Genomic DNA, 72,089 nt, shown 5'->3' on the forward strand with positions numbered 1-72,089 from the left:
CCATTTCATATAACGTCCGCCTAAATGATGCACGAGTCGTTCGCCGGCATCAAGACCAGCTACGCAGCCGAGAGTTGTTAGGATCAGTTCATGATTCTGGCTATTGTGAATCAAACCCAGCAGATTCACCGGCATTGCCACCTACACCGCGCCGGTCCCGACGTAATAGACAGCCCCCGCAGTACTACGACGCATCTGGCTGTTATAGGGTGTTATGTATGTCAATCGGAGGGCAACACTGTTTGGGTCTTCCACTCCTTTTAGTCAGTCAGTTCGCATCGGTCAGCGCATGCACATCGCACGTCACGGCGATCGCTGTACAAAACAGAACGGAACAACATAATACACACACACACACACGCATTGTTACACACAACTATCTCTCCACCAACATTGTATACTTATATTAATAAATAGTATTAAATCAGCTAGCGCATATTTAAAAGGTTACATATGTCTATTTGTATCTCTTACATCCGCGCTTCATCTGGAATTCCTCACAGATCTACGCCACTTCATATCGCTGGAAGGAAAATTTGTCCAAATCTATAGCGACAACGGAAGGAACTTTGCTGGCGCAAAAAACACACTGGATGCAATTGTATTGCAAAATCTTATTTTCTTCTTTTAAACTCCCTATGTTACACAAATTATCTTGAGCGTTGCATGCTTCAACTTAAACATTACCCTAATTACTGGCATCTGAAGAGCACAAAAATAAGGTCTCGTGCAGATTGGCAGACGAAGGGATCATATGGAATTTCATTCCGCCACATGGACCACACTGGGGTGGTAAATGGGAACCTGCAGTACGCTCAGTAAAACGCCTCCACGTCCACGTCAATGCAGTGGTCAATTTACGCCCACTGTGTTACAGCTGAATCATGTCCCAGAAAATCACTTAAATTACTGGCAAAGCATACAAGCCATGTACCAGGGGTTTTGAAAACGCTGACATCGAGAATACTTGTCTACGCTACAAATGCGTCCAAAGTGAACCACAAAATTAATGAACATATAGGCGGCGTATCTCGTGCTTGTTAAGGACTCTTACACAGCAACATCCTCGAACTGAAGAAGTGAGAATAATTATAAATGCCAATTTAAAGGCATTAGTAGCATTATTGTTATTAATAATAATTATAATATTAAAATTATATATATATATATATATAATATTACGTTCAATAGCGTTAAACAGGTATACCTTTCTTTGATTTCTGTAGCCGAGTATAACTCATACCTAATGCTCTTTTAAACATCATATCGAATTAAAATCATTATTATTTATTACAATTGCCATGTCAATTACATTATTTGGAAATTTTACACAGACCTACCAATTGTGTTTTTGTGATTCACAAAATGTTTTACTGTTAGCTGTGTAGAACTGCCCATACCAAATCCGAAATCTTTTTAAAGATGTGTCCTCTTTTACAAGTAATGGGTTGCTTCGAAAAGTTTTATGGTTCCATATATTAATATCTCTTTCAAACTGAAAAATAATTTTTTAAACATATTTTAAGTATTACAAAATAACTTTTACCATTATACTTTCTCCAAAAATAAAAATTTTCATTATTGGAGCTAGCCATCTTGGTCCATAGAATCTATGCACAACCTTCTGCAGTAATGGCTCGACAGGCGTAATCGTTTGTAAAATTTGAAAGGAGCCCAATGTTGGAGAACACATATTAAGTTGAACGTAAGATGGACCAATCTGAAAAGGATTTTTTGAAGATATACATGTATTAAACAAGTAGAGAAGCTAAAGCTGGGTGCCCCGACTTTGAAATACTCTGGACATATGTGTAGAATATTTGAAGAATTTAAAAAAAAAAATTGAAGAAATGTAGCAAAATTGATATGTATATTACAAAATTTTTAAAAATATATTATGTATACCTCTTTTGTTATTCGAACTCACGTAAAGGGTGTATAACTGCACATTTAAATAAAAATTGCATCTATGTGTGTCTGAATGTGTCTCGTGTGCCTGTGCAAAGCAACAACAACACCTGCGGGTAGAGCTCGGGCAGTGATTACGTATATGGCTATAACTCCCTTTTAAATTAACCCATCAGGATGATGTTGTTCTTGTTGTGAATGGTTGCTCACAGCTCTGCACTTAACACATTTATTTAAGTATTTTATTTTATGTCGGCAAGGAGGAACGATTTTTATTGAGAGCAGATGGAAATTATTATAAAATAAGCATAAAGCCTTGAAAGGATTATGCAATGCAATATTAATGGATCAGTATGAGAAGACGAGTAAATATAGCCATGTCCGTCTGTCTGCCTGTCCGTCTGTCTGTCAGTCTGTATGAACGCAAGGATCTCAGAAAGTACAAGAGCTAGAATAACCAAACTTGGTACTCAGGTTCTCCTGAACCCTAAGCAGATCAAGTTTGTTTATTTTTTCTGATATAAAAAAATCGCTGCCCATGCTCTGCAGCTTGGGTCAAATAGAAAATTACATTTTTCGAACATAACATTTTGCTGAGGTAAGTCTTATTTTGGGAGTCAAACGAAAGTTAATAATAAAATATATACTTCACGCAATTTTTGTTTAAAATAAGTACCAAATAACTATGCATTAATTAAACTGCTTGTTAGCGAAAATGTGAATGGTAACAAACTGTCATTTAAAAACACAAAACTTTTTTGCGAACATCGTAAGCGTTGGACGTATTTTTATACCGCTCCGCCGTGTGTTTAAAGATATAGTGCAATTAACGCCAAATTCTTCAAATTAATTCGCGAAAAGACACTCAGGGTATGCATGGGCACCTCGTGCGATCCATGTAAATTTATCATATATTGTGATTCAAATTAAGAAAAACTAATTAAATCTTGTGAAAAAATAAAGTACAAGTAATGCCAACGAGTAAGAGCACAAGCTGTGCAAGCAATAAAGAAAAAACAAGTAGGGAAACTAAACTCGGATGTCCCGACTTTGAAATACTCTGTATGTACATATGCTTAGAATAATTATAAAAATTAAAAAAATTAAGAAAATTAGAAAAAAATATACTACCCTTTGTATTCGAAGTCACGTCAACGGTGTATAATTAGACATTTACATAGGAATTGCGTCTATGCATGCACTCATGCATGCAAGCATATGCGTGTCTATTCGTGTCTGTGTGACCAAGAATGCAGCATAATAAAATAAATAAATAAATAATAATAATAAAATAAATACAAAAATTAAACAAACTTGCACAATGTACACACATAAGGCGTCTTTGTGCAAAATTATGTATCTGTATGTTACATTTTACACTTTACACTTCCCGCAAACCTAATATGTACCTATTAGGTACAACAGAGGATAATATGAATACAGAATGGTGAGTATTGTGATTGAAAAAAATCAAATTACAGATATGAGGCCCTAATTGCTTGAAATATAAAACTGAAAAATCTATCATTGTCAAATTCGAGTATGTGCGAGTATTTTTCATAGCTATGATTGATGGTATAGTTTTAGACGTTCTTCTGTCAAACTCAATTTGTTTCTTTTATACATATTTTTTCGTTCAGAAGATATGGTTTTTGCAATGAAAAAAGTCAGAAGACCCCACAGCTGAAAGCACTGGGCCAACTGAGGCAATCAAAAACAATAGATTCGCGATTCCCAGTTTACTTACATGAAGAAGATAACGCTGAAACATCTAAGGCCAAGCAACTAAAGTCACCACCTATTTATGTGCGCCAGGCAAATTGTACATAATTAGTTAAAAAGTCACTACTAAAATTGGGGAAAACAAATTCTATGTTACGTCTAAAAAAGTCAATGCAGAAATAATGTATCGCCAGGTATCGCAACAGGGGCCAGAAATTACTGCCCAACATACCACTGCAAATCCATCCCAATTGCCTAGTGGAATCGAATCGGTTCTGGCTACTCTAACAAATATAAAGGTAGCAATACAACAAACGATGCAGGAAACTATGCGCAATCAAAGTCTCCTCCTGCAATTACTAATCAAACAAAAATCTACTTAAATGGTTTCTCTAAAAATATGTTTCTGGAATGCGAATGGCTTTTCACAGCACAAATGCGAGCTCTTGCAGTTCTATGACATTGACGCCATGCTCATATCAGAGGCTCACCTAACAAAATAAAATTATGTTTATCTCAATGGGAACAACTTCAATGCAACAAATCATCCCGATGGTAAGGCTTATGGAGGTAATGGCATTTTGATAAAGCGTGCATCAGGTACTATCCGATGCCATCATTTTCTACAACCTATCTATAGGCCACAACAATTCATATCGAAACAGAAAGCGGCTACTTAAGCCTAGCCGCAGTATACTGCCCACCGCGCTTTTCCGTTTCCGAAACAGAATTTGTAAATTTCTTCGACCTACTAGGTGACCGCTTTATAGCAGTTGGTGACTACAAACACACATTGGGGATCCCGACTCATCAACCCGAAAGGAAAACAACTGACACCGCGAAACAAGTTTGACTTTATTTCTCCGGGCCGGCCTACATATTGGCCCGCAGATCCAAAGAAGCAACCAGCTTTGATTGATTTTGCTGTTGCAAGAATAGTGCCACAGGCTCAGTTTTGTGTGGAGCACATAACAGATCTATCGTCGGATTATTCACCAATCTTTCTTTACCTTTCTAACTACACACAGTACTCGGTGCGCCCACACTTTTTAACTTCTAGAAAAACAGACAGAAATACAGGAAGTACGTAAGTTCCTATATTGAAGGCTGCCTAAACATTAACTGTAAAGATGACATAGATACCTCAGTTGAAGCTTTAGTGTCTGTAATGTCACTGGTAACAAAACATTCCACTCCAGAAATCACAGCTTATAAACCTTACAAAAGCAGTCGTGTTCCCAGGTATATTGAAGAGCTGCTACGAAATAAGAGAAGGCTTCGGCGGGAGTGCAAGTGCACAGATCACCTGACTCGAAGGAGCGATTAAAACTTGCCAACCACTTACTAGATGAGAAACACCGAGCTCAAATCTAGGAACTCTCCCCAAACAGCAATGGGAATATTGTGGAAAACTAAATCAGGCGTATGTTTACCAATCGAGAGTGAATCACCGTTACGTACACAAACATCGAAGATAATGTATTTGCCGCCCATTTAGAAAAAGTCTTCAAACCACATCCAACAACAACTAGTTTTGTGCTCCCTCTAACCAATCAACTTCAAGCAGTCTCAACGCAAAAAAAGCTCCAAGCCACGATTTTATTTCCCCTAAAATGATCATTGAATTGCCCAACTGTGCAGTATATTTTCTCACCATAATATTCAACAGCATGATGAAATGGGGCTATTATCCTAAACAGTGGAGAAAATCTGTTATTACAATGATTCGTAAAGCCGGAAAGGACAAGTCTCATCCATCATCATATGACCTATCAGTCTCCTGCCGTGCATATCAAAGATATTCGAAAAACTGCTCCTGAACCGCATCAAGCAGCACCTACACACCAACAGTACAATCCCAATACACCAATTTCGTATTCGCGAAAAACATGGAACCATTGAACAATTCACAAAATCAAAATATTACTTCCACAAAACATCCATAAAATACTGGAAGCATACCTACAACAAAGAAGTTTCGCAGTTAGATGCAAAGATTTCCTATCTGAATACCATCCAATTGAAGCTAGTGTACCCCAAATGAGCGTGCTTGGACCGACACAGTATATATATATATGTATATATATATATATATATATATATTGTTGTATGACTGTTTGTCGGTATATCTGCTGTATATATATATATATATATATATATATATATATATATATATATATATATATATATATATATATATATCGAAATTGTTGTATGACTGTTTGTCGGTATATCTGCTGTATATATATATATATATATATATATATATATATATATATATATATATATATATATATATATATATATATATATATATATATATACAGCAGATATACCGACAAACAGTCATACAACAATTTCGATATTTGCTGATGATACTGCCACCCTAAGTCGCTCGAAATGCCCAATAAGAGCAAGAACTTTTATCATCTCACCTCGTGGCATTGGAAAAATGGTTAGCAGACTGACTCATACATGTAAAAAAGCAGAACAGTGTTTCCAACTTTTTAAAAGGAAAAAAAGCTGTTTTTGACGGGAAGGAGAGTGAAATAAAGCTAAACATTTTTTTTATTAAGAAGCTACATTTATTTTTACAAGAAAAAAACCTTAATAAAAAAACCTTGGAAAATACATTTTTCTATAATATTGGTGAACATTTTAAATGATATTTACGCATTTCGTCATGTGTTCTTCTGTGTTCTGTCACAGGCGAGTGTCATTTTATACATACATAATTAGTACATAAGTCACTTTTTGTATAAAAAAAGCTAAAAAAAAAAACCATAATCATTAACCACATATATGCAAATATAGCTGCCTCGTTTGCACTTTTTTTTTACATATTTGTTGGTTAAATTACAAAAAGCTGAAAGAAAGGTAAAAAAGCAATTTGGAATATTTTCCCGCAATCTCATTTCAAAAACAACCAGATTTGACGGGAAAACAGCCAAATTAACAACACTGGAGCAGAAGTACAAAACAGACAAACCCTCCATTGTCTCTGAACAACATCAACATTCCACAAAAAAACGAGGTAACATACCTTGGTGTCCATTTAGATAGAAGGCTTACTTGGCGTAAGCACATCGAAGCGAAGAGAAATCAACTAAAATTAAAAGCTTTTAATCTACATTGGCTTATAAACGTCCGTTCACCACAAAACGGGACTACAAAGTATTCTTGTACAATGCAGTTCTCAAACCAATTTGACATATGGCTCTGACCTAAGGAGAAATGATTCCATTAGTAATTTAGAGGAGACCTACCCTTGCTTGCCATAAATTTGCAAAGGCTGCTGCGCATCCGCCACATATGTTAAGTTATTGTCGCTAACTCTGCAAAGTCAGTTCGACCCTTTTGTTATCGTATCTGGTATGGAGAAGCCTAGCTTCCCGTGTACCAGCATAAGTTTCGTAAGTCGTGCAAAGGCACACATTTCCGAGATTTTGGGCATCAAAAAGGCTGAAACTACAAGCAAGCTGCGAGAGTTGTCCGACAAAGTAAACTCAAATATGCGTGCACTTTTGAGCTTGGGCAATATGCAAGATGTAGCTGGCCGCATCATCGTTTACACAATTTTGGGCAAGGTGGATGCTGCGACATAGGCAAAGTGGGAGGAAGTTGCGCCATTAAACGTCATACGGTCATGGGAGCAATTTAAGACGTTCCTGGATAACTGGTGCCAAAAATTGGAAAACATAGAGCATGCAATGGCATCATTTTCGTCAAACTATCAGGTGGGAAATAACAACGGGTTGTCTGTTCTGTTACAATACTGCACATGAGATATACAGTAGCCCAATTTTTTTGGTCATTTTTGCCTGTAAGCAAGCAAAACATCTCTCTCTGTGCATAAACTGCATCAGATGTTGTGCTCCTGGCCACCGCTGTCATTAGCATTCAAAATCGCACTGGGACTTGGATACCCTGCCGTGCACTGCTCGATTCCGGTCACATATTATAACTTCACGATTCGCTCACCAGCTCCAACTTCAAAAGACCAAGTCGTCGGCCTCCGTGTCTGGTCTTGGTGACGTCAGTTTCAAGTCAAATGGTTGCAATGTTCCCTTAATCTTGTAATCAATGGTTACTGGCTATTCTACAAATATCACTGCCTTGGTCACTCCTTCCATTACTGAGAACCAACCAACACACAGATCCAGGGTCCTCTCAACGTTCAGGTTGGAAGTTATAAGTTCTCCAGGTAGCACCGAATCTTCAGTTGCCGACTCCCGAAAGAGCGATGGCCTCTTATCCTAATGTTTATATGCACTATTCAGGAATCCCAATGGATGAGTTCGTTCCTTGATTAGGCACTCGGTTCGAATCATAGCGCAACAATCATGACAGAAGCATGATACAAAATTTCAAAGCTGACGAGCTATATATAATAAAAAACACGGGACGAATTCAATTAAACTTAACTTTATTGTAGCGTGTCTAGAATTGGAGTGAGAACAACACTGGCTGCAGTCAATGTGCTACTGCAGCGTTAGAAAAAGCTCTTCTGGATATAAAAGCTCTGTCTGCAAGGGAGAGCAAGAGCGGATTGATCTTTAACAGAGACAGCTAAGCAAGATAAAGATAACATAATTGTTAACAAGAACGAAGAAAACATAAGTCAACAGGCATTTACATTGAATTTACATTAAATCAATATTTCTGCTCCGAACATACTCCCCCCGTTGGAAGTGGAAGTATTTCAACTATCGCAGAACTCTCAAGGGACAGAACAGCAATCTTGGCAGTAGCCAGCAGGAGTCCGAACCAGCGCGACTCTGATGATACCATCCTGACCCGAAATGACTTCTTCTATACGACCGAGACTCCACTTAAGAGGCTGCAAATTGTCATCCTTTAGCAGCACCATATTACCGACTTGAAGATTCAGGAGCGTAGCTTGCCATTTGCCCGTCTCGTGAAGGAGAGACAAGACCTTTCGTAAGCCCAAATGTTCGGTCAAAATTCGATAAATCGATGTTTTGGAGATGTTCAATTCCATTTCCATCACTTTCAATGATGATTTCGGCTGATTTTTGATGAATTCACGAACAGTTTCGATGGAATTTTCGGTGATCACGAATTTTGACTGTCCCAAATGTTGATCGTCATTTATGTCCTCACGACCACTTTGAAAACGTTGAAACCACTCGTGCACTATGCTACGGGATAGGCAATCATCGCTCCGTTCGCACTATGCATCAGCTGGCTGAAGATGATCATGAGCTATTGCCTATTGGCTCAGTTATCTTGCATAGTGATTTCTATGTGGACGATTTAATCACTGGTGGTGCTTCTAAAAACGAAGTCATAGAAATTATGAGACAAACCACAGGGCTGCTTGTCAAGGCTAATTTCAAGCCAAGGAAATGGTGCTCCAGTAATCCTGATGATCTCAAACAAGTTCCGGAAGAGAACAAGGAAACTCTAGTTAAGTTTGATGATGGCAGTGACATCACAAAAACTCCAGGTTTGTAGTGGGATCCTGGAACAGATTTCTTCATTTTCACCTTTTTGCCAGCATTGACATCTGGTCGACTCTGTGTTGTCGACTATTGCCAGATTTTATGATCCGCTTGGCCTTATTGGACCAGTAATAACAAAGGCTAAAATATTCCTGCGGGCACTTTGGAGAGAAAAAATCGATTGGGATTGACTACAACTTGGAATATTCTTATTGCAGAATTTGATCGCACAAAGCAGCTGAAATTACCGAGGCACTCTCTTCAGGTGGCTCCATTGAAGTTCATAGTTTTAGTGATGATTCTCGAATATTTTGAATCATAAAAATGCGTCTGATTATACAGTAAATCATTAACTATATTAGATTAAGATTTGACTTAAGTCTCCGAGAATTCAATTTTGAATGCTAGTTTTTGCAAGGGAAAACATAGATTGCCACAACAGGTCGCCATTTTCTTCCAATTTATGGAAGCACACCCCGACATTGCGCAAAATACCAAATGATGGTCTAATAGGTGTTACAACTAAATCTAATAAGTGGCATTCTTTATTTCGCCAAAGTGGGACCAGATGCGCCTATCATTACGTTGTATTTTTTCAACATTTCAACATTCTCACGGACTCATATCAATGCAAATGGCATATTTGTTTGTTAAGTTACAAAATTTAAACACAATTAGGTTACAAACATAGTAAGCACTGAGAAGCAGCTGAAGACGAATTGCTTGCGTTGCGAGCAAGTGGCCAGTTGTTCATAGTGAAAGACGAATTCGATGAGTATTTATAGAGAGATAGAATAACCAAACGTGGTATCCAGATTATCATAAGTCCGAAAAATAACGAGTTTGTATTTTGTTTCCTGATGCATCCTCCCCCCATTCCCTCGCTCGACTCAAGAATTTTTTTGTTCTAAATTTCCTAATTTTTAATAGTTCTCTAATTATTTTGCACATATGCACAGAGTACTATTTCAAAATCTAGACACCCGTAAGCGGTCATGAAATTTTTAATTTTTGCTACCAGTTTCCGCCAAAGGCCCCACAGTGCGTCGACAAGAGGCTTGTGTATTGATGTGTATTATACTTATATACATATACGAACAAAAGTAGTATGACTTCACTTTTTTGGAATTTACAACATTCTTCAACATTCAGTATTGGTGAATATTGTTGGGACAAAGGATGTACATATCTCACCATTGTCGAGTTAAACAAACTTTTTGTATCGATACGTGATGCGTGAAATCATCCGTGAAGCAATGGCTCGCACTGACCGCATGATGGAGTTCATGATGGGTATTATGACAAACATGTCTAACATCTTATCAAACTCGAAATAGGCATGTCCATTTGCATATGGAATGCAAATGGAATTGTAAGAAAAGCGAAGGAGCTTGAATTATTTTTGAAGCAACTTCACTTCATGTTCCTAAGCGAAACCCACTTTTCGCAAAGATACAGCTTTTCTATTCCAGGTTACTCACTGTATTGCGCTAATTATACTGGCAACAGCTGCCACATTGGAGGCGCTGCGGTCCTCATCAGGTCTTCCATCGACCACCACTCATTACAACCAACATCGCTAAGGCACGCTCAAATGGCTCATGTCGTAGTCAACACTGACCATGGGGAAATTGCCCTAGCTGCCCTCTATTGCCCTCCAGCTGGATGTGCTCTGATGAAGCATTCTTTGCATTCTTCAATAATCTTCCCCAAAGGTTTATAATAGGTGGAGTTTGGAATGCCTAAAATCGCCTGTGGGGGTGCTACAGATCCTGCCGAAGAACTGAGAGTCGGTTCTAGGTCTGACGCCGCAAGGGCTATACTTCTTTTCAGGTCCTCCAACTTAGGGTTCTTTCGCAAAATGATGGAGGACTCTGTCCACCTAAACATGGAGCTCCGAAAACTAGAAGATCTGGACTATGCAGTCGAGAAGTTCATCCAACTCGTCCATAACGCCTCAGCTGCATGCTCACCAAACGTGGATCATAGTAGGGCCCCCCATCTCACCAATTCATCCTGACCCCTTTTAAAATTCGAGACTCTGAATTTGGTGAGACGGAGGAGGTCCCTGCGCAAAATCTACATGAGGACTCGTCATCCTCTTGACTAAAAAGCAAGACAGCTTAAACGAATCCTGAAGGACATTCAAGGCTCATACCTGCGCTCCTCCCTCTCTACAATGGATGACACTGTGGTCACAGGCTATAGTCTCTGGAAAACCACGAAGGCAACCTCACTCAGCAACCCAAATGCCACTTTCCGCACAGGATACTGCCAACGCATTTGCTGATGCTCTCGAGAGCAGATTCGCGTCCTTCTCCTTGGCAGAACCAGGACATCAGGACATCACTGTCACCTGACTGACACTCCACCCTGCTTGCGCCACCGCATAAGTCTGCCCACATTCGCCACGTCCCTTCCAGGAATTCTGCTCCAAAATCAGACGACTTCCTCGCAATAAGGCGCCTGGTTATGATGCCATCGATGCCAAGGTCATTCAAGCGCTGCCCAGAAAAGCTGTCATATACATTTTGAAGCTGTTTAATACCATGTTACGCCTGCGCCATTTTCCATCACAATGGAGATGCGCTGCAGTCGTCATGGTATTGAAGAAAAACAAATCTCCCTTCAACACCGACTCGTACCGCCCCATCAGCCTCCTCCCAGTTCTCTCCAAAGTATTCGAAAAAATACTTTTGGTTAGAGTCCTGGAGGTGGTTGAAAGGAACGGTGAGCTACCAGACCATCAGTTTGGCTTTCGACAAGTGCATAGAGTCGTCCACCATATTACGCGAGCGAAGAAGAGTATACCTCTGCCGTATTTATTGACTTCCAGTAAGCATTCGACAAAGTATGGACTTATGGCTGCTTAACAAGCTGCTCAATCTTCTGCCGCCGTAACTTTTCGAGATCCTGAGAAGCTACTTGAGTGACAGGACCTTTTTCGTCACAGATAGAGACACTGAATTTCCTTTCAAAGCGATATCTGCTGAAGTCCTAGGACCAGTCCTGTACTCAATTTATACAGCAGACATGCCTACTCCAGTACCCAATATCATATGCAGAACCATGTTAGCGACAGGGTCAACCAAGCTTCTATTCATATCCAGCAATACCTAAATCAATTCCACTCCTGGACAGTAAGGTGGAATTTGAGGATAAACACTCCCAAATCCACCCACGTAACCTTCGGCAACAGGCGAGGTGGCTGCCCTGCTGTTGTTCTCGGAGGAGAAACTGTGCCCCATAAAACAGACACTTAGTATCTGGGTATGATACTGGACAGGCGTCTGACTTGGTCCTCCCACACCTCTCACATAAAAGCTGTCTCACTCAGAAGGCTGAAGGCACTACACTGGCTTATGAAAGCCAACAGCTGTCTCTCACTATATAACAAGAGACTGGTCTACCTGCAAGTCATCGCACCCATATAACGTTATGGCATTGCACTTGCCAGAGAGCTAAAAAACTGGCCAATATCACGACAACGGCACCACACGCGCCCTCGACGACAAGCCAGCCCAGCCTTGTCGGATGAGCCAACTCACGTGCATGTGGAAAGGCGAAACAGGGCCCTATTTTTCCGACGCCCACCTCCAGTCATCGATCCCAATATTCTAATTGTTTGGTCATCCGGCCAAAAACTCTGCAAGTGAAGTTTCGTTTTCGTTATCGCATCTGGTACGGAGAAGCTTAGCTTTCCGTCTACCAGCATAAACTTTGTAAATCGCGCAAAACAGACAAAATCTTAGTCGGTGATCGCTACCTATGCAAAATAAAAATTTTTGTGAACCTCTTTTAAATTGAACACTTTCGTTTTCGCTTATTTTGCAACTATTTTGCCAACATAATTTCGCATATTTGGAATCATAAAAAAGCTTATGATTATACATTTGGTGACGCCGACGTGATTAATAATTTCACAAAACATTGCTTACTCGCGTTAAAAAACAAAAGTGGACTTAATTGAGTTCATGTACACAAAAAAAATTCAAGTACATACATCAGTGCAAAAGTATAAGTTCAAAGTGCCTACTGTACCGCCAATAAGCAGCCGTGTGAAGCGACGTTTTTGAGGGCAACGACCATCAGAAGACAAAACAGTTATCGCGCGCGTCATTTATCTCTGCTATTTTCGGTTCTCGTTCTCTCTCGCGTTCATAATGTCTGAGAGCGACGGTCAAATGCGCGCCCACCAAGCTGTCGCATCAGCTGCTGCTGACGTAGCTGATGCAGCGACGCCTGCGCCAACAGCTTCGACGTCAACAGCTGTGGGCAATGCAGTGCAGGCTACAAACAATAATGTTGAGTTTTATAAGCGCAAGGCGCAATCATTATATGCGTGGGCGCTTTCTATTCAAAATATAATAAATGATTATGAAATTGACAATATTTCAGAAAGTGAGCTGCGAAAACGTGTGGAAATGCTGCAAAGTATTCAGGCCTCTTTTAATTTGGTGCATGATAAATTAGATGAGCTGGACTTTGACGAGATTGGCAGCAGTTTGCGCTGCAACTTTGCTGAGCTGGTGGTCTGCTTGGAGGGCCGCCTGCTAAATGCAATACAAAGGATGCAATCTGGCGCGCCGCCGTGTTCGACGCTTTGGCAAGTTGATCATTCTACTATTGTGATAAATCGGTCTCGTTTGCCTGAGCTTAAGTTGCCTACATTCAGTGGTGGATATACTGAATATGCAGATTTCGCTTCGATGTTCACATCAGTGATCGCGAAGGATCCAGATCTCTCCGATGTGGAAAAGTTGCAGCATTTGACGTCAAACTTAAGAGGATCTGCGTTGGACACGATTCGTGCGCTTGAGATAAGTGGTGCAAATTATTCAGTGGCGTTAGAGCTACTCGACAAGCTGTTTAACAATTAGCGTCTTATTTTCCAGGCACACATCTCCGAGACTTTGGGCATTAAAAAGGCTGAAACTACAAGAAAGCTGCGAGAGTTGTCTGACAAAGTCAACGCAAATATGTGTGCACTTTTGAGCTTGGGCAATATGCAAGATGTAGCTGGCCGCATCGTCGTTCAGACAATTTTGGGCAAGGTGGATGCTGCGACACAGGCAAAGTGGGAGGAAGCCGCCCCATTAAACGTCATACCGTCATGAGAGCAATTTGCGACGTTCTTGGATAGCAGGTGCCAAAAATTGGAAAACATCGAGCATGCAATGGCATCATATTTGTCGAATTATCAGGTGGGAAAGAATAAAAACACTAAAGCCAAACGCTCGTTTGTCGCCACTAACCCATCCGCAAATGGTTGTCTGTTTTGTGACAATAATGCACACGAATTATACAGTTGCCCACTTTTTGGTAATTTGTCGCCTGTACTTCGTTTAAAGGAAGCGAAACGCCTCTCTCTGTGTATAAATTGTCTTAGAAAAGGACACAGAATGAGAACTTGCAATTCTGGATCGTGCAGAACCTGTGGTGCCAAACATCACAGTTTATTGCATTTTAATAATTCAGCTTCCGTAAATTTGAAGCCTGAGCAATCGTCCGCTTCTGACTTACAGTCGCGGCCGTCTTCATCGTTACTGCCACGTAGCGCTCTCGCAGCTGTTTCGCCATCATCGCTTGCTTCATTGCCTGCCCAAAATCTCAGCTCAGATGTTGTGCTCTTGGCCACCGCTGTCATCAGCATTCAAAATCGCGCTGGGACTTGGGTACCCTGCCGTGCACTGCTCGATTCCGGATCACAGTTGCACATTATAACTTCGCGATTCGCTCACCGGCTCCAACTTCGAAAGACCAAGTCGTCGGCCTCTGTGTCTGGTCTTGGTGACGTCAGTTTCAAGTCTGATGGTTGCACTGTGCACTTATGCTTGCAATCATTGGTCACTGACTATTCCGCAAATATTACTGCTTTGGTCGCTCCTTCCATTACTGAAAACCAACCCAATTTCATGGTTGACATATCTCATTGGAATATACAAAGCAATGTCCGCTTAGCTGATCCTTCAAGCCACAGCAAATCGATATGCTTATCGGTGCCAATTTTTTCTACGAGTTGTTGTGCGTAGGTCAGATTAAACTGGCTGATGGCCTGCCACTTCTGCAAAAGACTCGTTTTGGCTGGATAGTTACTGGAGGTGGCTCGCAGCGTCAGAAATCTGCTTTGGTTGCATCCAAGTCTCCGTCTACACAGGATTGCAATACACGAATCGAGCAGATGGTTCGTTCTTTTTGGGAACTCGAAAGTGGTGTCGATCCGGCTGTAAAACTTACAAAAGAAGAGTTCGACTGCGAGGAGCATTTCAAGGCTAATTACAGGCGCCTGCGTACTGGCGAGTATTCCGTCCGACTGCTTGTAAAGCTCAGCACAGATCTGCTTGGCGATTCCTATACGCAAGCCTATCGTCGGTTAATAAACTTGGAGCGAAAGTTAGAACGCAATCCACTTCTCAAAACACAGTACTCTGCATTTATATGTCGCTTGTATCGCCAGTTTCGCTAAACTTGTGCAAGTATTTCCTTCCGCACCACTGCGTTCTGAAGGAGGACAGCACAACGACAAAGTTGAGAGTCGTGTTTAACGGTTCCGCATCCACATCCTCTGGTCATTCTTTAAATGACATCCTAATGGCTGGTCCTTCCATTCAGTCAAAGCTCGCAAACACGCTTGTTCGATTTCGCACGTTTCCTATCGCTTTAACAGGAGAAATCTGCAAGATGTACCGCTGCGTGCGAGTATCAAATCCGGATAGCTATTTCCAACGCATCCTATGACGTGATTCGCCTCAAAAGGATATTCAAGTCTTCCGTCTTGATACCGTCACTTACGGTACAAAGCCTGCGTCGTTTCTCTCCGTTCGCACTATGCATCAGCTGGCTGAAGATGATCATGAGCTATTGCCTATTGGCTCAGTTATCTTGCATCGCGATTTTTATGTTGATGATTTAATCACTGGTGGTACTTCTACAAACGAAGTCATAGAAATTATGAGACAAGCCACAGGGCTACTTGCCAAGGCTAATTTCAAGCTAAGGAAGTGGTGCTCCAGCAATCCTGATGTGCTCAAACAAGTTCCGGAAGAGGACAAAGAACACTAGTTAAGTTTGATGATGGCAGCGACATCACAAAAACTCTAGGACTGTCGTGGGATCCTGCAACTGATTTCTTCATTTTCACGTTTCTGCCAATATTGACATCTGGTCGAATTTGCAAGCGCACTGTTTTGTCGACTATTGCCAGATTTTATGATCCGCTTGGCCTTATTGGACCAGTAATAACAAAGGCTAAAATATTCCTGCAGGCGCTTTGGAGAGAAAAGCTTGATTGGGATGAAAGCCTTTCAGCATCATTGACAACATCTTGGCATAATCTTATTGCAGATTTTGAGCGCATAAAGCAGCTGAAATTTCCAAGGCTTGCACTTTCTGCTGGTGTTTCCATTGAAGTGCATGGTTTTAGTGATGTCAGCAAAGATGCCTATGGAGCTTGCGTCTACATCATTTCGACCACGCAAGGCCAATCACGAGCGGAGCTGCTGTGTGCCAGATCTCGTGTGGCGCCACTCAAATCGTTGACCGTGCCCCGACTAAAGTTGTGCGGAGCCGTTTTGCTGGCACAACTCATAAACGAAATATCTCGCATGGAGTTATTCGACTGCAAGTTTTATTGGTGGTCTGATTCTGCAGTAGCGCTATCTTGGATTCGCAGCGAGCCATCCAGGTTTCAAATTTTCGTTTCCAATCGCATCGCAACTATTCAAGAGTTGACCTCTGGCATGGAATGGCAATATATTCCAACCGATTTGAATCCTGCGGACATACTTTCACGTGGAGCATTGCCCAGCGAATTAGTCCAGTCCAACTTGTGGCTACATGGTCCCGCATTTCTGACGAAAGGTAAATCTTCTTGGCCAGAATCTTGCAATTCCGTCTCGTCGCTTCCTGAGCAGCGCTCTAAAGTGCTTGTAAGCACCACACTGTGCGAAGACATTGCACAGCAATGCAAATATGTTAACACATTTGGAAAGCTGCAGCGCGTGTTTGCATACGTATACAAGTTCCTGCACCGTGTACGAATTCCTGGGCTATCGGTGGACTGCATCCGTCATGGAACACTGCTGTTGATGCGCTCAATTCAAATGTCTACGCTTCGGGACGAATACAAGGCCTTGCAGGCCGGACACACTTTGAAATCGTCTAGCTCATGTCTTTCCTTATCTCCGTTTCTCGACAGCTCTGGAATGACGTGCGTTGGTGGCCGTCTAAGTAACTCTGCGCTCGACTTTGGAGCCCAGCATCCAATTATACTTCCAAGGCGTCATCCAGTCACGCGTTCAGTCATTATGCACTACCATGTCCGTAACCTGCATTCTGGACCTCGTGCATTGCTGGCATCAATTCGGTTGCAGTATTGGCCAATTGGCGGTCGGAAAACAGTGTGCAGCGTAGTCAGCAAATGCACTATTTGTTTTCGAGCCAAGCCCCGTCTGGTGGAGCATATTATGGCTGACCTGCCAAAGGATCGAGTTGATGCTTCACATGCCTTTATGGTCACTGGTGTGGATTTTTGTGGGCCGTTTTTCTACAAAAGCGAGGTCCGCAATAAGGCACCAATAAAATGCTATATTTGCATTTTCATTTGCTTCGCCACCAAAGCTGTGCGTTTGGAGTTGGTGAAGGATTTAACCACCGGAGCATTCTTAAATGCACTTAAACGTTTTATTTTGACGCGCTGTCGACCTACGAGGATCTGGTCTGACAACGCTACAAATTTCGTTGGCGCACGGAACGAGATGGCTGAGCTAAAGCGTCTTTTCGAATTCAGCGAGCACCTGCAGGCTGTGCAAGAATTTTGCCTTGCTGACTGCATTGATTGGCGTTTCATTCCGCCGCGCTCGCCTCACTTTGGTGGTCTATGGGAAGCGGCGGTGAAGACTGCCAAGCATCATTTCTACAGATCCGTTGGACTATCGCTGCTCGAATTTGATGAGCTGCGCACACTTATATGCCATATCGGGGTAATTATTAATTCTCGCCCATTGTTATCGCTTTCAGAACATCCAGCAGATCTCGATGTCTTGACTTCAGCTCACTTTCTTGGTGCTGCTCCGCTGTCAACGTACGTTGAGCCTGATCTGACGAAGCTCAACTTCAATCGGCTGGATCGATGGGAGCGCGTGACGTACTACCAGCAGATATTTTGGGCTCGCTGGCGTGAAGAATAGTTGGCGCTTCTTCAACAGCGCTCAAAATGGCGAGTGTCGCAGCCTGGACTCTCCGTTGATGATGTCGTTCTGGTCAAGGACGAGAATTTGCCGCCCCTCAAATGGCCATTAGCAAGGGTGGTCAGCCTCATCAGCGGCGCAGATGGCGTGTCGAGAGTTACAGAATTGAGGACTGCCACTGGAACCATTCGACGAGCCGTTCGCAAATTATGCCCGCTGCCGAAACAAGATGTTTTTGAAGACCCTTGTTCTTCAACAGGGGGAGTATATTTGGTCACCAGGCCAAAAACAGCCAAAACCGGCAGCACATCATAGTTAATAAGTAACGTAAATAACTCAATACAAAGTGCTCGTTTTCTTGTCACTTGCTTTGTATAGCAAGCTGAGCACTTAACGTTTCCTTATGTTGCTTGCTATAAATTTGCATAGACTGCTGTGCAGCCGCCACATATGTACTAGTTATTGTCGCTAACTCTGCAAGTGAAGTTTCGTTTTCGTTATCGCATTTGGTACGGAGAAGCTTAGCTTTCCGTGTACCAGCATAAACTTTGTAAATCGCGCACAACACACAAAATCTTAGTCGGTGATCGCTACCTATGCAAAATAAACATTTGTGAACCTCTTTTAAATTGAACACTTTCGTTTTCGCTTATTTTGCAACTATTTCGCCAACATAATTTCGCATTTTTGGAATCATATAGCTTTCCGTGTACCAGCATAAGCTTTGTAAATCGCGCAAAACACACAAAATCTTAGTCGGTGATCGCTACCTATGCAAAATAAACATTTGTGAACCTCTTTTAAATTGAACACTTTCGTTTTCGCTTATTTTGCAACTATTTCGCCAACATAATTTCGCATTTTTGGAATCATACAAAAGCTTATGATTATACACTAATATTATGACTAAAACTTGCTGTTAAAATGAGTACTAATATATGTCACAATAATTATAATCTTGTCAAGTTTTATGTACCAACTTAGTATAAGTTTTCTCTGTTATTAATGTTACCAAATTGTTACAAACATATGTTCACGTCTACTCATGTTATGTATAAGCGGCATATATGTGGAATATAGCACACAAGTTCTGCTGGCCACTTTAAATAAAGAACTGAATTGCAAAACAAAAAGCTATCCAACAATTTAGTTGCGATTGCGATTTATTACTATTCCTCATATTCACTCGTTTAAGTAAGCAAGTCAAACGGTTTTTGAAATTACCTCATAATTTACTTACTTGTTTGGCTACTACTTTCATATGAAAAAGGTGCCATTTTTTTGTGATTTCCAATGAATGATTTAATGTTATAACGGCAAAGTGTCTATATGCGCCTTTGCATGGACTCCAGCTAAAAGAAATAAAAATTTACATGGATATAGCATCAGAAGAATAGAAATCCTCGCATGGGCTCTAGCTTCATATATTTTTATATGATACTCCATGTTAGAAGGAGGAAATGTACATACATATGGATACAAACCTGGCACTCCAATGATGATACCCAACAGTAGAGAAAATACTTTTTTTGGGGTTTGAGCTGCCAGCAAATATACTTTCATTATGAATTGCTGAAAAATGAGCTAAATCCGCTCCATTTTCGGGAATTTCCTGGATATGACAGCTAATGTAAAACTCATTGCGCCCGTGATACACGTATTGATCACTTTGAATTTCCATTGAAATTGGGAGATCCCAAGTATTTTCAGTAGGTTCAGCATGGTACCAAACAAATATATATTCATTCACTTCTTTAGATATCCATTTCTTCACTTTAGAAGTTTGAGGAACTATAATATCAGTATCTGAATTAAGTATGATCTATTTTAATAAGATTTTGATTTTTACCACACGAGCTGTACGGTACATTTATGCACGCTCCATCTGTACCTCGGAAGCTCCATTGGTGGAACGGGCATACTATGTTATCACCTACTACACGACCTCCTATGCCCAGATTAGCTCCCAAATGTGGACAGTAGGCATCTAAAATAAATACTTGCTGTTCTTCTGATCGATAAACAACAAAACATTCCCCCAAACATGATACAAATTTTGCCTCGCCAGCGTGAAGCTTTGAAGATTCGAGAATTCCATACCAACCATTAGGAAAAGGTGGAGGTAACTCCTTGGATTTAATTTTTCTTGCTCTTCTTAAACGACATATTGCGTGGCGTTTATTTTCTTTATTAGAATAATTATTTTTTTTAGTATCTTGCCCAAAGTTGACCTCATCCAAATGCTGAAATACCAATAAAGTTAATTTAATAAAGATTTGTTAATCATCATATATATTTGTTAAAAAATCAGGGTATATTAGATTTTAGGTTTAAAGAAAAATTGTGATATTTGAAATTGTCCAATACATAGACTATCTTGGAGATTAAGGCTAATTTGTAGTTGCATAAAGCCCAACCATTATCGGTTGTGTTTACTTGTTTTTTTTTTTTTAACGCGTTGATAAAGACATGTAGGCATGTCTTATCATAAATATAAAATACTTCTATATGTTTCGCATAAATGAAATGAAAATGAAAATGAATATCTCAGCAAGTACAAGAGCTAGAATAACCAAACTTAGTATTCAGATTCTCCTGAGCACTACACAGATCAAGATTGTATATTCGCAATTCGTGTATTTTCCAAAATTTAGAAATTTAAAAATTTCCCGTAATTTTTTACTCAGATTTGGCAACTACCCCCAGTTAGTGATTATGAGTCCGTACGCCAACTTTCATAACGAAACGTTAATTATGAAGAAAGTTATACCCATAAATATACTCTCTGCTGAAGCTCCGCAACTAACTGTTGTTGTTGCTGCTTTGGTTCAACTTTGTGCTGCATACATACTTGTACATCTATTTACTATACATGTACATATATGTATATACATATATATATGTATAAACAAGTAAAAAAGCTAAAGTTGGGTGTCCCGACTTTGAAATACTCTGTACATATGCTTAGAATAATTATAGAAAATAAAAAAATTAAGAGAATTAATTTTAAGGGAACAAATATTGATCGATTTTACGTCTCTCGGTATTCGAACTCACGTAATTGCACATTTACATAGCATACATAGCAAATTAAAAAAAAAAAAAAACTTGCACAGCATACACATATAACACACCTTTGTGCAAAGCTTGGTGTCTCTGAGATCCAGGTATTCATACGGACAGGTGGACAGACAGACAGACTGAACTAGATCGACTCGTCTCATCATGCCTATCAAGAATATATACACTTTGTGGGGTCTGCCACGCCTTCTTCTGTCTATTACATTTTCAGCTCCCGCAAACCTAATATACCCTTGTACATTTTATGTACAGAGTATAAACACATATGGATAAGTGTAGAACTGTTCAATTGAATACATACAATTATATGTATGTATATTTATGTACATGCATATGAGGATAGACAGCGACTGAAACAAAAAATAAGATGTACATATGTACGCATCAGCGTTGCCAGATGTCCCGATTTTGGCGGGATGTCCCAATTTTTAAATCAAAATTAAATGTCCCGCGCGGGGCAAGCTCAGTTCTGCTTTTCGGGAATAACTCGACCACATCGCAGCATGCTCAGGAATTTCGGACGGGTTGCAATTATAACTGAGGACTGTATGTACATATGTATGTCGTTTTTTAATTTTACAGTGCTTAATTCTAGAAACTACTAGCCCTCAACGTTAAAATCTATATAATTACGCATATGTATGTATTTTATGTATATAGATACTTATGTATGTAAGTATGTACATACATATATGTAAATAAAATATTTTGTATGCTTTTTTAACCCATTATTTGCATTTGGGCTTTATTGGTGCAAGAAAAAAAAGGTTATGTTTTTATGTACATATGTATGTGGGTATGTAATTATGTGCAATCAACACACAGTCCAAATGGTAAGCCTTTAAGAAGCTGTCAAAGTGTGGGTTAGCACCAAGAAGTGGTTTTAGAAAATTAGAAATCTGATTAACTTTAAACTTGTTTTATGTATTTACTCTGAGAAAGAGTACAAGATAAACTGCGTTGTATTTTTGTAACTTTTCATTAAAGAGTAAAAGAAATAATTATGATACATATATGTATATACATACATATTATATGTATGTGTGTATGCTCATTTAATTGTTGTGCAGTTGCCTAAGTTGGCCAAATAACTTTGCCAAATTGTACAGTTCTTGAATTAGTTGCCTTGATTTATCCCTATCATCTCTATAAATCAGCAAGTTTCATTTCATTGGCTTCAAACTGGGTTTGTGTTATCTATTAACAAATTCAAAAAAACACTGCATACTTGTTTTTTCACAATTTTTCCTGGGGCATGAAAAAGGGGGGCTTTCCCGTGGAAAAATTTATGCAAAGAGCTAGGAAGCTGCAATTTGAGCTCAAGTATCCAATTATTTTTGGTAAATTCGAGCTCCAATTGGGGAAAACGACCCCCAAAGTTTGTTTGAAAAATCCGCATTTTTCCACAAATCAAATGTGGTTATTATAATCTATAAAACAATGCAAAAAAAAACTGAATACTCGGTTTTTCGAAACTTGTGTTGGAGCTTGAATTGGGGTTTGACTTTTTCAAATGCTCTCCCTATGACTCAACGGAAACGGCCAGACTCCTGCCAAACCTTTCAAAGACTCTGAGCCGATTCTCCAGGTCACGGAAGAGGAGACCGTCGAGCTAATAGCTGCAATGTATACCAACAAGGCACCAGGCTATGATGGCATCAATGCAATCGCATTAAAAATTCTACTACCTACAAGCAAGTAGCTCATAACGTTGATATCCAACAAATGCTTGCAAATGGGGCACTTTCCATCATTATTATGATACCTAAGCCTGGTAAACCTGTAGCTAATCTTGCCTCCTATCGTCCGATCAGCTTACTGCCAGTACTCTCCAAAATACTAGAAAGAGTATTTTTGAATAGAGTATTGCCGGTAATGGACGAGGCTGGTCTGATCCCCGATCACCAGTTTGGATTGAGGCGCTGCCACGGGACCCCAGAGCAATACCATCGAGTGGTTCAATATATCTTGGACGCCTTTGAAAACAAGAAATATTGCCATGCTGGACATCAAGCAAGCCTTCGATCGGGTCTGGCACCCTGGACACCTCCTTAAGCTTAAAACCAACCTGCCCCAGCCAATTTCAAGTTCCTGAAGTCATTCCTGTAGGGCCGATTGTTCGCCGGACTTAAAGATGTTCGCGCTGGTGTCCCCCAAGGAAGCGCCCTCGGTCCGTTAATGTACAATGCTTACACTGCCGACCTCCCGGTGCTACTGAGCCCCCACATTATGGCAGAAACGGTTTTCATTATCGTAGACATTATCGCAGACTCCCAGGTAATGCAAGAGCAACTCCACCTGCTTAACTCGCAGCACAAGAAGTGGAATATCTCTGACAACGGCAAAAGGTCCACCGCCCCCACCTTCTCCATCCACCGCGTCAACTGCACTCCAGTTAGCCTTAACGACATTACAATCCCAGTAGAAGCCACTTCCAAATACCTGGGCATCACCTTCGACAGGAGACTAACGTGGAAACCGCACCGTCATTGGTTCCTGATAGAAAACACCCCCTGTATTTGATCGGAAGGCTCGACTACCCTGTTTTGACCGTACACCCAAAACGCGACTAAAACGAAATAGAGATTGCTTGTAACAAAAGAAAGGGAACGATTATTCAGTCTGATGTGGAGTACGTGTAAGACCAGCTGCAACAGTAAACTAAAAGCATAGAAAAATAGCTGAATAAAATAGTCTTTGACTAAATTTAAACTAAATAGAGCGTTTTATTTAAAACAATATACGTCCAAAAGTCAACTATCGATAACTATTACCAATGGGTATTGGTAACTGGCGCACTCGTTTTTTTTTTCCCCCGAACAAAACCTCCCGAAGATGAAGAAATTAAGGAATTATTAAGGAATTTCAGGACAATTTAAGTGTAGCAACTATAATCAACGGCCCAGTAACTGGTCAACTAGCTCATATAACGAGGAAACCAATGATCCCATTTGATCATTTATATCGCTTCAATTTCCGGTAGTCCCAAGGCCAAGCCTTTGAATTAGTAGGGATCGACATACGAAAGCAATGTTTTACTGTATGTTGACCTATCACGGGTCGGAACTCCAGAAAATCAATTTACTTGTACTTTGCTACCACAAAATAAAACATCAAATATCTTTTACAGAGAACCTCTGACCTGATAAAGAATAACAAAAGAAATCTAAAAACGAACAAAAAATCATTAAAATAATAATATCCAAAATAAATTTCCCTCCTTCTTAGTAACTCATAGCATAAAGAAGGGTGTATATGTGTTAAGTGTGTGTGTGTTATAAAATGTATAATTTGTAAGATTTGTTTAAAATACCCGTGCGAAGCAGGGGCAGAACGCTAATATGTTTATAAATTGCATTGCGGCAATATGCAACGGAATACTTAAAAAATATTTATGTGGTATGTGCGTGTATATGCCAAAAATGTGCTACTGCTGGACGTCACAATCCCAGGAAGTTGAATCCAACACGCTGGACACGATCAAGCTTCGTTGCAAACGAGGCCGATCGAACAGGTCACTGAAGTGTGTCGCGACTGTATGGTGAAGAAATGGCGCCGAGCCGCAATTCGTTCTACGCGAGCATTTGCTGGTTGTTCGAACATGTCACTGAAACAGTTGCGGTTCATTGACGCTCAGGTTGAGTATAAGCAATTTGCTAAACGCGAATATTTTATGCTCGAAAGTGTCACCTTTCAAGTAAACTCAACCAGCCGTCTCCTTATAGACCTCGAGCTGCCCTACGTGTTGACACGAACTTATTGTTTAAACTGGTCACTAACATATTGCAAAAGGTATATTCAGGTCGAACCGAATCGGAGGCGGACAAATACAATAGAATATAGAAATAAAACAAAGGAACACACACGCTGAATAAAATGTATGTAAATGTTGCGTTGACAACTAAAGGCAACTCCTGGCAATTGTGTTGCGCATAAGATTTTCATTCGTTATTTTCCCGATACCCCTCTTTCTCACGCTCTTTTCCTTCCATCTAATTCGAGTAATCTGTTTTGCGGCATCAATCCTGATGCCCTTCATTACACGCACCAAAATAGTAAAGCACAACCGATTAGTCTACACGCCTCACTCACATTAACGTCAGATACCTATCCCAGTTCCCCCAGTGCAGCAGCCGCCTACTCACACATAATTACAATGTGCGTACGCTAACTGCCACTGGTTTGTCTCTTTCCAGTTTTGGTCTCATTTCGCCTACCAAAGAAACAATTGATGCAAATAAAGTAAGCATAATTTAAATTGTGCAGAAAAAAGAATAACAACGAAAGTGTATGCATATTTAATACTAGTTTTCGCAGCGACATATTCCGGCCCCTAGTGCTGAGTCTCGGCACGATCTTCTCTGTCGCAGCGTTGAACTCCAATTTTGCACAAGCGGCTCACTTGACGACGATAGGTGTTTCTAGCCGTTTTTAGCTCCACCACAAGCACTATTCCGTCTTCGCCAGGGAAAACCTTCTGCACATAGCCCAATGGCCATTCTCCTCGAGGCGTGTTGTCCTTCAGTAAAACCAGTTCGCCCACTTGCGTCCCATAGAACCCCAAGAATCTTTCCTTGAAGATCAATTTTGTCGCCAAACATTGCGACGGCGCTGCCAGAACGAAGTTCCAATGGAATTTGGTTCATCACCTGCTCGCTATGAGCAAGAAATTGTCGAAGTTCGAAGCCAGCTTTTGCATGAATATACCTTATAGCTTTTATAATGCTGTTTGCTTCCTCGATTGATGATTTTGTATCCAAATAATCATCCACATAGTGATTTTCTATAATAGATTTGACTGCGTCTGGGTATTCATTTGCGTATTTTTTGGCGTTGTAATTTTTTACAAATTGTGCCAAGAATGGTGATGACATGGCTTTCATCTGGTATACCATTGGTTCGGTATTTGTATTTAGGTTTCTCCATACGAAACACTGAGCTGGTGCATCGTTATAAGCAATGCGAACCTGGTTGAACATTTCGCGGATATCTGCCACAAATGCAATTTTATGTAGCCGAAATCTCATTAATATGCCAACTATTGATGTTGTCCAGTCTGGGCCGGTCAGCAAATTTCTATTTAGCGACGTACTGTTACACTCAGCAGCCGCGTCGGATACGAGTAGTAGTTTCCCTGGTTTGCTTGGGTTGCAAACTGCGAAGTGTGGTAGAAACCATAGCTTTGGGGACTTTAGAACTTCCTTGTCTTGCAGCTCACTTGCGTAGCCCGTTTGCAATAATTTCAGGATTTCTTTTTTATATGCCTCCGCTGTTCTCTTGTCTCGTAGTAGTTTGCGTTCCAGGCACCTCAGACGCTGTATGGCCATTGCCTTGCTATCTGGGAGTTTTACCTTATCGTTTTTCCAAGGTAAGTTGACGATGTATTGGTTTTTGTTGCGAATTATTGATGATTCAGTCATTTTTACTGCCAGTTGATTTTCTACGGACTGCGATTTATCAATGCTTGATACGCACACACCGAAGTTTTCCAGACTAAATTGGCACTTGATCATTTGTTGAAGATTTTGATCGTCCATCTGACAGCAGACGAAATTTTTCTCTCTTGAGCCCACTTCCACTGGACCATGTACTACCCAACCAAATAGCAAATATAGTACAATAAGTACTATGTATGGTTATACGTACATACATACATATGTACATATCTTCGTTACGCACCGGGCGGACTGCCAGTCCTGACTTAACTGTGTGCTTTCTCAGCACGTTGTACGCACGGTCGAGTTATCCCCGAAAACTTCGACGCGGGACATTTAATTTTGATTTATATGATGATTGTTGTGAATGTAAAATGTGTGTTTCTGCTTTTGTAAATCGCATGAATACACTTACAAAATAGGCTTATCGGTAAATGACTTAGATTTGTTCAGAATACATTTGTAGCGGTGTTAGCTAACACTAAAACGGTAAGTCGCTGTAAATATGCGATCAGCTGAGATGCTAGAGATGGGCATGTGTCGGATGCTCTATGTGCTAGAGCATCAAATCTATCGATAGTTGAATCCTTCGATACAATCAATAATTCCATCGAAGTTTGAATGCAATTAACAGAAAAATTAAATAATAACACCTTATAATTTATTGAGATCAAAAAAACTTTTGGCATTTTGCCTTTGAAATTAACAGGCGTAAATTATCAAAACGAAAGAAGAAGCGCGAGCCAATGACTTGCAGTTGTTGTTTTTCGTTTTAAAAATTTGACTTAAGACCATAGAACATTATTTTCTACAATCAAACAACAGTGCTCGATTGTCCAATGTATACATACATACATACCTACGAATGTACATACATTCTATATATATACGTACACAGGCATACATACATACATACATATGTTTGTACATATGCATGCATGTTTCTCTTTACTTTTTCAACCGTACGTAGAGAACCACACGCATAGACACGAACTGTTGCTTGTTCTGTGTGTGAGTGTGTGTATATGATGTCCCCAACTATTTGATATTTGCGTTCTTTGTAATTTGTTGTTGCTGCATAAAGTTACTAATGGAAACCCTAATGCCAAATGTACTAAACAAAGAAAAAATTACTTTTAAAAATGTTAAATAATTTTTAATTAATTAACATTTCTTGCTCTGTCAGTGCAAGACGAATGAACATACATACATACATAGATGTGTACATGTACATAGATGTGTACATATGTATGTGTGTACATTCACACATTAGTGCCTCACATTTTGCTTTGGCTATTTCAATCGTTTGCCCGCAACTACATAAACAGCTGCCTGTATGTGTGTGTGTGTGCATGTACTTAGTTGTCCCCAACTGTTTGATATTTTGTGTTGTTTGTTCTGCCTGCATTTGTAAAATGCATATTTTGAAAATCCTTGAACGCAAAGTTGTAGATTTAGTTACGTAGGTTACAGTCCCCAAATTTGAAATCGATCGGAAAAAATTTATAACACAAACTTTTCATTTGAAAAGGTGAATAAATATTAAAACCACAATAATTCAAGCTACACCACAAATTTCGAAAATCCGAGTATGCAGTTTTGATTGTATTCTTTGATAGATTATAAAAATCAAAGTTAAAGTTGATTGGTGGAAAACTGAAGATTTTTCAAACAAACTTCGTTTTCCCCCCTCTGGAGCTCAAATTTTCCATAATCCCTTTTAGTGCGCACCTACATTATGATAGGATACTTAACCCCAAATTTCAGCTTCCTAGCTCTTACCGTTTGGGCTGTGGGCTGTTGACGCGGTTTCCTCCTGTGCCCCAAAAAGCCCCAATTATTCAGTCTGCAAGAAAATATTTAATAAACCAAGTATGCAACTTTATTTGTATTCTTTTATTGATTTTAGAAACCAAGTTTTAAGTCAATCGGTTGAAAAATGAGGATTTTTCAAACAAACTTTGGAGCTCGTTTCCCCCCTTTGGAGCTCGAATTTTCCAAAATCCCTACTTAGTGCGCACCTACACTATGATAGGATACTTGAGCCCAAATATCAGCTTCCTAGCTTTTACCTTTTGGGCTGTGGGCTGTTGACGCGGTTTCCTTTTGTGCTCCAACATTTTTTTTGCAGGAAAACTCCCAAATTTCAGGCCCCAAGAAAAATTTCAAAAACCAAGTATGCAGTTTCTTTGGAATTTTTCTGGGAGTATACAAACTAAGTTTGAAGTTAATCAGATGTAAATTGTAGATTTTTCATACAAATTTTGGAGCTCGATTTCTCCCCTTTGGAGCTCAAATTTTCAAAAATCCCTTCTTATCGCTAGCCTACACTATGAAAGTCCAAATTTCAGCTTCCTATCTTTTACCGTTTGGGCTGTGCGTTGATCACCAATCAGTCAGTCAATCATAGTGTATGTGCCCACAAAGAAGGGATTATGGAAAATTCGAGCTCCAAACGGGGAAAACAGGCTCCAACGTTTGTATGAAAAATCTCCAATTTTCATCTGATTAACTTCAAGTATATACAAATACAAGGGAAGGGAAGGGATTTTGGAAAATTCAAGCTCCAAAGGGGGGAAAACGGGCTCCAAACTTTGTTCGAAAATTCTGCATTTCTGCACCGATCAACTTTAAATTTGTTTTGTATAATCTATAAAAGATTACAAACAAAACTGCATACTCGGATTTTGTGGTGGAGCTTGAATTATTGAGGTTTTAATATTTATTCACCTTTTCAAATGTAAAGTTTGTGTTATACATTTTTTCCGATCGATTTCAAATTTGAGGACAGTAATCTACGTAACTAAATCTACAACTTTGCGTTCAAGGATTTTCAAAATATGCATTTTACAAATGCAGGCAGAACAAACAACACAAAATATCAAACAGTTGGGGACAACTAAGTACATGCACACACACACACATACAGGCAGCTGTTTATGTAGTTGCGTGCAAACGATTGAAATAGTCAAAGCAAAATGTGAGGCACTAATGTGTGAATGTACACACATACATATGTACACATCTATGTACATGTACACATCTATGTATGTATGTATGTTCATTCGTCTTGCACTGACAGAGCAAGAAATGTTAATTAATTAAAAATTATTTAACATTTTTAAAAGTAATTTTTTCTTTGTTTAGTACATTTGGCATTAGGGTTTCCATTAGTAACTTTATGCAGCAACAACAAATTACAAAGAACGCAAATATCAAATAGTTGGGGACATCATATACACACACTCACACACAGAACAAGCAACAGTTCGTGTCTATGCGTGTGGTTCTCTACGTACGGTTGAAAAAGTAAAGAGAAACATGCAAGCATATGTACAAACATATGTATGTATGTATGTATGCCTGTGTACGTACATGTATGTACATTCGTATGAATGTATGTATGTATACATTGGACAATCGAGCACTGCTGTTTTATTGTAATAAATAATGTTCTATGGTTTTAAGTCAAATTTTTAAAACGAAAAACAACAACAACTGCAAGTCATTGGCTCGCGCTTCTTCTTTCCTTTTGATAATTTACGCCTGTTAATTTCAAAGCAAAATGCCAAAAGTTTACAGTTACCGTCGCTAGGAAACGACTGCGTAAGCGATTGTAAAGCAGAAACCGAAAGCGGACCTACGCATATTCTGCTCCGCGGTGCGGGCAGATGTACATATGTACATATGTATGTTTGTATATGATTTGTTCTAATTGATCTCAATAAATTATAAGATGTTATTATTTAAATTTTCTGTTAATTGCATTCAAACTTCGATGGAATTATTGATAGTAACGACGGATTCAACTATAGATAGTTTTGATGCTCTAGCACATAGAGTATCCGACACATGCCCATTTCTAGCATCTCAGCTGATCGCATATTTACAGCGACTTACCGTTTTAGTGTTAGCTAACATCGCTACAAATGTATTCTGAACAAATCTAAGAGTCATTTACCGATAAGCCTATTTTGTGAGTGTATTCATGCGATTTACAAAAGCAGAAACACCCCTTTTACATTGACAACAATCATATTTGGAATTGAAGACACAAATTAGTGTTGAATTAAAAAATTACTTATATATGTATGTATGTACAGGGCATACATACCAACATAAAAGTTGGCGCACCCTGTATATAGGCGGATAACGCCTGCATGAAAAATTTAAATGTATGTACATATCAGCGTTGCCGAACGCTCCAATTTTGGCGGGACGTCTCGAATTATAATTCAAAATTAAATGTCCATCGTCGGACTTTTCGGGTATAACTCGACCGAGCGTACAACTGCTGAGGAAGCACACAGTTAAGTCAGGACTGGCAGTCCGCCCGGTGAGTAACGAAGATATCTACACATGTATGTACATATGTAAGTATAACCATAAATAGTACAAGTACTTATTGTACTATATTTGCTATTTGGAAAATGAACTCTTTAAAAAACTTTAGAGAACGTCGAAAGAAGAATATCATATATAGTAAACTAGCAGGTATTGCCCGTGTTAACCCGGCTCAATATAAAGATACCAATTGTATTTATTTTGTGTGTGCATAACCTACCCATATGTTTTCACCTTATAAGTTACCAGTAGGAAGGCATTTAAGGTATTTAAATGGACATTTTCTGTTCTTCACAAAAAATTGTTCAGTAGTCCGTTACATTTTTGTTTTTGCCAAACTATTTCGTTAAACGAACATGACCACTATAACTAATATTTTTTAAAGCTCGTTTTGCCCCCTTTGGAGCTAGAATTTTCCAAAAGCCTTTCTTATTGCGCACCTACACTGTGGAGGATACTATGAAAGGATACTTGAATCCAAATTTCAGCTTCCTAGATTTTATCGTATGGACTGTGCGTTGGTCACCAAACAATCAGTCAGTCATAACGCAACGTTTTAAGATAGACTACGTGCAAAAAAGGGGAATACTTATAACAGTATATCCTAATTTTAAATGAAATTTGTGTCTTTTCGCGCCTTACTGAGTCAATACGATCACGCATGAACTCGGAATATGAAACACGGCACTCGTGTCAACGCCGTGCAGCGATAAGCCACGATCAAAACGCACTGACAACTCCCATATCAATTTGCTAGAGTAAAACTTTCGAAGGTTGAATCCACCGATACTATCGATATCGATACATCGAAGTTTGAATGAAATAAACAGAATATCTAAACAATAACATATTATAATTTATTGAGATCAATTAGAACAAATCATATACATATGTACATACATAGATATATCTGCCCATAATGCTAAGCAGAATATGCATAGCTCCGTTATTCGGGCTCTATTTTACAGTCGCTTAGTCAGTCGTTACCTAGCGACGGTAACTATAAACTTTTGTCATTTTGCCTTTGCAATTAAAAGGCATGGATGATCAAAAAATGTGAACGAAAGAATAAGAGCTTGCCAATGACTTGCAGTTGCCGTTACTTTTAATTTTTAAAATTTAATTTATGATTTAAAAGGGCGTCAAGGTCGTACGCAGCTTTTTCCAAAGGGGGGACCAGAAAATTAAAATTTTGATTAAATAATGCACGATGCATTTAAATAATAATAAATGCATATGATTAATAAAAAAACTTCAACAAATTCAACTCAGTTCCATTTTAAGGTAAAAAGTTGCATTAATAATAAATGTGTAGTCGACTTCATATTGTGAAGTTTTTTCTAGAGGGGCAACCATGGCCGTAGCAGCTGACAGTTCAGAAAATGCAGTTTCAGTTCTGAACTGTCGAAACAAAATAATTTGAGATTTCTTTATCTGCCAGAACTTTCTTTTGATAACTGCCCCGACCCCAGATACGGATCCAATCCATGTTAGCTTGTAAAAACATTCTGTTCAACTGAGAAGCATACGAATTCTTTTTAGAAAATAACTAGACTTGATACTATAAATTGATTTACAAACTGAGAGCAGCACACTTTAGACAAATTACATATTTTTCTCTCCGTTTGCACGCCTCTTTATTTTTTCGTCGCTGGTATTATTTATCTAGATTTCAATAATTTTAAAGTATGTACACGTATGTATATAAACAAGTAAAATAGCTAAAGGCGGGTGTCCCGACTTTGAAATACTCTGTACATATGTTTACAATAATTATAGAAATTAAAAAAAGTAAGAGAATAAAAAAAAAATTTGATCGATCTTTGTATTCTTTTATTGATTTCAGAAACCAAGTTTTATGTCGATCGGCTAAAAAATGCGGATTTTTCAAACAAACTTTGGAGCTACTTTCCCCCTTTGGAGCTCGAATTTTCCAAAATCCCTTCTTAGTGCGCATCTACACCATGATAGGATACTTGAGCCCAAATTTCAGCATCCTAGCTTTTACCGTTTGGGCTGTGGGCTGTTGACGCAGTTTGCTTTTGTGCTCCAACATTTTCTTACAGGAAAACTCCCATATTTTAGGCCCCAAAAAATATCAAAAAACCAAGTATACAGTTTTTCTTGGAATTGTTCTGAGAGTATACAAACTAAGTTTGAAGTTAATCAGATGAAAACTGTAGATTTTTCAGCTTCCTAGCTTTTACCGTTTGGGCTGTACGTTGATTACCAATCAGTCAGTCAGGACAAACTGTTTTATATATATAGAGATTTTATGCAAATGTAGCTAACATTAAAATTGTTATATTTTTGATATGCGCTCCAAATCCCTTGCTTTTTTCAACAATAAAATACATATATGTAAGTTAACCACTGACTATTGGCAATTGCTGACCCACCGTTTTGGGAAAGCCAAGGTGCTAACGCTGCACTTTCGTGGGAGCGGCGACGGCGACGGCGACGGCGTCGGCGACTCTGCGGCAGCGGCTCTGCAGCAGCGACGGCTACGCTGCAAGCTTAGCTTATTATAATGTAAAATTGTATTCTTTAGTCTAAATCTGGAAACAATAAAAGCGCGACGTACCGTTCGTACAAATTCCCTTTTCGTTAACTCGTCTTTGATTTGCAAGTTTATTGCAAAGGCAAACCAAAGTTGCATTCATAAATGCACTAATTGGCGCCCAACATAAAGAACCTAAATAAATTGTTAGTATCGCGATTAAGATACGAACGAGATAAGCAGTGACAAAAAAAAGGCAAAAAAGTGTCAAGAGCATATAATCTCGTATTCGTGAAATCGGTTTAAACAAGAATAAGAAATATCAAGAACAAAAACTATCCAATATTCAAAAATCTCTGGTTGTGACGGCGGCGTTGGAATTCATCAGGCTGCTAACAACAAAAACTATACAATATTCAAAAATCTCTGATTTTGACGGCGGCATTGGAGTTCATCATGCTTCTACTACTAAGGCAACAATATAATCATGTAAGTGATTTGTAAAGTGAGAAGAGAAAGATTTTAAGAAAGTTTTAATAAGCGTACACAAAATTTAAATTTGTTGAAGTAAGGAAAAGAGTGCCTATTTTTGAGTGGTACGAAGATTTATTAAGATTATTTTAAATAAAGAAAATTAGTATTGAAAATCAAGGGTCTCATTGGCTCATTGGCGTTGTTCGGTTTCAAATTGGGTTTGAATTCGAATGAGTAATGACACTGTGACTCCGACGTAGACGCGCACTAACACTACGATAGTGACGACAGCATTTTAGTGAGTTTGGTGGGGAATTTTGATATATTGCAGGTATCAGGTGGTGTTATTCCGACTGCGCCTGGTGCAAAAACAGACTCGGTCACAGTGCACAGCACGCTCACAGCACACGCTCAGGAATCCGAAAATAGGGAAGCTACGCTGAGGCAGGAGCTTGAGCATCACATTGAGCAGGTATCAAATAGGTTAAGGAATACACAGCTCTCAGTGCCAGAAGTGAAAGTTTACAGAGAAGTTGAGATTGTAGGTGGGATGGAGTGGATTTGGTAAAATGCCAAATCGTCGAGTTCCATGGGACTTAAGACGCTTACCTGTCCTGGAGGCAGGTCGCCCATGCTGCCTATAAAATTTTCAAAAAATATGACGGAAGCTCACGTCACTACCAGGCCACCGTGATTATTATGAGTAAGGTTAGAGGCCCGGCAGACGTGGCTCTCGCCTCATTTAACACACCGTTGAACTTTGAAGCCATCATATCGAGGAAGGACTTTACGTATAGCGACAAGCGGCCTATCCATGTGATTGAACAGGAAATGGGTACGCTTAGGCAGGGTGGCATGTCCTTTTTGCAGTACTATGATGAGGTGGAAAAAAAGCTCACGAGGCCCATATGTCTTATGACGATAATCTGGCAGCGGGTATGTGCGAAAAATTCAGTAGTGACGCACTTCGTGTATTTATTTCTGGATTGAAACGCAGTCTGACCGACGTGTTGTTTGCGCCGCATCCACAGCACTGGCGCTGGCCCAGGAAGTTCAGGATAATCATGAGAGATATGCCTTCGCGACAAGCTTTGCTAGGGGGCAGGAAGAGAGAGTTCGTCCAGAGATGCGCCCACAAGGGCGCCAGCAACAGCAGCAACAAGAAAAAAAGCAGTTCTCTCAGGGTGGCCTGGGCAAGAATCCTCATTTCAGGAAACAGAGCGGCCAACCTACAGATAGAGCCCAGAATAGAACTGGGGCCGATAATGCCCCGGTACCCATGGAGGTCGATCCTTCTTCTTCTAAGTTTAGGCAGCTCACAAGCTTTCCGTATTCCCAGGGCTCAGCTAGGTTTAACATCAACCAAGGTCAGGGAAATAAACACCCTGACGGGTCTGACCGTGCTACAAAGAGTGAACCACATCCAAGCAGCCAAGGCTGAAGGCACAGGGTATGCGGACGCGGCACAAGAGGCGTTGAACGAGCGGCATGACGAACACAGCCTGGACTATGACAGTGATAGCGCTAATTTTTTTAGAGGAAGGTCCCTGCTGCCGTTCATTCGGCGGAGAACACCGGGGATATATAGATATGAAATTTTTAATCGACACGGGCTCGGCAAAAAATTACATCAGACCGTACAAACGCCTTAAAGGCGCCGTCCCTGTTGAGTCCCCTTTCTTCGTCCATTTCATTCATGGGTGCAACAACATCGCTGAAAAATGCAAGTTATCCATGTTTGGGTGCGACACATATTTTTATACTCTGTACATGAAATGTACAAGAGTATATTAGGTTTGCGGGAGCTGAAAAATGTAACAGGCAGAAGGAGGCGTGGCAGACCCCACAAAGTATATATATTCTTGATCAGCATGACAAGACGAGCCGATCTAGCCCTGTCTGTCTGTCTGTCCGTCCGTATGAACACCTGGATCTCAGAGACTATAAGAGCTAGAGACACCAAATTTTGCACAAAGATGCCTTATGTGTGTACGCTATACGAGTTTGTTTTATTTTTTTGATTTTTCCCCCCTATGGGGGGTTTTCCGTAACGCCGTTCGTATAATCGCCTATATCTCGGAGACTATAAGACCTAGAGATATCAGATTTAAAGTCCAAGATGCCTCATGTAATTACGCAGAAAATGTGTTTTTTTAAATTTCCCTCCCTCCCCCTCTCCCATGCAAATCGCGATTTTCTCTAACTCCCGTAATTCTTTGAATTTCAAACTAAATTTTTGCAAATACCCCCAGTTAGTCATTATGTGTCCGTATGCCAAGTTTCACTATGATAGACCGATTTAACAAGAAGCTATAGCCATAATTATATTTGCTGCTAAAGCGCTGCCCAAAGCTGCCCGCGGCTGTTGTTGATGTTGCTTTTATCTTTTTCTCAAGACCACCTCTGCTGGTCTTAATGAATGTTTTCCCTTCGGCTAAACAGGTGTATTGCGATAATGAGCTTGCATTCAAGTCAGAGACCATTAGGTCTCTGCTATTGAACAATTACGGTGTAGGAGTGGTGAATGCGCCTCCCTTACACAGCACGTCTACAAGATGCTTTCCAAAGTAAACAGGACTTTTTGAAACTAGCGCCCCTGGTGGCGCTAACTATATGTCGACTGGTCCGTTAGAATCTGCTATCTTTATCGATTGACCAGTGACTGACTGATTTCATGACATTTCATCGATTGGAAGTGAAGTTATTGCGTTTGAAGTGTCAGAATGTTTGTGTTATCGGTGCAAAAATGAACTTCGAACAAAGAGCCAACATTAAATTTTGTTTTAAAATTGGTAAAACTTTTACCGAAACGTTTCAATGGATGGAACAAGGATGGCGATGATTGCCTATCCCGTAGCAGAGTGCACGAGTGGTTTCAACGTTTTCAAACTGGTCGTGAGGACATAAATGACGATCAACATGTGGGCCAATCAAAATTCGTGATCCCCGAAAATTCCATCGAAGCTGTGCGTGAATTCATCAAAAATCAGCCGAAATCATCATTGAAATTGATGGAAATGGAATTGAACATTTCCAAAACATCGATTTATCGCATTTTGACAGAACATTTGGGCTTACGAAAGGTGTGTGCACGGTTTGTTCCGCACAAATTGACTGGCAACCAAAAATTGCTCTCATCGATCGACGCTTGTGACCGATTATTTGACCACAAATCACATTTTAACCATTAACCACTCGCCGTATTCACCTGATATGGCACCGTGCGACTTCTACCTTTTCGGAAAAATGCATTTGCCCATGAAAGGAATGCGTTAAGCAGACGTAGAGGCCATTCAAAAGGCTTGCACCGGCATACTGGCGGCCATACCGGCCAACGAGGTAAAACATGCATGTTCGACATGCTTTTGGATCGTGCAAAAAGCTGTATTGAAGCAGAAGGAGACTATTTTGAATAAAATAAATTGATTTTGATTTTTTTTAAAAGTCCTGTTTTCTTTGGAACACACCTTGTAATGGTCAGGTAGAGCCAGGAAATTGCCAGGTGCTTAAATCTCCATAGGGGTATAGTCGGTCGGCCTCATCCTGCAGGCCACTATTGATTATAACTGTGAAAATTTACTAACAAAATACCATAAAATAAGCTACACAAGCACTAATCGTTTCATCTCAAACGTTATATTTTGTAAACCTAACTCTTATACTCATACGCACGAATAATAACCAATACAAATATCCATTGTACATATAAAGCTAGTAATAAAGGAACACACGCAGCATACAGTCGCTCTTATTTGAGTTCCGGGCATAAAACAATATAATATTTTTTACATGGTGCTGAAACCCGGGAACACAGTGTCTGTCGTTATTCTAAAATTAATGAGGTTGATTAGACATATATAATCGAGACGAAATAACTCATGGGCGTGTTTCAGTTACTCAAGGCGTTGATTAAATATATAATCAAAAAGATGGATCCCGCTTGTAGATCGACATGCAGAACACAACTAACCAAGTTGTGTAATAATATCGACAAGTACCACAAGGTGGCCAAGGATGGCGATATCGGCTCGTCAGGCCATTTCCACTCACAATGAGAGAGGCCTTGAAAATGAGCGACAAATGGAAGGCAACAACAGTTATAAGAGCTTCACTAAATTAAAGCCAATCGAGCTAAAGAAATTCAACGGATCTTTCGAAAATTGGATACCCTTTTGGGAGCAGTTTAAAATAGCAGTGCATGAAAATAGATCGTTGGATGCAGTCGCAAAATTTAATTATTTAAATGATGCTCTAACAGGTGAAGCAGCCGCAGTTCTTGAAGGATTTATTCCGTCCGAAACATGCTACAAAGATGCCGTCGAGCTGCTACTCGAAGAGTATGGAAGCACAGAGAAAATAATTGAGAGGTATGTGCAAAAATTGTTGAGTGTGAAGGTCGTCCAGGCAAACAATGACGTAAAGGGTCTGCGCCAACTATATAATGAAACGCAGGCAACAATCAGAACATTAAAGGCACTCGGAGTTTCCACGTCTCAATATGAGATTATGGTTAGTTCACTTCTTCTAAAATCAATTCCAGTTGGCATGCGCATAGAATATCATAGAGTACGCAAACGAGAGGAGCTCTCGCACAAAGCGCTCACACAGTAGGCATTGAGTTGCGAGAAAAGATATTGCGTAGTAAGGGAAGCTGTTTCAGGTGCGCTAAGCCAACTCATACGGCAAGATTTTGTAAAAATCAGCATTTAAAATGTTCAATTTGTAGCGGGCGGCACATTACAGCTATGTGCGATGGCAAGGCAAATCAGGAACAAGGCGGTGCACAAGAACAACACACAGAGACAGCGACACTCAGTACAATGGTGCAGAGCGTAAACAATGAGATTTATTTACAAACAGCCAAGGCGGTTCTTATAAGTGGTGAAATAAAGGTGTTGTCCCGTATTATAATGGATAATGGGAGCAAATGCACCTACGTGACGGAACGTTTAGCAAAACATTTAAAGTTGCCGGTCGTAGGTATGGAAAGAATTAGAATCGTCGCATTCGGCCAAACTGGTAAACAATCACGTGCAAAAAAGGGGAATACTTATAAGAGTACAAGTATATCCTAATTTTAAATTCAAATTTGGGTCTTTTCGCGCCTTATTGAGTCAATATGATCACGCATGAGCTCGGAATATGAAACACGGCACTCGTGTCAATGCCGTGCAGCGATGAGCCACGATCAAAAAGCACTGACAATTAGGGATGTAAAAAAACATCGATGTATCGAGCATCGACGATAATTTTACTACGATGCATCGATGTTTTCCAATGGTTTTTGGATAACAATGCATCGTCGATCCATCGATGTTTGTCCAAACATCGGGCCAACATTTGTTGGGCGGTCGCATTTCTTTGTGTGGTTTACCGAAGAAGGTATATTTTTATTAAAAATTATTTGTTGTTTTCATTAAAATGTGTATTTTGTAGTATACATTTTAGATTGTTAAGCATTTGATCTCCATTTTTTCATATATAATGTCAGACCAGAGAACTGCAACGAGTATGTTTGAGTGTGTTCAACCACCTTTGCTGAAAATTCAATCAAATCAGATCTTTGCTTGGCTGCTTATGATCGAACATGCATGAGCAATCTTTCTATTTTTACGAACAAGCACCGGTCTTGATTGGTTCGCTTTCAAACAGTTCAGGCTCGGTCACTTCGTTCAAGATGACTGGGTCCTGATCGAAACAAACCAGACTTTGCAGAATGCGTTATACTCGGGTATTACTCGAGTATTGCGCAGGTTTTACCCGAGTATTTCTCGAGAATTGCGCGGGTTTTACCCGAGTATGACCGTATAAAATATGCATTTATGTACATATTTATGTATTTGTGCGTGCATGTGTTGTTTGCAATTATGCGCAAACATGTATATATGTATGTACATATTTTAAATAAAGAGGTACAGAATGAAAAGAAAACATATGATGTATACATTTTTTTTTTATAAGTATTATGATATTTAGCACGATTTTATTTCTTAAAAAAGGAACACATCTTGAAATAAACAAATTAATATAAATTAAAATAACATAGCTTTTTTAATTTTAATAAAAAGGAAGGTTTTTTTTTTCGCCAATAGTTTTGTTGAATTCATTAATTTATATACATATACATCCTTGTATACGAAGTTACTATTGAACTAATAGCCAAAAAAAAACAATAGAAAATGCAAGTGCACGTGCACCCGCCGATATCATTGGTCATTTCTGTCATGATTGTAAATACGACGTTCGATCATTTCTTGCACGCAGCATAAAGTTTCGGTCACCGCCGCTCATTCTGAGTCTTTGCAGTTGTGATTCGAACTGAGTGTTCGTTGAGGGCTCGTTTGCAACCAGTCATTACTTGTCACTATACCCAAATGAAATAATCATACCGAGTATGGGTAAATACTCGAGTATGACCGAAAATGTAGTACTCGTTGCAGTTCTCTGTGTCAGACTTAATATGCTTAAAAGGCGTAACTAAAACGCGTCTTTGTTTTTAAAACTGTATTTTTTTAAGTTACGAGTACTTTTTTGATTACCAACATTAAGTAAAATAATATGAGAGTCTCTCTATTGATATATAAACATTTTTCATTTTAAAAATCTGTGTTGGTTTTCTCCTTAATATTAGCTTTTTTTCTTTTAAAGTTATTCTTTTAAAACATCGATGTTTTTTGCGATGCATCGACCATGCATCGATTTTTTATAAAGAGACATCAATATACATCAACATCGATGTTTTTCCTTCGACTTACATCCCTAATGACAATGCCCATCTCAATTTCCCAGAGTAAAACTTTGGATAGCTGAATCCACCCGTATTATCGATATCGATACATCGAAGTTTGAATGCAATAAACAGAATATCTAAGACAGGATTTATATGTTGATGAGCGGTTGCACTTGTTGGTGCAATTGTTGATAATTGTAGTTCTGTTAACTTGACGAATTGCGTGTAATGGAAATGATCAATATTGTCCTCAGATTTTGAAGCATTATATAATTCAAACAAGATGCGCACCCATTCTCAAATAATGTTTGTACGGGGCAGTTTTATTGTTGAAATACTTCCAACATGTTCTAGTAACAATTTTTGCCCCCTTTCTAAACAGCGCAGAAGGCAATAGTTGTTTCGATGATGAGGACATCGGCATCATATCTGGGTTGTTTTGTTGTGATAATAACAGTTTTAAATTTCTCAATAAGCATATCAATAATTTTTTTTTGTTGCATCGATTTGATAAAAACTTTTCTTGGCTAAATTTTGCAATCATTGTTAGGTCAAAATAATCTTAATATGCTTTTGAAAATAAAGCAGTTTTTATTAGTTGTTCCATTGCTTTAATATTTTTACTATAATCTGAGATCCGTCAAATACAACAACAATTCTGGAGCCATAAATTTTTTGTAAATATTTAATGTATTTATCTAAAATAACGGTCAAAGTATTGTCTTTGCCCCATATGCCGCGATATACCATCGATAATGTATGTATGTTACGTTATTTTCATCAACATCGATATGGACAGGTATCACATTATCATACAATGCCGCTTTCGTGGTTTTTCTCATGCCATTACTATCAAATAATGATGTCGGATACGGACTTAGTTCATATTGAAGATATTCTGTGGATCTACAGAGACTTTGCAATCGTTAATATTGACAGATTTGTTAACAGCTAAAAGCGCCAAAACCTTATCAGCCTGTTTTAACTTTATCTCATTAAAATTCAATATGGATAACAATAGTTATCCATAGATTATAATCCGATTTTATGGGCTCTGTGACAATTAATTTGGTCATTCCCAACTGGTCTGTATTGAAGAAGAAGACGATACCTAAATGCGACATCTGCCAGTAAAAAGCTAGTTCGAAATTCCAAGAATTACGGGAGTTACGATTTGTGGGGGAGAGGGGGGAGAGAGGGAAATTCCAAAATTCACAATTTCATAAGGCATCTTGGACTAAAATTTGGTGTCCCTAGGTCTTACAGTCTCCGAGATATAGGCGATTATACGAATGGAAAATCGGGAAAATCCCCATAGGGGGAAGTGGAGGGGGGGGGGGCAGGAATCAAAAAAATAAAACAAACTTGCACAGCGTACACATATAACACATCTTTGTGCGATATTTGGTGTGTCTACCTCTTATAGTCTCTGAGATCCAGGTGTTCATACGGACAGACGGACAGGGCTAGATCGAATCGTCTCGTCATGCTGATCAAGAATATATATACTTTGTGGGGTCTGCCACGCCTCCTTCTGCCTGTTACATTTTCAGCTCCCGCAAACCTAATATACTCTGTATATTTCATGTACAGAGTATAATTAACAAAAATTGGTGAATGCTTACATATTATATACAAGTATACTAATATATTATATATATATTAACAATTAATTAAATTCCATGACATGTGAGAGAGCTAGCAACGACTTGTGCATGCAGCTCAACCAGAATACGTCAGGGTAAAGCTTAATTCACATACTTCAAATATGAATGGAATTAATGGAAAACAAATGTATATAAATACCTTAGTCCAATTAAATGGTACAAAAAACATCCAATAGAAACATACAGTAAAAAGAATAATACTGCTATATATCCATACATTAGTTGCGGTTATGGTGTTACATATAAAATGCAAGTAGTCGGGTTCCATTATGTGCTCATATAGCAAGTGAGAAATCTGTATTGGGAACATCGATAACTCGCTTAGTCCGTTTTCTAATAGGAATTGAAATGAAATAATTGTTATAAATATTTTTAATTTGTAAATATTCATGTTAAAAATTACTTTACTAAAACTCGAATATATTTTCTGTTGTGTATCAGGCCGCGTATATTTCCAGAATGTGTTACAATTCAAAATGTGTAGCTAAAGGGCACAAGATCAATGTGACCAGGTGACACTTTTACAATAATACTTAACAAGGTATCGAATACCTAACATGCCTCTCCTTAGCTTTGTCATAACACTCAATAAAATATATACATTTGCATTGATACATGTTTAACATTATGATATATTTAACAATTAACAAAACAATTATTCATGGAGTTCAATAGAGATTTCATCATAAATTCAGGTCTAAATTCAACTTAATACATTTCATTTTGTTTTCTTAATTGCAAATATTTGATTCATAAGTTTCATTTTCTATTTTTAATTTTTAAGTGGAAGGCTTAACAACCTTTCCCTCTATACGTGGTCTTAGCTGTCTTCTGGTTGGTGTTGGTTCAGAAGGAATTACAGTGTCATTTTGACTTTTAGTTTCACTTGAACAATCACTTTCGATTTGATTATCTCGTTTTTCTGTTGCAATGTGTTTGCTTTCTTGATTTCTAATTTGATTTAAATGTCGTTTTATTTCACGATTGTTATGAGTTAAGATACAACAATAAGATCGAGGTCCCAATTGTTGGCTAACTGTTGCTTGAGTCCAACTTGCCTTGTTAGGATTTTTATAGTCCCTGACCATAACCTTTTGACCTTCTTTAAATCTTATGTCGCGATTACCTCTGTAACTCATGACACTATCCTCCTGCTTTTTGCTTATTTGATCATGTACAATTGGAGGTTTTAAAAACGAAAATCTGGTCTTTAGTTGTCTACCAAAGAAAAGTTTGGCTGGCGATTCGCCGGTCGTGCAATGAATCGTGTTTCTGTAATCTATTAAAAATCTATTCAGGATTATGTCAAAACTAGAATTGCTGTTAACTTTAATGCTTGCATTTATTGATTTTTTTACAGTCTTTACAAAGTTTTCAGCTTGGCCATTTGTCGCTGGATGACCAGGAGCTGTCAAAACATGCTTTCTGCCATTGTTGGCCATGAAAATGCGAAATTCCTCTGAAGTAAATTGTCTACCATTATCAGACACTAATACATCAACTAGACCATATCTACAAAATAATTCTCTTAAGGTTTTTATTGTAAACGATGACGTAATTTCCTTTGTTTTAAAAACTTCTACCCATTTAGAGAAAGAATCTACACATATCAATAAATAAAAATTATTTATTGGTCCTGCAAAATCTACGTGTATTCTACTCCATACCTGACCATTTGATTTCCACGGTATCAAAGTAGACTTTTCTGGACTTGGTTGTGATTCCTGACATGCGATACATTCTCTTATTAAATTTTCAATTTCTAAATCCATATTTGGCCACCATACGTATGAGCGTGCTAACATTTTTGTTTTCACCATTCCTAAATGAGATTTGTGGAACTCTTGTAAAACTTGATTCCTAAGTTTTGTTGGAACTATTACACGATGACCCCATAAGATACAATCGTACTCAACTGTTAGCTCATTTGCTTTATTTATGAAATTTGAGAATTCAGCCTTGTTTAATTTTTGTAGCGATCCAATTTTAATGGCTTCGCACACCTTTGAAAGGATTGAATCATGCCTTGTTTCACGAGCAATACTCTTGAAATTCAATTTAAACGGTATATCAGATTGAATGAAGTTAATATAATTGTATTCCTCACCTTCGTTTGATTTGTATAACTGAGGCATCCTTGAAAGTCCGTCAGCCTCAAAGAAATGAAATAATTGTTATAAGTATTTTATTTGTAAATTTTCATGTTAAAAATTACTTCACAAAAACTCGAATATATTTTCGTTTGAAGACCAGACTTGATTTAGGCTTTGATGTTTTTTAGTGTAACGGAAATCTGTAGTATTTAAATTGTTTTGAAGCACGATATACGTGTACGTATAAAATCATCAATGCAAAATGTTTTTACGCCATTCGAAATTGTATCAGAACAGCTAGTTTTTCTTTCCGCTATTTCTTTTTTTTTTTAGTACGAACATATTTATTTAATTTCAGCGAGTTTCAGTTCTTAGCATTGTGCATCTGAATACATCTGGAGATCTAACCTTTATTCGAACACACTACAACAAATGTAACACAGATTTCTATGCAAATATCCTATTCTTATGTGCATACATTTAGATGGCTTGGTATGATATGTAAATAATCTTTGAATGGGATGCAGAATATCGGTACTTGTGCATGTAGCAGAAAAGTAAATATATGGTGATTAAAAGCGTCATCGAATTCTAAGGCTAACATATTGAATGCACATGATGCGTTAATTTTCGTGAAGTAAATCAATTTAAGATAGCCTGCCTAATATTATTAATTTAAATACTTACAGTTTGTTAGGAAATAATTCAATAATCAATGTAAAAATTAAATATGACCTAAGTACATGGTACTATATTTTGTTGTAGGGGGTGCATTAAAAAAAGTCGTACTGCGTATACATATAAGGCATCTTGTTCTTATAGTCTCTAACTCTTATTATCTCTGAGATCTAGGTGATCATAAGAACAGACAGAGCTAGATTAATTCGTCTTGTCATGCTAATCAAGAATATATGTACTTTGTGAAGTCTGACACGGACCCTTCTACCTGTTACCTTTTTTACCTCCCGCAAACCTAATATACTCTTGTACGTTTTAGGTACAGAACATTACAAGTGGAAAAGGTAAGACCGGAGCCCCGACTTCGAAATAATCTTCACCTTAGTGTAGAAATAAAAAAAAATTAACATTATCTTAAAATAAACTTATGTGGATGATAGTAGTGGGGAATTATGTTTTTATTACGTGTACAAACTGTTTAACCTTTCTTAACATATGTTATTTTATTAACAATTTTTCTAAAAACGGTTACTGCTTTATACATTACACATTTATAGCACTCGATTTGCGAAAATACAGTTCAATTAGAAAATGTTCATGCGGAAAGTCTGCAGAATTGAACGGTTTGAACGGTTTTTGAACGGAGTTATCGCTTTAGCCTTCTGAATCTCTATATATATAAAACAGTTTGTCCTGACTGACTGATTGGCAATCAACGCCCAGCCCAAACGGTAAGACCTAGGAGGCTGAAAATTGGACACATGTTGTCTTCAGTGGTGTAGGTTTTGGTAAATTCGAACGCCAAAGGGGGGAAAACGTTTGTAGGAAAAATCTAAAATTTTCATCCAATTAACTTCAAACTTAGTTTATGTACTCTCAAAAAGAATACAAGAAAAACTGTATACTTGGTTTTTCACCATTTTTCCTGGGGCATGAAAAAAGGGGAGTTTTCCGTGGAAAAATTGAAACACAATCAACACCCCACAGCCCAAACGGTAAAAGTAAGGAAAGTGAATTTAAGGCTCAAGTATCCTGTCATAATGTAGGTGCTCACTAAGAAGGGTTTTTGGAAAATTCGAGCTCCAAAGAGAAGAAGTCGAGGTCCAAAGTTGGTTTTAAAGTTCTGCATTTCTGAATCGATCAACTTTAAATTTGGTTTTTATAATCTATAAAAAAATACAAACAAAACTGTGTTGGAGCTTGAATTATTGGGGTTTTAATATATATTCATTTTTTCAAATGAAATGTTTGTGTTATAAATTTTGTCCGATCGATTTCAAATTTGGGTAATATAATCTACGTAACTAAAATTACAACTTTGCATTTAACGATTTTTAAAATATGCATTTTACAAGTGCAGGCAGAACAAACAATACAAAATATCAAACAGTTGGGGACAACTAAGTATACAACACACACACACACACACACATGCAAGCAGCTGTTCGTGTAGTTGCGTGCAAACGATTGAAATAGCCAAAGCAAAATGTGAGACACTAATGTGTGAATGTTCATACATATGTGCACATCTATGTATTTACATATGTATCTACATATGTGTGTATGTACATTCGTCTTGCACTGACAGAGCAAGAAATGTTAATTAATTGAAAATTATATAACATTTTTAAAAGTAATTTTTTCTTTGTTTAGTGCATTTGGCATTAGGGTTTTCATTAATAACTTTATGCAGCAACAACAAATATCAAATAGTTGGGGACATCACATACACACACTCACACACACAACAAGCAACAGTTCGTGTCTATGTGTGCGGTTCTCTACGTACGGTTGAAAAAGTAAAGAGAAACGTACTTGTACATATGTATGTATGTATGTATGCCTGTGTATGAATATAGCATGTATGTACATTCGTATTAATGTATACATTGGGCAATCGAACACAGTTGTTTGATTGTAAAAAAATAATGCTCCAAAAACAACAACAACTGCAAGTCATTGGCTCGCTCTTCTTCTTTCGTTTTGACCATTTAATGTTAATTGCAAAGACAAAACGCCAAAAATTTATAGTTACCGTCGCTAGGCAACGACTGCGTAAGCGATAGTAAAGCAGAAACCGAATAACGGAGCTACGCATATTCTGCTTCGCATTGCGGGCAGATGTATGTATGTATATGATTTGTTCTTATTGATCTCAATAAATAATTAGATTTTATTATTTAAATATTCTGCTTATTGCATACAAACTTCAATATTTTGATGGTATCGGTGGCTTCAACTATCGAAAGTTTTACTCTAGCAAATTGAGATGACAATTGTCAGTGCTTTTTGATCGTGGCTCATCGCTGCACGGCATTGACACGAGTGCCGTGTTTCATATTCCGGGTTTGTGCGTAACCGTATTGACTCAATATGGCACGAAAAGACTCAAATGTGAATTTATATTAGGATACACATAGTCTATCTTAAAACGTTGCGTTATCTCTATATATAAAACAGTTTGTCCTGACTAATTGGTGATCAACGCACAGCCCAAACGGTAAAAGATGAAATTTGGACTCAAGTATCCTTTCATAGTATCCATCATAGTGTAGGAGCACACTAAGAAAGGCTTTTGGAAAATTCTAGCTCCAAAGGGGGGAAAACGAGCTTTAAAAAATATTAGTTATAGTGGTCATGTTTGGCAAGAACAAAAATGTAACGGACTACTGAACAATTTTTTGTCAAGAACAGAAAATGTTCATTTAAATACCTTAAATGCCTTCCTACTGGTAACTTATAAGGTGAAAACATATGGGTATGTTATGCACACACAAAATAAATACAATTGGAAACATTATATTGAGCCGGGTTAAGACGGGCAATACCTGAAAGTCCGTTTATATAACAGCCACGCACTGCTGACCGTTAGGTCAATAAAATGGTAAATAAGCTCGGAGCTGTTATCTTTTGCATCTTATAGAAATTTTGCATCTCCCAGTATGCTATCAAAAAAATTTATCCCGCCCATATAGAAATTGTACTGTTTTTTGCTCTGTCAATTTGGAGAACATGGGGTCCATTTTACTGTCCCGCCATGTACTGACTGCTATGTCTAAGCCATCATAGCTTGAAATAAACTCATCTCCGGCAGCTTGCAATTGGGAATTTGGGTTTTTCTTACTGCTCTCAAGGCTAAATTGCAACCATCTGCCACATATTTTAGCAAGAGAATGGAGGTAAAATAATTATCAAAATAAATACAGTGAACAATTTTGGTAAAACTCGTCAGCAATAGACCTTATTTTAAATATCCGGTCATTGCGAGTTTTTTTGATGGTATCTGTTTTCGATTTATCTCTTCAAATCTATTTTGATGCATTACTTCTTGAACCGCTATACCAATATTTTTGCCCATTATTTAGCTTCCATGTAGCTATCGCACCTTAAACCTAACCCAAGTAGGCCTTGGATTAGGGTGCGAGTTGGCAAATAATCATTGTGATAAACCACAATTGCGTACTTGGATCAGTCTGATGGACATTTGGCTTGATTTAATATCTTATGTTCTCAAATATTGATTTTGGACATAGATACAAAAAACAAGTGGAGAAGCTAAAGAAGAGTGTCCCGACATTTAAATACTCTGTACATATGTTTAAAAACCAAAAAAAAAAACTAAAACAAGTATAGAAACTAAAGTCGGGTGTCCCAGTGCAAGCCTTTTGAATGGCCTCTACGTCTGCATAACGCATTCCTTTCATGGGCAAATGCATTTTTCCGAAAAGGTAGAAGTCGCACGGTGCCATATCAGGTGAATACGGCGAGTGTTTAATGGTTAAAATGTGATTTTTGGTCAAATAATCGGTCACATGCGTCGATCGATGAGAGCAATTGTTGGTCCTCAGTCAATTTGTGTGGAACAAACCGTGCACACACCTTTCGTAAGCCCAAATGTTCTGTCAAAATGCGATAAATCGATGTTTTGGAGATGTTTAATTCCATTTCCATCAATTTCAATGATGATTTCGGCTGATTTTTGATTAACTTCGACAAACTCGATTGGGTTCCCACATATGTTGATGTTTCCTTTGCTGGCCGTGTTTATTTCCAGCCCGACTCGACTGGCTAAGTCCACGAGGTCATCAGCCTTGGATTGAATATCACAGAGTCTGTGAGAGATCAGACATATGTCGTCCGCATAGTCCAGGTCTTCAAGATGCCTGTTGAAGCTCCACGTGATGCCATGCTTGGATTTGATTTGCAGGACCGCCAGGTTGGCATCATCATACATCGCCTTGATTATGGCGATAATTTTGGTCGGTACTCCTTTCCCTGCAAGTGAACCAACCAACCGTACGAGTCTCGTCCGCATGCAGAACTACTCGACACCTCCGCGCCCATTTGCGTTTGAACCGGAGCCCATTCCCATGGTAATAGTCACTCCATTCGTTCTATGCGCGTGAATTATATGAACAGACCAATGAGCGAATCAGGCCGGGCCGCCACAGAAATTCCAGACGCAGTTTAATATAAGCACTAGGGCTATGGAGCCATTACAGGGCCCGCCACAAGCAGAAGGGACATGGCCGAATCTGTATATGGGCATTTCCAATCTGACATGTTATATTAAATAAATAAATTAAATAGTAAAATTTAAAAAAAAATTTTATATAGTTTAGTAGTAGTTTAATAGCACTATATGCGGTGAAAAATTATAGCTTTCGACCCTCAAGTTTATAAGATATAAGCCAAATTAGGCCCTGACGTGACGTTACAAAATAAGGAAGTGGGTTTTGGCTTGAATTACAAAATTGCAAAACTCTGGGAAATGAGAAGGACTTTTTGCTTGAATTTTTTTTAAAAATCGGTGCTCGCTTTTTAAAAATTTGAATTATGTTCTGACGTGACGTTACATAATTTTGATTGGAAAATTTGTAGTTAGTATTGTTTTTATATCCTGTATCCAAAGAGTATACTAGTTTTGTGCGAATGTATGTAACACACAGAAAGAGGCGTGGCAGACCCCACATAGTATATACATTCTTGATCAGGATGACAAGTCGAATCGATATAGACATGTCCGTCTGTCTGTATGAACGCAAGGATTTCAGAAAGTATAAGAAGTAGTAAAACCAAACTTGGTATCCAGATTCTCCTAAGTCCGAGAAAGTACGAGTTTGAGTTTTTTTCGATGCAATTTATTTGCAATTTATTTGTAATATTTTTTATAACATCATTTTGAATTTTGCGCGATTTCCATAAAATGGACTAAAATTCCCCCACTCCCCTGCTATTCATGTTTTTTTTTCATAACTGCCGTAATTCTTGGAAATTCAAATTTGGTAATTACATCCAATAATCACTAACTATGTGTCCGTATGTTAAGTTTCATCATGATTGGTCAATTCTGAAGAAAGTTATAGCCATAAATAAAATCGCTGCCCATGCGCTCTGTAGCTCTGCCCGCACCGCTGTTTTTGATGTTGCTGCTTTGGTTCAACTTTGTGCTGCATACATACATGCTTATAAACACGCAGAGACACGATTCTGATGTAAATGTATGCTGTTGAAATTGTACATGAACATGTCTCCACTATGGTATATATGTATTGAATAATTTCTATTTAATTTAATTAATATATATTTTTTTAATTAATTAAAAATATCTTTTTGTTGCATTTTTTTCTTTTTGATGGGAGGTACAGGGTATTTAAGAGTTGAGCTCGCTCGACTTTAGCATAATTTTGTTTTTGTAATTTCCCTTTTTTGTGGAGAGTACAGGGTATTTTACTGTCGGGCGTGCTCGACTGCGTTCTCTCTTGTTGTAACTTTTTATTAAAGAGAAGAAATAATCTATATATATAAAACAGTTTGTCCTGACTGACTGACTGACTGACTGATTGATGATCAACGCACAACCCAAACGGTAAAAGCTAGGATGCTGAAATTTGGGCTCAAGTATCCTATCATAGTGTAGATGCGCACTAAGAAGGGATTTTGGAAAATTCGAGCTCCAAAGAGGGGAAAACGAGCTCCAAAGTTTGTTTGAAAAATCCGCATTTTTAAGCCGATCGACATAAAACTTGGTTTCTAAAATCAATAAAAGAATACAAACAAAACTGCATACTTAGATTTTCGAAATTTGTGTTGGAGCTTGAAATTTTGGGTTTTTAATATTTATTCACTATTTCAAATGAAAAGTTTGTGTTATAAATTTAGTCCGATCGATTTAAAATTTGGGTAATGTAATCTACGTAGCTAAATCTACAACTTTGCATTCAAGGAATTTCAAAATATGCATTTTACAAAAGCAGGCAGAACAAACAATACAAAATATCAAACAGTTGGGGACAACTAAGTATACATACACACACATACAAACAGCTGTTCGTGTAGTTGCGTGCAAACGATTGAAATAGCCAAAGCAAAATGTGAGACAATAATGTGTGAATGTCCATACATATATGCACATCTATGTATGCACATATGTATCTACATATGTATGTACATTCGTCTTGCACTGACAGAGCAAGAAATGTTAATTAATTGAAAATTATATAACATTTTTAAAAGTAATTTTTTCTTTGTTTAGTGCATTTGGCATTAGGGTTTTCATTAATAACTTTATGCAGCAACAACAAATATCAAATAGTTGGGGACATCACATACACACACTCACACACACAACAAGCAACAGTTCGTGTCTATGTGTGCGGTTCTCTACGTACGGTTGAAAAAGTAAAGAGAAACATACATATGTATGTATGTATGTATGTATGTATGCCTGTGTATGAATATAGCATGTATGTACATTCGTATTAATGTATACATTGGGCAATCGAACACAGTTGTTTGATTGTAAAAAAAATAATGCTCTAAAAACAACAACAACTGCAAGTCATTGGCTCGCTCTTCTTTCGTTTTGACCATTTAATGTTAATTGCAAAGGCAAAACGCCAAAAGTTTATAGTTACCGTCACTAGGCAACGACTGCGTAAGCGATAGTAAAGCAGAAACCGAATAACGGAGCTACGCATATTCTGCTTCGCATTGCGGGCAGATGTATGTATGTATATGATTTGTTCTTATTGATCTCAATAAATAATTAGATTTTATTATTTAAATATTCTGCTTATTGCATTCAAACTTCGATATTTTGATGGTATCGGTGGCTTCAACTATTGAAAGTTTTACTCTAGCAAATTGAGATGAGAATTGTCAGTGCTTTTTGATCGTGGCTCATCGCTGCACGGCATTGACACGAGTGCCGTGTTTCATATTCCGGGTTTGTGCGTGACCGTATTGACTCAATATGGCACGAAAAGACTCAAATGTGAATTTATATTAGGATATACATAGTCTATCTTAAAACGTTGCCTTATCTCTATATATAAAACAGTTTGTCCTGACTAATTGGTGATCAACGCACAGCCCAAACGGTAAAAGATGAAATTTGGACTCAAGTATCCTTTCATAGTATCCATCATAGTGTAGGAGCACACTAAGAAAGGCTTTTGGAAAATTCTAGCTCCAAAGGGGGGAAAACGAGCTTTAAAAAATATTAGTTATAGTGGTCATGTTTGGCAAGAACAAAAATGTAACGGACTACTGAACAATTTTTTGTCAAGAACAGAAAATGTTCATTTAAATACCTTAAATGCCTTCCTACTGGTAACTTATAAGGTGAAAACATATGGGTAGGTTATGCACACACAAAATAAATACAATTGGAAACATTATATTGAGCCGGGTTAAGACGGGCAATACCTGATAGTCCGTTTATATAACAGCCACGCACTGCTGACCGTTAGGTCAATAAAATGGTAAATAAGCTCGGAGCTGTTATCTTTTGCATCTTATAGAAATTTTGCATCTCCCAGTATGCTATCAAAAAAATTTATCCCGCCCATATAGAAATTGTACTGTTTTTTGCTCTGTCAATTTGGAGAACATGGACCCCATTTTATTGTCCCGCCATGTACTGACTGCTATGTCTAAGCCATCATAGCTTGAAATAAACTCATCTCCGGCAGCTTGCAATTGGGAATTTGGGTTTTTCTTACTGCTCTCAAGGCTAAATTGCAACCATCTGCCACATATTTTAGCAAGAGAATGGAGGTAAAATAATTATCAAAATAAATACAGTGAACAATTTTGGTAAAACTCGTCAGCAATAGACCTTATTTTAAATATCCGGTCATTGCGAGTTTTTTTGATGGTATCTGCTTTCGATTTATCTCTTCAAATCTATTTTGATGCATTACTTCTTGAACCGCTAAACCAATATTTTTGTTCATTATTTAGCTTCCATGTAGCTATCGCACCTTAAACCTAACCCAAGTAGGCCCTTGGAATAGGGTGCGAGTTGGCAAATAATCATTGTGATAAACCACAATTGCGTGCATGGATCAGTCTGATGGACATTTGGCTTGATTTAATATCTTATGTTCTCAAATATTGATTTTGGACATAGATACAAAAAACAAGTGGAGAAGCTAAAGAAGAGTGTCCCGACATTAAAATACTCTGTACATATGTTTAAAAACCAAAAAAAAAAAAACTAAAACAAGTATAGAAACTAAAGTCGGGTGTCCCGGTGCAAGCCTTTTGAATGGCCTCTACGTCTGCATAACGCATTCCTTTCATGGGCAAATGCATTTTTCCGAAAAGGTAGAAGTCGCACGGTGCCATATCAGGTGAATACGGCGAGTGTTTAATGGTTAAAATGTGATTTTTGGTCAAATAATCGGTCACATGCGTCGATCGATGAGAGCAATTTTTGGTCCTCAGTCAATTTGTGTGGAACAAACCGTGCACACACCTTTCGTAAGCCCAAATGTTCTGTCAAAATGCGATAAATCGATGTTTTGGAGATGTTTAATTCCATTTCCATCAATTTCAATGATGATTTCGGCTGATTTTTGATTAACTTCGACAAACTCGATTGGGTTCCCACATATGTTGATGTTTCCTTTGCTGGCCGTGTTTATTTCCAGCCCGACTCGACTGGCTAAGTCCACGAGGTCATCAGCCTTGGATTGAATATCACAGAGTCTGTGAGAGATCAGACATATGTCGTCCGCATAGTCCAGGTCTTCAAGATGCCTGTTGAAGCTCCACGTGATGCCATGCTTGGATTTGATTTGCAGGACCGCCAGGTTGGCATCATCATACATCGCCTTGATTATGGCGATAATTTTGGTCGGTACTCCTTTCCCTGCAAGTGAACCAACCAACCGTACGAGTCTCGTCCGCATGCAGAACTACTCGACACCTCCGCGCCCATTTGCGTTTGAACCGGAGCCCATTCCCATGGTAATAGTCACTCCATTCGTTCTATGCGCGTGAATTATATGAACAGACCAATGAGCGAATCAGGCCGGGCCGCCACAGAAATTCCAGACGCAGTTTAATATAAGCACTAGGGCTATGGAGCCATTACAGGGCCCGCCACAAGCAGAAGGGACATGGCCGAATCTGTATATGGGCATTTCCAATCAGACATGTGATATTAAATAAATAAATTAAAAAGTAAAATTTAAAAAAAAATTTTATATAGTTTAGTAGTAGTTTAATAGCACTATATGCGGTGAAAAATTATAGCTTTCGACCCTCAAGTTTATAAGATATAAGCCAAATTAGGCCCTGACGTGACGTTACAAAATAAGGAAGTGGGTTTTGGCTTGAATTACAAAATTGCAAAACTCTGGGAAATGAGAAGGACTTTTTGCTTGAATTTTTTTTTAAAATCGGTGCTCGCTTTTTAAAAATTTGAATTATGTTCTGACGTGACGTTATTTTGATTGGAAAATTTGTAGTTAGTATTGTTTTTATATCCTGTATCCAAAGAGTATACTAGTTTTGTGCGAATGTATGTAACACACAGAAAGAGGCGTGGCAGACCCCACATAGTATATACATTCTTGATCAGGATGACAAGTCGAATCGATATAGACATGTCCGTCTGTCTGTATGAACGCAAGGATTTCAGAAAGTATAAGAAGTAGTAAAACCAAACTTGGTATCCAGATTCTCCTAAGTCCGAGAAAGTACGAGTTTGAGTTTTTTTTCGATGCAATTTATTTGCAATTTATTTGTAATATTTTTTATAACATCATTTTGAATTTTGCGCGATTTCCATAAAATGGACTAAAATTCCCCCACTCCCCTGCTATTCATGTTTTTTTCATAACTGCCGTAATTCTTGGAAATTCAAATTTGGTAATTACATCCAATAATCACTAACTATGTGTCCGTATGTTAAGTTTCATCATGATTGGTCAATTCTGAAGAAAGTTATAGCCATAAATAAAATCGCTGCCCATGCGCTCTGTAGCTCTGCCCGCACCGCTGTTTTTGATGTTGCTGCTTTGGTTCAACTTTGTGCTGCATACATACATGCATATAAACACGCAGAGACACGATTCTGATGTAAATGTATGCTGTTGAAATTGTACATGAACATGTCTCCACTATGGTATATATGTATTGAATAATTTCTATTTAATTTAATTAATATATATTTTTTTAATTAATTAAAAATATCTTTTTGTTGCATTTTTTTCTTTTTGATGGGAGGTACAGGGTATTTAAGAATTGAGCTCGCTCGACTTTAGCATAATTTTGTTTTTGTAATTTCCCTTTTTTGTGGACAGTACAGGGTATTTTACTGTCGGGCGTGCTCGACTGCGTTCTCTCTTGTTGTAACTTTTTATTAAAGAGAAGAAATAATCTATATATATAAAACAGTTTGTCCTGACTGACTGACTGACTGACTGACTGATTGGTGATCAACGCACAGCCCAAACGGTAAAAGCTAGGATGCTGAAAATTGGGCTCAAGTATCCTATCATAGTGTAGATGCGCACTAAGAAGGGATTTTGGAAAATTCGAGCTCCAAAGAGGGGAAAACGAGCTCCAAAGTTTGTTTGAAAAATCCGCATTTTTAAGCCGATCGACATAAAACTTGGTTTCTAAAAATAAAAGAATACAAAGAAAACTGCATACTTAGATTTTCGAAATTTGTGTTGGAGCTTGAAATTTTGGGGTTTTAATATTTATTCACTATTTCAAATGAAAAGTTTGTGTTATAAATTTAGTCCGATCGATTTAAAATTTGGGTAATGTAATCTACGTAGCTAAATCTACAACTTTGCATTCAAGGAATTTCAAAATATGCATTTTTCAAAAGCAGGCAGAACAAACAATACAAAATATCAAACAGTTGGGGACAACTAAGTATACATACACACACATACAAACAGCTGTTCGTGTAGTTGCGTGCAAACGATTGAAATAGCCAAAGCAAAATGTGAGACAATAATGTGTGAATGTCCATACATATATGCACATCTATGTATGCACATATGTATCTACATATGTATGTATGTACATTCGTCTTGCACTGACAGAGCAAGAAATGTTAATTAATTGAAAATTATATAACATTTTTAAAAGTAATTTTTTCTTTGTTTAGTGCATTTGGCATTAGGGTTTTCATTAATAACTTTATGCAGCAACAACAAATATCAAATAGTTGGGGACATCACATACACACACTCACACACACAACAAGCAACAGTTCGTATCTATGTGTGCGGTTCTCTACGTACGGTTGAAAAAGTAAAGAGAAACATACATTTGTATGTATGTATGTATGCCTGTGTATGAATATAGTATGTATGTACATTCGTATTAATGTATACATTGGGCAATCGAACACAGTTGTTTGATTGTAAAAAAATAATGCTCTAAAAACAACAACAACTGCAAGTCATTGGCTCGCTCTTCTTTCGTTTTGACCATTTAATGTTAATTGCAAAGGCAAAACGCCAAAAGTTTACAGTTACCGTCGCTAGGCAACGACTGCGAATAACCGAATAACGGAGCTACGCATATTCTGCTTCGCATTGCGGGCAGATGTATGTATGTATATGATTTGTTCTTATTGATCTCAATAAATAATTAGATTTTATTATTTAAATATTCTGCTTATTACATTCAAACTTCGATATTTTGATGGTATCGGTGGCTTCAACTATCGAAAGTTTTACTCTAGCAAATTGAGATGACAATTGTCAGTGCTTTTTGATCGTGGCTCATCGCTGCACGGCATTGACACGAGTGCCGTGTTTCATATTCCGAGTTTGTGCGTGACCGTATTGACTCAATATGGCACGAAAAGACTCAAATGTGAATTTAAAATTAGGATATACCCTTATAATTATTCCCCTTTTTTGCACATAGTCTATCTTAAAACGTTGCGTTATCTCTATATATAAAACAGTTTGTCCTGACTAATTGGTGATCAACGCACGGCCCAAACGGTAAAAGATGAAATTTGGACTCAAGTATCCTTTCATAGTATCCATCATAGTGTAGGAGCACACTTAGAAAATTCTAGCTCCAAAAGGGGGGAAAACGAGCTTTAAAAAATATTAGTTATAGTGGTCATGTTCGTTTAACGAAATAGTTTGGCAAGAACAAAAATGTAACGGACTACTGAACAATTTTTTGTCAAGAACAGAAAATGTTCATTTAAATACCTTAAATGCCTTCCTACTGGTAACTTATAAGGTGAAAACATATGGGTATGTTATGCACACACAAAATAAATACAATTGGAAACATTATATTGAGCCGGGTTAAGACGGGCAATACCTGCTAGTTATGATATATACACATACATACATAGGTAAGTATGCTCATTTAAATGTTGTGCAGTTGCATAAGTTGACCAAATAAATTTGCCAAATTGTACAGCTTTTAATACTACATACACAAATGTACATATGTATGTAGGTATGTATGTATATATGTAAGTATCCATACATAGTATTTAAAAAAAAAGACGTCGGTGCCACAGAACTTCTAAAAATTTCATTATTTCGAACTTCCTCTCCAAGTCAGCTGTGAAACACAGCTGACTGTCGACGCCTACATTTGACTCACTAATTCTATATAAATCCTGTAATGCACTCAGCTGTCAGCAACAGCTGACTGTCGATGAATATATTGTGTAAATTGTAAAAAAACAAATATGCCATTTGCATTAATATTAGCCAGTGACAATTTGCGGAAACGCCAATTAATTGTTGAAAAAATACAACGCAAATGTTCTAAATCGCATCTGATCCCATTGAAGAATTCCACTTATGTTGCTTATTAATAATTAAATTTATTTGTAATATTTTTTATAACATCATTTTGAATTTTGCGCGATTTCCATAAAATGGACTAAAATTGCGTCCTTTTGTGATGATCTATGTTTTCCCTTGCAAAAAACTAGCATTTGAAAATTGAATTCAGAAGTACAAAAATGTACTTACATTTTGCTTCGCTGGTCCGTATTTAAATGGCAGTTAATTACCATTCACAATTTCGCTAACAAACAGACCTGCCCAATCGGGGAAACATAATTAATACACAGTTATTGCGTATAATATATATTTTATCTTTAACTTTCGTTCGACTCACAAAATAATACTTAATTCAGCAAAATGTGATGTTCGAAAAATGAGGATAAATGTCTTTGTTTGTGTTTTTAATCAAATCTCCTGGAAAAAAAATCAGAAATTTAAGTAAAGGCTCTATACACTCTATACGCTCTATACGCTTTTTTGGCCGATTTTTATACCATGTTCCCGTAGGGTAAAAAGCAGGGTTCGTAAAATGCGAGCAGGACTCATTTGGACCCGCGAAAAATTCTGCCGTGGCTCGCCTTGGGTCGCTGCCGACTCTTCAGTCGGCAGTCTGCTTCGAGTGTCATCTGTTCGCCGTGAGCCGCTGCCGACAGCACCAAAAAGCCGTACGAGCCTGCCTGCGAAGCCGAACGCTCGTTCGTGCCAGGCAGTCATGTACATATGTGTGATGAGTGAGATTTGTATAATGGTATGCTTGTGTGACGTTGACGTTTATAAGCCAATGTAGATTAATAGCTATTAGTTTCAGTTGATCTCTCTTCGCTTCGATATGTTTGCGCCAAGTAAGCCGTTTATCTAAATGGACACCAAAGTAAATTACATTGTTTTTTTTGTGGAATATTGATATTGTTTAGCAACAATGGAGGACAAGTTTGTTTGTTTAGGGTTAAGGTGACATGTTTGCACTTTTGCTCGTTTACATGTATGCGCCAGTCTGCTAGCCATTCTTCTATGGCCACGAGGTGAGATGATAAGAGTTCTGTTGCTCTTGTTGGGCACTTGGAGCGACTTATGATGGCAGTATCATCAGCAAATGTCGAAATAGTTGTATGACTGTTTGTCGGTATATCTGCAATTGGATGCTATTCAGATAGGAAATCTTTGCATCTAACTGCGAAACTTCTTTGTTGTAGGTATGCCTCCAGTATTTTATGGATGTTTTTTGGAAGTAATATTTTCATTTTGTGAATTAAGCCATCCAGCCAAACCCGGTCGAATGCTTGGTATATTGGGATTGTACTGTTGGTGTGTAGGTGCTGCTTGATGCGGTTCAGGAGCAGTTTTCCGAATATCTTTGATATGCACGGCAGGAGACTGATAGGTCTATATGATGATGGATGAGACTTGTCCTTTCCGGCTTTACGAATCATTGTAATAACAGATTTTCTTCACTGTTTAGGATAATAGCCCCATTTCATCATGCTCTTGAATATTATGGTGAGAAAATATACTGCACAGTTGTGCAATTCAATGATCATTTTAGTGGAAATAATTTCGTGGCCTGGCGCCTACTTTTCTAGAAGTTAAAAAGTGTGGGCGCTCCGAGTACTGTGGGTAGTCAGAAAGGTAAAAAAAGATTGGTGAATGATCCGATGATAGATCTGTTATGTGCTCCACACTAAACTGAGCTTGTGGCCCTATTCTTGCAACAGCAAAAGCCACCAAGTCTGGTTGCTTCTTTGGATATGTAGGCCAACCCGGAGAAATAAAGTCAAGCTTGTTTCGCGGTGTTAGTTGTTTTCCTTTCACCTAGTAGGACGAAGAAATTTACAAATTCTGTTTCAGAAACGGAAAAGCGCGGTGGGCAGTATACTGCGGCTAGGCTTAAGTAGCCGCTTTCTGTTTCGATATGAATTGTTGTGGCCTATAGATAGGTTGTAGAAAATGATGGCATCGGATAGTACCTGATGCACGCTTTATCAAAATGCCATTACCTCCATAAGCCTTACCATCGGGATGATTTGTTGCATTGAAGTTGTTGCCATTGAGATAAACATAATTTTATTTTGTTAGGTGAGCCTCTGATATGAGCATGGCGTCAATGTCATAGAACTGCAAGAGCTCGCATTTGTGCTGTGAAATGCCATTCGCATTCCTGACACACTTTTTTAGTGAAGCCATTTAAGTTAATTTCTGTTTGATTAGTAATTGCAGGAGGAGACTTTGATTGCGCATAATTTCCTGCATCGTTTGTTGTATTGCTACCTTTGTATTTGAGTAGCCAGAACCGATTCGATTCCACTAGGCAATTGGGATGGATTTGCAGTGGTATGTTGGGCAGTAATTTCTGGCCCCTGTTGCGATACCTGGCGATACATTATTTCTGCAGTGGTTTGTTTAGAAACTGAGGCGTACGACTCGCTTGTGTAACTAAATGCCTTAGCAAAATATACTCCTGGGATCGTAGTTGATGGTATGTACGGCAAGTTTTGTCGGATGACTAGGTTTCGAGTTACGGATTTTTGTTGGCTTAGGCGAATTTTAAACTCTTTGTAGACAGAGCAACCTCTATAATTGGCAGTATGATTTCACCCACAGTTGCTAAATTTTTAAGCAGAGGGGTCCTTCTCATTTACACAGCAGGGCTTATTGAGATGTACATCCCCGCAAGTAAGACAGAGTGCGCTTAGGGTGCAATAGGTTTTTGTGTGGCCATGTTTCTAGCAGTTTGAGCACTGGAGTGGTCCATTTCGTTTGTGAGGTGATTCCTCCGTGCAGTAGATATTGCAGCTTATAAATTTGGTGAACATTGTTTTTACTTTTAGGCATATAGTCAGGTGTCAGTTCTACCTTAAACATTGGTTGGGGAATTTAATTTATATTTATAATATTCATGGCAATTTTTACTTCGAAGCCCTTATCTTTAAGTGTATCTATTATCTCGATGGTTCCAGTGGTGGCTTTATTCCTTTGATAACCACTTGTAGTCCCTTGCTACTTTTAAGTTGGTAGGTATAATAATTCATTTTTCAGCGTCGAGGTATTTGGCTACTGATCGATAGTTATTTTCGTCAGTGACGTGTATTTTAGTTTCATTTATGTTATCCCTTTTTTTAGACGTGACATAGAATTTGTTTTCCCCAATTTTAATAGTGACTTTTTAACTAATTATGTACAATTTGCTTGGCCTTAGATGTGTCAGTGTTATCTTCTTCAGGTAAAATGTGTAATGACGCGTTGCGTAGCGGGCAGCCGCGCGTTGCGGGTGCGGCTGGCAACGTTCGTGAAGTCGGCCCAAGAAGAGTACCGACCCCGCCTGGAAGAACTAGCGGCATATTACGAAAACATGGCGTCGCGTACCGCGGCGACAGGCCAGTTGAGCCCGGTGCCCGGCGGACGACTGGGAGTCCCGAAACAAGAGGACGTACCGGAGGGGCAAACACGACACCGCTAACTCCTGCGACAGTGCCGACCATTTCGGTAGCGGTCGCGGCCTCGCCGGGAGCTACCACAACCGAGCCCACGGCAGCCTCAGCGACGCCAACAGTGGCTCCAGTGCTCTCAACGGCGGACCTGACACAAGCGATTGCCGATTCGGTGACAGTTGCGTTGGCTCAGTACACCCACCGGTTGGCCCAGGCTATGGAGGATGGTTTCCAGAAACTGTCGAGCCAGATCTGCGCTTCCACAGCGTCTGCTGCGCCTGCTGGTAATGCGCCTGACGAAGATGACCCAACAGCACCGACTCCAGCGCCGCCGCTCGCGAGCGTGCAGGCGGTGGCAGAACAACAGGCGCCAACATCAGCCGAACGAGACAGACGAGCCGCGCTGCGAACACAGGTAGCCCAGTGGGGCGTCCGATTTGACGGTAGCGGGGACCCAAGAACGTTCCTCCGGGATCTGGAAGATGAGGCAGAGATGAGCAACGTGCGATTAGATGAGTTGGTGACCGTGTTACCGGAAGTCCTGGTTGGCGAGGCGAAGGAGTGGGAGTGGTCAAGGCGCAATTTGGCACAACGGTGGGCCGAGTTCCGCCAAGACCTACTAAAGACTCCGTCCCCACATAGAAGAGCGCCGGCGGGAAGCATACAGCCGGGTCCAGGGCGCATCAGAGGGCCCTATCGAGTATGTCCGAGCGATGCAACTACTGATGCGCGGCGCGGAGATGACTGCAGAGGAGCAGCTGAGACTTGTCCACGCCAACGGGCTACCAGAAATACGCGCCAATCTCCGCCTGGCAGGCGAAGAAGTGAGCTCACTCGATGGGTACGTACAGGCGGCACAGGGCGTGTACCAAGCAATCTTAGCACGGTCACAGGCGGCCGGCAATGATGAGACGAACGCCACACACCCTACGCCGATCCCACAGCCGGTGGCGGTTGGCCCAGCGGACACGCATCGTCGCCCACCCATCTGCAGGCGTTGCGGGATGGGAGGGCACAGTATGGACGCGTGCCCAAACTCTCAACAGCTCTACTGTTGGGATGGGGGTGCGTGCGAACGAATGCTGCCGACGCGCGACGGGAAACGCCAGGGGGGCTCGTCCCACATCAACAGCCGGCGAGCCCACGCAGGCAAATTCCAATTAACAACGACACGCAGGGTAGCGGCCGCGCTATCAGTAGACTGTGATGGTGTACTGGTAGAGGCGGTCGTGGACACCGGAGCGACACGCAGCTTCGCGAGTCCGAGGCTGGCGCAACGCCTGCGGGCGCCAGACGGAGAAAATGTACGGTCCGTGAGCGTGACTGTGTCCATGACGGTCCGTGAAGAAACGAAGGCGACGGTCACGGTGGGCGACAGTCGTGTAGTTCTGCCGCTGGTCACACTCCCCGGATGCATAGATGAGCTCACATTGGGACTGGATTACGTCCAAATGGCCAACGGGGCGGTGACTGTGGGCGGCCAAACTGTAGAACTACGAACGAACGATCCACGGCCCTGCAGACGGCGGAGGCGAAATCGCAGAGCCCGACATGCAGCCTTGGTGACAAGCGAACAGGCGGGGCTCACTATAGCCGCCCTCCTAACGGAGCAGCAGACCCAGACGGCCGCCAGGTTCCTCGAGGGGGAACTGGCAAGCTTTGAGAGCATCACAGGATGAAAGACGAGCGTCCCATCAAACAGCGGTACTACCCCCGGAATCCGGCCATGCAGGCAGTGATCAATCAAGAAGTCGACGAATTGCTGGCAAAGGGCTGCATCGAGCAATCCGACAGTGCCTACAGCGCACCCATTGTGTTGGTGCGCAAGAAGATAGGCGCCTGGAGGATGTGCATCGACTATCGGCAGCTGAACGAACGCTCAGAACCAGATGCGTACCCAATTCCGTGGATCCAGCACATTTTGGAGCAGCTGCGCCAGGCCAAATACATAAGTAGCATCGATTTGCGGAATGGGTACTGGTAGATTCCGATGGAGCGCGAAAGCCAGCGATATACAGCGTTCACGATGCCGTTCGGCCTGCATTCTGCGCCCGCAACATTCCAGAGGGCGTTGGACAGCGTCATCGGCCCGGACATGGCACCGCACGCGTTTGCATACCTCGACGACATAGTGGTGGTCGGCAGGACGTTCGAGGAACACTTGAGCAACTTGCGCGAGGTGTTCCGGCGACTGCGAGCGGCCAATCTGCGAATAAATCGAGATAAGTGCGAATTCTTTCGTAAATTCATTAGGTACCTGGGGCATCTAGTGAAGGGGGCGGGTATCCAAACGGATCCGGAGAAGGTAGCAGCCATCCACGAGCTGAAGCCGCCATCAAATCTAAAACAATTGCGGCAGTACATTGGAATGGCCTCGTGGTATCGACGCTTCGTACCGAATTTCGCCACAACGGTTGGGCCCCTCACCGAACTGCTGAAGAAAGGCCACAAGTGGAGTTGGGGAATGCAGCAGCAGGAGGCATTCGAGTGTATCCAGAGGCAGCTGATGGAAGCTCCGGTGTTGGCATGCCCCGATTTCACTCGACGCTTCTGCCTACAGACGGACGCCAGCGAGTGTGGGCTGGGCGCGGTTCTGACGCAAGACATAAACGGCCACGAACACGTGATTTCCTACGCCAGTAGGAAGCTGCAGAAAGCGGAGGTCAACTACAGCGCCACGGAGAAGGAGTGCCTCGCAATTGTTTGGGGAATCCGAAAGCTGCGGCACTATCTGGAAGGCTACCATTTCACTGTCGTGACCGGTCACTTGGCGTTGCGTTGGCTCAACTCGATCGAGAGCCCCACCGGCCGCATCGCACGCTGGGCTTTGGAGCTACAGCAGTACACCTTCGATGTCCAGTACCGGAAAGGATCCTTGAACGTGGTGGCCGACGCGCTGTCACGACAGCCACGCGAGGTGGCCGGCCATGAACACGTGGAGCCAGAGGCAGTGCCAACTTGTAAATGGTTACAGCGGCTGACGGCAGCGGTGTTGGAGAGTCCCAGCAAGTACCCAGATTACGCCATGCAGAACGACAGGCTGTACCGCCGCATCGCCCACGTGCTAGGAGAAGATGAGGTGTCACCATGGAGGCTATGCGTGGCCGCGCCTCTACGACAGGAGGTGTTGAGAGAATGCCACGACGACGCAACGGCGGGCCATATGGGAGTACGCTGAACCTGTGCGCGCATTGCAGACCGATACCACTGGCCTGGTCTGTATAGCGACGTAGCGAAGTATGTGCACCAGTGCCTGTTGTGCCAACGCTATAAAGCCCAACAGCAGCTGACGGCAGGCAAGATGCATTCTAAACCAGCGGAGGCAGCGTGGGACGTCGTATGCGCCGATTTTGTGGGGCCGCTGCCGCGGTCCAAACGAGGCAACGCGTATCTACTGGTCCTGGTGGATAAGTTCAGCAAATGGGCAGAATTGGTCCCCATCCGCAAAGCGACGGCAGCGGCAGTGAAGCTGGCCCTACGAGAACGGATTCTGGCGCGTTTTGGTACACCAAAAAAGCTCATTACGGACAACGGAGCCCAGTTTACGAGCCGCGCGTTGAAGCCACAACCATATACGCCGCAGGAGAATCCCACGGAGCAGACCAATAGACCCGTCAAAACGCTGATCGCGCAGCTGGCAAACGGGCAACACAACATGTGGGACGAGCAGCTGCCGGAAGCACAATTGGCCATTAATACAGCACGGTCAGACGCAACAGGCTACTCACCCGCTTTCGTCCTATTTGGGAGAGAACCAAGGCGGCCACGCACACTGTACGGCGAAGACCCGGACGGCCCCGAGGCAACACCAGGTAGCCCAGAAACACACGCGACGCTGCTACAGTTCGTTGCCCGAGTCGCAAAAAGGAACCAAGCGGTGGCCAGCGAGGATCAGGCACGCCAGTACAACCTGCGAAGACGCGAGTGGCGACCCAAACTGGGCGACGAAGTGCTCGTGCGGCAACACCACCTGTCCAACGCTGCCGAGCAGTTTGCGGCTAAGCTGGCACCTCGCTTCGATGGACCATTCACGGTGCGGGCATTCAAATCCCCAGTCATAGTGCATGTGCGACCAGTAGCGGGTGGCAGAGGTAGAACGGCACATGTACGGGACTTGAAAACGGTGAATGCAGAGGACAGCGAGGCCGACGAAGGCAGCAACGACGGAAGCCGCGTTAGTATGGCCACCAGGGCCATGCCACCGACAACTGCACAGCGGCCACAGCAGGCCACTCCTCAGCGACAACAAGAGCAGCCACAACGGCAGTCCGGGCAACAGAATCGGCCACATCAACGAGCACGACGACAGCAGCCACGTTCACAGCAGCCGCACGACAGCCACGACAACAGCAACACTTGTAACCGCCACGACAGCAGCAACAGCAATCCAACCGGCGTCCACCCAAGCGGGAACAGCAAAGCTGCCGTTCTGGCCGAAGAAGATGCCCATGTAAGCCTACAAGCATTATTAAACTAAGTTTGTTGTTACGTTTCAGGCCTGATGAAGCAACGTAAATTACCACACCAGCCGAGATACACAAACAGCGCCAAAAATGCCAGGGGCGCAGCGGATGGGCAAGTGCCGGGCGGGCAGCTGGACGAACACAACAAGGAGGAGGTTGGGCACAACGCAGAAAAATAGCCCAGGACCGGTAGCCAATCACGACATAAACATGTGGGCGGTGATGACGAGTTGCCAGAGCGGCAGGTGGCCGTCAATAATGTGTTATCGAATCCCCTCGATCGGATTCGATAAGTGGCAGCACCGGCCACTATCGCATAAGTATGCGAGTGGTAACACCGACGATAGATCGCCAGGCATGGGTAGCACTGGCGGACCGCGAAAGTAAGAGGTGGCAGCGCTAACAAAACAGCTGGCACAACATTAGTACACCCCCGCCAACCGGATCGTGCCCCGCTCAGGAAGGGGGGACGTGTAATGACGCGTTGCGTAGCGGGCAGCCGCGCGTCATTACGATGCCAAGTAGTTGTAAGTTAATAAGTAATTGTAAGTAGGAGTAAGCCATGAAGGCGAGTAATTTTAAGTTCTGTTTTAGTTCTCTTTTTGGTCTCGCCCAACACGCACTGAAGCGCGGGCTGCATTTTTGATTTTTGTAATAAAACACGTGGAAAGGATTCACTTGACGTACCGCCCTCTTTTATTTGTTGGACACCTCGGCACTTTGGGGTGCCTGATTTATTTCAGCAGACTCTGGCCGGCGAGCATACCCGCGGCAGAGTAACAACGTTACAAATGAGAATCGCGAATCTATTGCTTTTGATCGCTGCACAATACAATACGAAAAAATATAATACACACCCACACACTCATTGTTACACACAACTATCTCTCTCTACCAACATTTGTATACTTACATTAAATAAATAGTATTAAATCAGCTAGCGCATATTTAAAACTGGCGAGGAAGGGATATTCCCAAAACATTTAATTATTAAAGTGTGCTAGTTGATTTCAGTATAGATACACTTTTGCTGCCGCAACGAAGCTGCAAAAGATCCGTTACGGCAGCACAAAGGGAATCGTATCAGAGCAACAACAAGGCACCTATGCATTCCGTTATTTATTGATATATCAATTGCTATTCTTCTCACTACGACTGTGAGCACATGGAAAACAAAGAGTATGTCGCCCAAGCTTCAGACACAAGCGCCGACACTGCAATAAAAAACGAAGACGACGAACTGAGAACAGCCTCACATCCACGTGTCGCTGGCGTTTCTGCGGTTAATAAAAAGGTGGAAACTGCGACTTCCAATTCAAAAAAGAGGAACGCGAAACGCATTACAATTTCAGCTGCAGGAAATCTGGAATCCTTTGATCTCAGTCAGCCCGCCAAGTGGGCCATAATCGAGCTATAAAACCCCATTGCCATGAAATTCCTGCAATTAACACGCTGTTGGCGTCGATCGAGGGTGGTACAATTTTGGCCAAGATTGATCTAGCGCAGACATATCAACAATTGGTCGTCGATGACCAGACCAAACCATATCCACCCACAAGGGTGCATTCAAAGTAACGAGACTACAATTTGGCATATCATAAGCACCAGGAATATTTCAAAGCTGCATAGAAAACATACTACAAAATATTCCTGGAGTATTGCCTTATTTCGATGACATTGTCGTCATGGAGAAATCGGAAGAGAAATTTTAGCACGTTTCGACAGGGCAGCCCTACGTCTTCGTAAGGACAAATGCCAATTTGGAGTACCATCAGTCGAGTTTTTGGGGTTTAAAATCGACGCTTTCGGTATAAGACCATCAGCTGAGAAAGTAAAGGCAATCCACAGCGCTCCCGCACCAAAAGATAATAAACAGATACAGGCGTTCATAGGCCTTCTTAATTTGACCACGCATTTTTGCCTCATAAGGCTACCGTCGCTGAGCCGTTGTATCTTTTGGTGGATAAGACTGTGCCATGGCAGTGGAAACGACAACACGAAGAAGCTTTTACTACACTTAAAAAGTTGGTAGCGTCTGATGATGTGTTAATACACTAGGATGGTGCCCTGTCATTATGGAATCGGAGGTGTTCTAAGCCACCGCTTGCCAGGCGGAACAGAGAAACCGATTGAATTTTGTTCAAGAACACTCTCAAAGGCGGAGGGAGATTATGCACAAATAGATAGAGAAGCGGTCGCACTTATCGCACGAGTCAAAAAATTTCATAACTACGTCTACGGAACTCCATTTACATTAATTACGGATCACCGTCCGCTACTAGGAATTTTCACAACTGCGAAATCTGATTGAGTGGGCCACCACACCTATCGTTAGCGCTCATACGCTTGCAGAACAAACTGCTAAAGACTCTGTTTGGTTATGCAGTCGCCACAGCCAAAAGTCAACAATTCATCATAAATACATTTGTTTAATTCGATTATAAAATCACTCAATTTGTAATCTTGCTCTGCGCAGCCAGTTGAGCCATTTAACGTAATGTAACTCATTGTTTGCTTTGTCGCTCAAATTCCTATTTTTCTTTACGCATTGTTCTTAAATTGCTATAATTTTGCCTAAGGCGCTGCACTGCTGCAGCGTCCGAATCACTTGCTTGTTTGTTAACGAATAGTTAAGTCACATCGTTCGTTTTCGCTTGTGTCGGTACGGTAAGCCCTAGTTTCCGTCTACTCGATCAATTTCTATATTAATATTGCACTTCGGCAATAGTTACTAAATTGAATTGCATTTCGGCAATATACATAATATACATTGTACATAATAGTTTTCTTTTCGTCGCTTAATATTGAACTTGTAATATGGTTTTCAATCGCAACCAAACACTCGCAAATTAAATTGAACTATTTCGCATAGTTGAACAATAATTCTTGCGTATTATTAGTTATAGAAAAGCCTATAACTTTACATTTTGGTGACCCCGACGTGATTTATATTCGCTAAAATCGGTTGTAATATTATAAAAATTGATGTGCAAATCGGCACAAAGTGACATACATACATATTCGCATTATATGTGCAAAGTGCAAACCCCTATACATTCATATGTGCACGGTTGACTGTACCAGCATTTCGTTTGCGCTAACGCAGTCAACGCACCTACACACACATACAAGCATACGCATATAACGGCACACACGTTAGTCAACAACAGTTGACCGCTGACGTGCGCGCATCGCTCGTTTTTGGTCTCTCTTTGAACACCTAACGGTGCCTGCAGGCTTAGCAGCAGCATCCAACATTATTGTTCGAGAATTTTCTAACGCACGCATTAGTTCTCGTCGCACGCTTTGATCTTCACTTCCTCGTTGGAATGTCGCTGAGCGAAATGGGAAGTATCGACTCTCCCACTGGCTTTGCTGCTGAAGTCGCTGCAGAGTCGGCGCCTGCGTCGCAGCCGGGAGCAGCGTCGACGTCAATGTCGACAGCTGTAGACAGCGCGCTGCCTGCTGTTGATAAAAACTTTTGTTTTGCAAGCGCAAGTTGCAGTCACTTTATACATGGGCCCAATCAATTGATGCAAAATTTTACTGACGGTGAATTTTATTCAAAAAGTGAACATGAGATTCGTGAGAAGCTGAAAATATTGCCGCGTATACAGGCCACGTTTGATTCGGTGCATGATAAGTTGGAACAGTTGGATTTTGACGAAATTGGAAGTAGTCTGCATCACAACTTTTCTGAACTTTTGGTCAGTTTAGACGTCCGCATGAACAGTGCCCTAAATAAAATGCATGCGTCAATGGCTCTGTCATCAACACTACGGCCAGAGGCATCAGCAGAATCGTCATTAGGTGCGGCGCACAACAGGTCTCGCCTCCCAGAGCTCAAGTTGCCCACGTTCAGCAGTGGGTACACTGAGTATGCGGATTTCTCATCGATGTTTACAGCTGTTATTGCCAACGACCCGAATCTAAGTGACGTGGAAAAGCTACAACATTTACGTTCCTGTCTTAAAGGATCTGCGTTGGACGCAATCAAATCGCTTGAGATAAGTAGCGCAAATTATAAAGTGGCAGTGGAGCTACTTGATAAGCGGTTCAATAATAAACGTTTAGTTTTCCAGGCACACATTCGTGAGATTTTGGGCATTAAAAGGGCTGAGCCAACTTCTAAACTTCGTGAATTGTCGGACAAATTCAACGCTAACATGCGTGCGCTTTTGACATTGGACTCTGCGCAGGATTTTGCCGGCAGCATCATTGTACATACGGTTTTGGAGAGGGTTGATAGCGCTACACAAGCAAGATGGGAGGAGGCTGCACCGTTGGATCTCATACCATCGTAGACGCAAATTGCAACTTTTCTAGAGGAGCGCTGCCAAAAATTGGAAAACGTGGAACATGCTATGGCAAAGTATATGTCGAGCTCTCAGGTGGGAAAGAAATATACTAACACCAAACGTTCCTGGTTGTGCGTTTTGTGATAATTCGGGCCATGATATTTACACATGCCCGCTTTTTGGTAATTTATCGCCACCCCTTCGCTTGAAGGAGGTAAAACGGATGGCCTTATGCGTCAATTGCCTAAAGAAAGGCCACAGAATGCGAACATGTAACTCGGGATCATGTAGAGTATGTGGTTTCAAACACCATAGCTTACTGCATTTCCACAATGCAGCTTCGCAATTCGTTTCGTCTGAGCAGCTGTTTCTGGTTCACAGCCTCCTGCCCACTTGCAATCATTCTTGTCGCGCAGCGCGCTTACTGCTATTTCGCCATCGTTGTCATCAGAGCCTGCCCATAATCTCATTTCGGATGTTGTGCTCCTGGCTACTGCGGTTATTAATGTGAAAAATAACGCAGGCACCTAGGTTCCTTGTCGTGCACTGCTAGACGCTGGATCGCAGCTGCATATAATTACCTCACGGTTTGCGCATCATTTGCAATTCCGAAAAACAAAATCGTCCACTTCAGTGTCAGGTTTAGGTGACACTAATTTCGTTTCTGATGGATATGTTGTGCAACTTTGCTTAAAATCGAATTCATCGGAAAATCAGCCTAACTTTTCGGTAGACATTACCAAATGGAACATTCCTAGCAACCTACAGCTAGCAGATCCTGCATTCTATCGACCTCAGCAAATTGACATGCTCATCCGTGCAAGCCTTTTCTATGAACTGTTGTGTGTTGGCCAAATCAAATTGGCTCCTGGATTGCCATTACTGCAAAAGACCAAATTCGGATGGGTAGTTACTGGAGGTGGATCCATACATAATGAAACAGCTTTGGTTGCAACAGCTCAAGAATCAGTTGGAGACGTCGAATCTAATACACAAATAGAGCGTATGGTTCGCAGTTTTTGGGAGCTTGAGGCCGGCCATGATCAAGTCGTCAAACACACAAAGGAGGAGCTTGATTGCGAAGAGCATTTTAAGGGAAATTGCACGCGCCTGTCTACTGGCGAATATTCTGTTCGTTTGCCAACCAAGCTTAGTTTGGATCTGCTTGGAGATTCATACGTTCAAGCTCATCGCAGGTTCTTAAATTTTTTTAAATTAAAGATTAAATATTCGTCAAGTCCAAGAATACCTGGACTTGGGACATATATCCAAAGTTGGAACTGGATCGCTCGCAAATTGTAGATATTTTCTACCGCATCATTGCGTCCTCAAAGAATTCAGCAGTACAACAAAGTTGAGGGCCGTGTTTGATGGTTCGGCAGCTACTTCGTCTGGATACTCTTTAAATGATGACCTCATGGCTGGCCCAACGATCCAGCCAAAGTTGGCAAATACACTGTGCCGCTTTCGTACATTCCCTGTTGCCCTGACGGGTGATATTTGCAAAATGTGTCGTTGTGTTCGGGTCACAGA

The 72,089-nt window shown here is 40.2% G+C and overlaps 1 protein-coding gene across 2 annotated transcripts; it reads right to left on the bottom strand.

The window, feature by feature from the left end:
- Positions 1-1,271: 1,271 nt before the first annotated feature.
- Positions 1,272-43,102, bottom strand: LOC115628087 (cholesterol 7-desaturase). Of its 2 annotated transcripts, XM_030524065.1 has the most exons (8): positions 42,918-43,097; positions 42,654-42,847; positions 20,388-20,526; positions 20,133-20,270; positions 19,768-20,074; positions 19,524-19,635; positions 1,547-1,720; positions 1,272-1,495 (listed from the first exon to the last, which is right to left on the bottom strand). In XM_030524065.1, the coding sequence occupies exons 2-8, from the start codon at positions 42,822-42,824 to the stop codon at positions 1,337-1,339; spliced, it is 1,200 nt and encodes a 399-aa protein (XP_030379925.1). In that variant the 5' UTR covers positions 42,825-42,847; positions 42,918-43,097; the 3' UTR covers positions 1,272-1,336. The 2 variants fall into 2 exon arrangements, with proteins under 2 accessions (XP_030379925.1, XP_030379924.1); XM_030524064.1 differs by having other exon boundaries at positions 20,133-20,526; positions 42,918-43,102.
- Positions 43,103-72,089: the final 28,987 nt, after the last annotated feature.

This window comes from Scaptodrosophila lebanonensis, unplaced genomic scaffold (assembly GCF_003285725.1).
Source record: "Scaptodrosophila lebanonensis strain 11010-0011.00,11010-0021.00 unplaced genomic scaffold, SlebRS2 tig00000101-arrow-pilon, whole genome shotgun sequence".
In the NCBI taxonomy this organism is placed as follows: Eukaryota; Metazoa; Arthropoda; class Insecta; order Diptera; family Drosophilidae; genus Scaptodrosophila; species Scaptodrosophila lebanonensis.

Excerpts from the sequence above, each read along its gene's own strand:
- LOC115628087 (XM_030524064.1), bottom strand. The coding sequence starts at position 42,824 with ATGTTCCCAATACAGATTTCTCACTTGCTATATGAGCACATAATGGAA. Across the intron at positions 20,527-42,653 it reads TACCATTTAATTGGACTAAG|CATTTGGATGAGGTCAACTT; the intron begins GTATTTATATAC and ends TTGGTATTTCAG. Across the intron at positions 1,496-1,546 it reads TTTTTGGAGAAAGTATAATG|TTTGAAAGAGATATTAATAT; the intron begins GTAAAAGTTATT and ends ATTATTTTTCAG.